At 36.4% G+C, this 72,089-nt stretch overlaps 3 protein-coding genes across 4 annotated transcripts; 2 read left to right on the top strand and 1 right to left on the bottom strand.

Moving 5' to 3' along the window:
- Positions 1–21,128: 21,128 nt before the first annotated feature.
- LOC147510764 (putative 2-oxoglutarate-dependent dioxygenase AOP1) lies at positions 21,129–22,576 on the bottom strand. 2 transcript variants are annotated; one of them, XM_086602617.1, is made up of 3 exons: positions 22,093–22,576; positions 21,602–21,923; positions 21,129–21,460 (listed from the first exon to the last, which is right to left on the bottom strand). In XM_086602617.1, the coding sequence occupies exons 1-3, from the start codon at positions 22,464–22,466 to the stop codon at positions 21,245–21,247; spliced, it is 912 nt and encodes a 303-aa protein (XP_086458743.1). In that variant the 5' UTR covers positions 22,467–22,576; the 3' UTR covers positions 21,129–21,244. The 2 variants fall into 2 exon arrangements, with proteins under 2 accessions (XP_086458743.1, XP_086458742.1); XM_086602616.1 differs by having other exon boundaries at positions 21,129–21,493; positions 22,093–22,573.
- A 1,435-nt stretch (positions 22,577–24,011) lies between these two features.
- On the top strand, positions 24,012–25,456 carry LOC147510763 (putative 2-oxoglutarate-dependent dioxygenase AOP1). Its single transcript, XM_086602618.1, has 3 exons — positions 24,012–24,503; positions 24,594–24,912; positions 25,014–25,456. The coding sequence occupies exons 1-3, from the start codon at positions 24,130–24,132 to the stop codon at positions 25,257–25,259; spliced, it is 939 nt and encodes a 312-aa protein (XP_086458744.1). The 5' UTR covers positions 24,012–24,129; the 3' UTR covers positions 25,260–25,456.
- A 30,451-nt stretch (positions 25,457–55,907) lies between these two features.
- On the top strand, positions 55,908–61,473 carry LOC147510762 (uncharacterized). The gene is made up of 12 exons (XM_086598236.1): positions 55,908–55,993; positions 56,349–56,416; positions 56,537–56,835; positions 56,919–57,300; positions 57,472–57,617; positions 58,132–58,268; positions 58,795–59,031; positions 59,183–59,847; positions 60,293–60,326; positions 61,028–61,131; positions 61,236–61,327; positions 61,419–61,473. Exons 7-12 carry the CDS (start codon positions 58,797–58,799, stop codon positions 61,471–61,473), a joined length of 1,185 nt encoding a protein of 394 aa, XP_086454362.1. The 5' UTR covers positions 55,908–55,993; positions 56,349–56,416; positions 56,537–56,835; positions 56,919–57,300; positions 57,472–57,617; positions 58,132–58,268; positions 58,795–58,796.
- The last annotated feature ends 10,616 nt before the right edge of the window (positions 61,474–72,089 follow it).

Genomic DNA, 72,089 nt, shown 5'->3' with positions numbered 1-72,089 from the left:
TCTAATTTCTAATCTAGGTCTAACTATCTACCATTAACAAAGAGTGAAGCTTTGGTTTTTATACTCTCAGATCTAAAAATCGTGCATGGGCTTGGAGCCATATTTTGGGCCAGAGAATCAGGCCCAAAACCCAATTCTTTCAGTCCAAAAAGGCCTCTTCAGCTGCAGTTCGCTTCAACAGACTTTTCGTCCACTTCTGCTCCTCTGATTGGGTCAAGGCTTAGACCATTGGAAAGCTCTTTCCGAACCGGTCGTTTTGACATAAGGTAGGCCCAATTCCGAGGTCTGAGTCCAAAGATATGGGCTACGGAAGTTCTGTTGACTTTGTGCACTGTTTCTGCCAGCGTGGACTTTGACTTTTCAGCTTTGACCAGCCTTTAGAAAGGCTTTGTCTTCTTGAATCTTGGCCTTTAATCACGGAACTCCTTAGTAACCGACCTTTGCTCCTTTATCTCGCTAAAGTGGCACATTTCTGCACATAATGGACTTTGAAGCCTGAAATGCATAAAAACACGTAATCAGTGTTAACTCTTAATTATTACTCACATAATTGGTCTAAAAGTATGACTGTTATAGGGTTAAAACTACAGTTTTGGGCTCTTATCAAACCACCCCCAAACAGCATTTTGCTTGTCCTCAAGCAAAGATGAGAAATTAGAATAAGTGACCAAAAATGGAGTTCTATCTACTCTCGTTTCGCTGAGTGCGATTGCATTGACCATATGCAATAAGGCCTTAAACCACTAAGAATTCCCTAGTGGACGAGTTATAGCCTCGTGAGAGTTTTCCAGTGAAGGTACTTACAAACTTCATCTATACTACAACGACTAAGAAATAAAACTATTGTTTCCTTATTCATGCTCTAAATTAACTATACCTCTCACTAGCAATGCATATAGAGTAATCAAGTCGAAACCTAAGCTAATATATGCATAATAATCAATCATCTACAATAAACATATATACAATGAGTAATACTATGAAATGCAATAGCGGTCCGCTTTCAAACTTCGAATAAGCGTCCCCAAGTAGGTTCTCACAATAATAGTCAAGATACAACACTGATTTTTCCACTCAAGTTTATTTACTCTAGTGCAGTGGGGCACACTTTACCTTACAATCTCAATGACACACAAGAAAGCCGGAGTCGGTCAAACACATCTGCCACTTACTATCCCACTAACCTATTCCTAATTGAGCTAGAGGTTTTTATTAGGTGTTGCGGGGATTAGGAGATGGTTTAAAAGGGAAGGAAATGGATATTCAAAAGGGACAAGTCTGAGATAATAGAGTCTTCATATTATGTAACTAGAAAAAACCTTGTTATTTACTTTTGCTTCTACACTTTGTTTCCATCCTTAGCCATATTTTTTTTTCTTTTTGTTTGGCTTTTGACTCCTTTTATTCTATTTTTTTGGAGTTTTTATTTTATTTTTATTTTTCTTTTCTTTGGATGGAAACTTTTTTTCTTTATTTTCTGAAGCAATTAACTAACTTTTGTTTACACAGGTTTTTCTCTTCTTCTTTCTTCCTTATTCTATTCTCAGACTTATCTAAATTGGGTAGGTTGAATTTTTTTTTTTTTTTTTTTTGTTTTGTTTTGTAACAGGGTAAAGGATTTGTGGTTTATGAAAGGGCTAATAAAAGGCTCAGTGGGGCGACTAGCGGAAAATATACTTAGGTCGGAATTTCTAGCTATATCGATCCAAAAAGGGCCTAAATTCTCTCTTAGGACATGGTATAGTGGTCAAGCAAGTGGACGTGTGATTTCTCTATTCGAAATATACTTCTCCCTTGTGTCATTTCTCAAATATTTCACTCATATAAGGCTTTAGGCTATATTCTCACAAGATTTGTAGAATAAGTACTCTAGCCTAGATTTCAGAAACTTACTGCCAAAAAATCATAGATACTCATGTAATATATTTATAGATAGATGCAAAGATTATTACCTACACATTAACCTAAGTTTCTAAAAATTATTCTAATGCAAAAGCTACGTGAGACTTCTAGATTATTAAGAGCATAGAGAAAGAAACAATACCAATATTCCTAAGTGTATAGCATAAACATTTTATTTTTATTTTTTTTTAAGACAAATAATACGTAATATACAACCTAATATGTGCTTAACATTTACATCGTGTTTCTATACCACCCCCAAACAATTTGGGAGAAGGGGGTTCATGAAACAATTCAATAGCACAATTAAATTATGTAACTAACTAATTTTTATAATTTTTAACATTTTATAAATAAAAGTGCATAATTTACATCCTAAAAGTGTCTAATTTTTGCAAATGTTTCTATCCCACCCCCAAACGATCGAACGCTTTGTCCTCAAAGTGTAAAGAGATAAGGAAAGAATTTACCATAGAAACGTGGCAAAAATTGGCAGTACCTGTAACAGAAATATTGTAAAGATGATATGATAATATGAAGCACAATTAAACTATTACGTACTAACTAACACAAACTCTACTAGAGTAAACATGACAGGCTTAGGGTGGCAACAAGATTTGAAATGAATACCAAAATATACCACCCCCAAAACAAAATTGGAAAACTCTTTTTAAGTTTGAAATTTTGTTTGGCCTATACTCCGTAAAGTTGGTATTGTACGAAAACTTGGGTCTTTTAAGGTCGATTCGAGACTTTGCTAGATTACTATTTTTATAGCTTTAAACTTTTTACTTTTTATGAATTAGGTTTAATATAAAGGAAAACAATAAGCAGAAAGACATAATTCACACCATAGAAAACATGACTCAAAACCAAGAAAACATGCAAGAGTGGAAAACGTGAATTATGTGAACCGTGGACTTAGGATCCGTACTTACAACCACACACTCCATAGGGAGGGCCCGTTACCTGAATGGTGCATTCACCAATATATGGAAATGAAAGGAAATGCACCAAACACAAAAATTGAGTCGTTTATAGTCAGATACTCGAGACTTTATCTAAATATATGTATGAATATGCAGTTTATCATATATCAACAACCAAAATAGTTGTGGATCGTTCCATAAATAAATATCACAGAAAACATATCCAAACATAATCAAGCACCAAGATTTCCTACGACGCAGCCTATTGGAATGAAAGCGAAGTCGGATAGACCTATAACATAACCGAGCATGCACCTTATGTTTCATCTTTGAACGAGAGGGTGTCCTAGTGAATAAGTGTGGAAAAGTGAATGGTTGTGGAAAATATGGTGGATTGGGATAAGTTTTAGAGGGAAAGCATGGAAAAAATGAGGATGTGGGTTTAGCACAAAACTCATTCATGGTGTAGTTAGGGACTGTCTCAAGTCTGAAAATGAAGGTGTCAAGTGGTTTATCGTTGGGAAGTATTTGTTTACTAGGTGGATTTAAAAATCATGAAGCACAGGAGAAACTAAAGGATCGAAAGTGCAAACTCGTGGTTCCTTTGAAAAAGGTGGAGGGTGGGGAATATTGGTGATGGAAGGTGAATGATTCTCAGCTAGAGCTCTCAAGTCCATATCATCGAAATCTTAATATATGCAAGACATTCCTCAATAGGTGGGTCAAAAGGATCACCGGGATAGAGATTGAAAAATTCATCTTCCGTCATAGCATCAAGGGATGAATGGTTGTTGGCAAGGGGGACTCGCTGAAGTGGTAAAGAAGCGGTGCAAAAGAGTTGCGTGAATTTCTTCTTCGATTTCGCCTACTACCGTGGAGTCATTGTTAAAGTCGAATTTCGAAAGAAAGGAATTTGTTAACTGCTTTCTCCGAAACATGTTTTTGAAGTAATCTTGAGCTAAGCTCTCGATCATGCTAACCTCTCCATTTGTAGATGAATCGATATCGTGGTCCTCGCTTTGAAAACATTTACCTCAACGTAAAGATGGCCAAAGGACAAGGACATCGAACCATCACGGCAGTTTATGAGCGCATTGGCGCGAGCCAAGAAGGGACGCCCTAAAATGATAGGTACAGAGTCGTTAGTGACTTCGTGGTCGAGGATAACGGTCGGCCGGGTAGTAAAAATTTTGACTTTAACCAAAGACGCGTTTTCAACCACACCCTTAGGATATTTAATAGACCGATCGACTAATTGCAATGTCATTTTAGTAGGTTGCATCTCCTCTAGACCTATTTGTTTATACAAATAAAATGGGAGTAAGTTAACACTAGCCCCCGTGTCTAGTAGTAAGCTGTCGTCGTGTGAGAATCTCCTAAGGTGCATTGTGCAAGAGGACTGACCGTGGTCCTTGTACTTAACAATTCCATTATTTTCTCGATAAAGTTGGGAACTATTCAGTTAGAAAAGCGCCTTTAGGTATGTTGGTCTTACGCCTAGTAGTAGTGCACAACTCTTTAAGAAACTTAGCGTGATTAGGTAGCTTTTAATTGCTTCGAGAAAAGGAAGGTTTATCGTTAGATTTTTGAAAACGCGTTCCTAATCTCCTCAAAGTTAGTATCCCCGGTTAGCATGGCTAATTTCGAGGGAACGGTGGTTTCGCTTCTATATTTAGCGTATGGCTCGACTTGATGTGTAACCTTGGCTTTCTGTTTCTTATGTTGTGGTTTAACCGGTACCTCTACACGCTGGTAGGTTCTTCGGTTTCTATTTCGCATCTAGTTCGATATCCGGTATAGAGAGTATTGATGGGGTAACTATAGGCATAGTTACTTTGTTATCAATCACTCTTCCGAGAAGAGTGGTGGTGGCTTTTAGCTCACCTACGGTTGTAGTTTCGTACTAGTATTACCGCTTACTTCAAAGGTCGCGGCTTGCCGCTCTAGGGTTGGGTATCGCTTGGCCGAAACACGCTTTTTGGTTGGGCTTTCTCTTGGGCTAACTGTTGGTTTAAATTATTAACGGATTGTAGAATGTGTTGGTTAGATTGAGCCATGGTTTGGAAAAGTTTTGGCTCACTTGTATGAAGGTGTCAAGACGATCCGGTTGTGTGGGTGTAGTAGTCACGGGTGGTGTATTTGGAACTATCTCGCGTTGATTATTTATGGGCGGATTGTGATAGTTATTATTTACCTAACGATACCTCTATTAGCATTATAATTATTATAACTACATTGACCTTGTGCTTGACCTTGTCGAGGTTGGCGCTTGGTTGTTATAATTATTATAATTACCCGACTCGCCCTTGTTATGGTGGAGCTTGGTTATAACCGTGCGTTGGCTTAACATATTGATTATTGTACCACTGTAGGTGTGACTTGTTGGTTATTTCTCCAACCGAAGTTGGGATTTTGTCTCCAAGGGCGTTAGGTTCACTATTAATGGAACAAGAATATTCATAGGCTATAGGGCCGATGGGAGTCGGGATGCTCGGGACTCCAATGAAACTACATGGATTTGAATTACATTCATGATGGGGATAGGCTTTTGTTGAATAGAAATAGCCTCTACCTTTTAGTTAGAGATTCGATTAAATTTTTAAGTTCGATCGGGTTTCATCTCAAACATACCGCGTGCCTTAACTGTTGAAGAAGAACTAGCGAGCGGGGATATCATCACTCCCCAATTGTTATTGCGTTTAGTTTGTTCTTCTAAAAATTTGTAAGCCTCCGGGCTCCTTTTACTTAGGAAACTACCCCCATTCATTATGTCAAGGACTTCTTTATGGTGATGTTGAAGTCCTTTGAAAAGGCACGCACTAACGTGTCTTTTGCTAGATTATGGTGTGGACACTCTATAAGCGGATCGGTGAAACGATTCCAAGCCTCTGAAAATGATTCATGAGGATTCTCACGAAAGAAGTGAATCTTGGAAAGCATTTCATCCGCCTTTAGGGGTGGGTAAAAATGTTCCATAAACAAATTGAACAAGTTTGGCCCATGAGTCCACGAATTAGGCTTGGGTAGTTAACCAAGATGCCGCCTTATCAGCTAAGGTGAAAGGGAATACCCTCAATTTAATTTGTTCCGCACCAACCGTAGGATGGTGGAATGTTGTAAGGACTTGTTCAATCCTACACATGTAGCCGATAAGGTTTTTCATGGTCTAAACCATGAAAAACGGTAACAAATTAAATATATTTGGGGGATGCGGAAATCCCCAATCGGTCTACTAGAACGATGCAAGATTTAGGGCTATCGCCAAGGCTTTATAAAAGTCGAGAGAGGAGTCTCTCTTTTCTTCACCATAATATCGGGTGGTGTGTGTGAAATAGTAGCTAGAGGTGTAGTGGGTGGGAAACTAGATAGACTTGTTTGTTGGCGTTGCCGTGTAATTACGTTAGTTGTTTTTCTTCGACCGGACCTTAATCTCATGCAAGACTAAGTCGAACTTAACTAAACATGCAACACTCCAAACAATTCGATATACTAGTAGAAACCTCTAACCGGAGATCGCGAGGTGTGGAAGAAACGAATACGATCGAGGTCCTTGCTTCGCTTTATGAATAACGCCTTGTTTACGCGTGTTCAGTGTAAATAACAAGTTAAAACACTGAAAAACTTGAAAAATCGAAATTCGAAACAAACCTGCAGAAATCTTGAAAATTTTGCTTAGTAGCGCTGGTGCGCCGCGATATAGGCTAAATCGAGGCCTCCTTGTTTCCATGACTTAAGCTGGTCGCGCTTCGGTCCGGTCGGTCGCTCGTGGTCCAGTAACTATAGGGCGGGTCGCGACTCAAGGAAGGCGCTGGGCGCGTGTTCCAGTTATAGAGCGCAAGCGCTCCTTTATAAGCGTGTCGCCTTCAATGTATATTTTTTTATGAACTTTTTCAACGGTGAAATGGACAACCACAAGATGAATCAAAGAAGGGTGGGTGGGTTTAATGGGACTTAAAAATGACTAATTCTACTATGAAAACAATGCTAAAGTGCAACTAAGATGGCAGCGGCGCCATTTGATAAACATAAAAATGATAGAGTTTACCTACGAAATGAACGATGAACTCAAAACGTAAGTAAACTAAAACTATCTTATGAGCCTTATATGCTTATCAAAGTTTCTACTCTCAATCCTATTGAAATAGCGTGGAGTAACAAATTCGTTCCACTCCTAGTTCTCTAGCATGGAATGTTTCCTAGTCTAATTAATCGGTCTTAAGTCTAATGAGAGTTTTACGAGGGGGAATTATACTACGATGCAATATGAAAAGCAATATGTTCAATGTCACTACGAAATATATGGAAATACTAATGTTCTTGAATCTAGATAAAGAATTAGAGGGGAATTGAATCCACCTCGAATCCAACTTAATCACCTAGAATAGACTGTTGTAATCCAATTCTTACGTTCTTACGGTAAGAATTGCTCGTTCTAATCCCTAATTAACATGGCATTTCTACCAATTATAACTAGCATGTGAGGTCGCCCACCCATTCTCATGGCTAAACACGACCTTCTAGAATGGAATAGACTCTACAACGCTTCTACACTTATACAACTAAGTTTTCATCAAGGCTTCATCAACCCCTCTAATGGAGGTTTTAGCCTTGATTCATCAAACCATCATTTCCCATTGAAATTGAATACAACATATTACAAAGATTCTAACTTTATGAAATTTAACTAAACAATAATCAAATCTAATTAATAACTAAGAATTGAATGATAACAAGAATTGAAATTAGATCTAATAAATTGTAAATGACAAAAATCGAAATTGACAAGAATAACTATTTTATTTATCTAATCAATAAAGAACAATGATTTAAAGTTTTAATCTAAAACAGGGAATGAAATTCTAAAACTGAGATCTAAAACTAATTAATGGAGGCTACTAATCTAATTTCTAATCTAGGTCTAACTATCTACCATTAACAAAGAGTGGAGCTTTGGTTTTTATACTCTCAGATCTAAAAATCGTGCATGGGCTTGGAGCCATGTTTTGGGCCAGAGAATCAGGCCCAAAACCCAATTCTTTCAGTCCAAAAAGGCCTCTTCAGCTGCAGTTCGCTTCAACAGACTTTTCGTCCACTTCTGCTCCTTTGATTGGGTCAAGGCTTGGACCATTGGAAAGCTCTTTCCGAGCCGGTCGTTTTGACATAAGGTAGGCCCAATTCCAAGGTCTGAGTCCAAAGATATGGTCTTCGAAAGTTCTGTTAACTTTGTGCACTATTTCTGCCTGCGTAGACTTTGACTTTTCAGCTTTGACCGGGCTTTAGAAAGGCTTTGTCTTCTTGAATCTTGGCCTTTAATCACGGAACTCCTTAGTAACCGACCTTTGCTCCTTTATCTCGCTAAAGTGGCACATTTCTGCACATAATGGACTTTGAAGCCTGAAATGCATAAAAACACGTAATCAGTGTTAACTCTTAATTATTACTCACATAATTGGTCTAAAAGTATGACTGTTACAGGGTTAAAACTACAGTTTTGGGCTCTTATCAAAATGATGCTAGCATTGCTCAATACAGATGGCAATCTTGTGTCTAGTTTATATTTTTTCTAGCTTTTGTTTTGATATTATATTTATTTTATTACAGAAAATTGGCAAGCAAAATTCAAGTAATTGGCAAAAGCTCCCAACAAACCATTGTGGTAGTTCAAAGCCATTCCTAGGATACTTGGAGGAATATATAATATTTTTTATTTAAATTCATTGGGTTGCTTTTCCACAATTTGATATTATTTGAAGTAAATTATAAAGGCATACATTTTCAAATCTTTATAGTGTGACTCCGAGACTCATGAACCTATTGGAAAGATTGAATTCTATTGTCTAGCCCACTTTAGTAGTAGTAAGGTATGGACTAGTCCTGTTGCTAAAGAAAACTATGTAAGTAAATTTACTTGTATCTAGTTTTTACCATGGTACTTATATTTCTTTTTATTTATACCCAATTTAAACTTACAGAACCGAATGCGATGTCTTAAAGCTGAATAAGTAGAAGGCGCTGAGGCAAAGAACGATGAGGAACTTTTTATTATAAGTATTGGGTGTAAGGTCTGGATATGCCAAAGGGCTTATTTTTTGAAGAACTAATCTTATTTAGTTGATGGCTTTAAAGATTATGTAATTCAGTATATTGGCAAAGACTAATTGTGTGGATGCTCAAATAATTTTTTTGGATGATCTTAGTTAATGAAATATATTTTGCTATAATTTATTGTGAATACATCTAATTGGTTAGTTTAATCATAAATTGTATTGGGCAGGTTTATAAAAATTCAAATGATTCAACATAATGCATAATACCTATTATATATATGAGGAAAGCCATTTGGTGTGGCTAAAACTGCCAACAGTGGGGCAGCTAAAAGCACATTTTTGACAACGCCCTTGGTGCAGCTAATGGTTTAAACCTTTTGCATCAAAAATGCTGCAGCTAATGCTTTGTTTCTTTTGTGACGCCAGGGGTGAAACTAAAAGTAACCCTTTTGCAACGCTAACAGGTGTTGGTAAAATGAACTTTTTGCATCGCCAATCGCTGCAAATGGTTTAAATATTTTAAAAATCAATTTAGTTTGGGAAAATGCTTTAGCAACACTAATACAGTAATAGCAACGACACAAGGTGTTGCAATAACTTTCAAGCTTTTGCGACACCAATTGTTGCGTCTCATTTTAGTTTTTGTGACCCAATTTTTTGCAGCGCCTTTGCGACGCCCACATTGGCGTTGCCACTGATCATTTGCAACGTTTTTTCGTACTTGTAGCGACACCAGATGGCGTTGCAATTGAGCCTTTCTGTTGTAGTGTAAAAAGGTATAACCCATTTCTATTCAACATAAATCTACTCCTGTCATGAACATAAACACTCTTCCATGTAATTTCTGTTACAGCCTTGAGCATACTAACTCCTATTGTCCTCTCCTCTATGAACAACCACTCGCACAGCCAGATAATGTTTGCTCCATAAATAGTGAACCTAACCCACCTTGGAGACAACACCCTAACTTCGGCTGACGAAATAATCAACAAGTTATACCTCCGGGGTTTAATAATCAAAATGTTTGGCTAAGGCCAATATGAATACAAACCACTAACAGCAGTCAAACAAACCTGATATGCTATAAAAAAATTTTTAAAAAAAAAAAAAAAAAAAATAAACACTTCGCGAGTTCTTCTTCTCTTCTTCTCTTCTTCTCCACGCCTCCATCAACCCATAACAAAGAAAATCTTACCGCGCCTATCTCCACACAAACCCAATCCAGATTTCGATTAAGTGTTTAATTTACTTTTCCCCACCTTCCATTCACCACAAATTCCCTATCCAAACTTAAATGGCTCTTCAAACCCCAAAGATTCTTCTGAAACAAGTTTTTAACCAAACAATATTTTCACCTTTTTTTTATACCGAAATGGCTATTAGGCGGTGGGAAAGGTTGTGGTATATTACAGAGGATTTTTATCACATTGAATTTGTGTATGATTTTTATAAGAAGATAGAGATTGAGGGTCGTAGGATTTTTGTAAAGGTGAATGGTAGTCGGAGGGAATTTACTACAGCAGTTTTGTCTGAGATTATTGTCATTGGGCAAAGGCCACTCGTACTCACAATGCAGGGATATCAGTTTGGTGGAATCGTTCCTTTGATGACAGAGACGGTAAAGGAAGGAAAATACAATCTAAAATCGCATTGTGTTCGTCATACGTCTCTAAGACGAAACCAGCTGGCTATAACTCAGTGGGTTGGTAGGAATATTATTGGCACCAAGAAAGTAAGTGACATCAACGTGAATTGTCTGCACCTTCTCTGGATCCTTCAGAATAAGAGGTATGAGTTTTGCATCCTCGACTTTATGATAAATGAGATTAGATCAGTTAGTGTATATACCGCACCCTTTACTACATTGATTACGAAGATTTTGATGTATTGGGGATGTGTTCCGAAGACAAGTAAAGTGATGTTGAAGTTACATGAAAATGCACGTATTTATCGGGAGTGTAATAAAAGGGAGTGGCATTTGCCTGAGGTTTTGGGTGCTGAGCAGGTATCGGATAAGGAAGATGAGGAAGACACCACATGTTTTGATGTCGATGCTTTGGAAAGGGCTACTACGGATATAGAGTGAGTCTTATTACTTCATCGTGGCATGCGAACTCTCCATAACCAGTATGAGACGATTTGTACAGGCCAAATTACTCTGCGTGACCTCTGTGAGGCTATTCAGACTAGGCAAGGTACTATTGTCTGTAGCCAAGCAAACTCCTAGGCTAACATGGAGACTCTAGTCCAGAGCAATACGGAGCGTTGGGAAGCCATGGATGCTTGTATGGAGCAATAGCACACGTTTCAAGTAGAAGTTCTACGACGATTGCCACCTCATGAGGCTTCTTCTTCCACTAACTCTGGCAGGCATGAGCGTCGTAGACGTAGGACGGATGGCTCTGGCCCATCCTCATCTCGTGGCTAGTTGTTGATTAGATTATTGTTGTTAGGAAATTTCCCTATTTTCAGTAGAATTGGATTCTTAGTTGTTTAGTTAAGTAGTTAATATTGAATTATGTAATTGTTTTTGAGTAATTAATTGTTATTTGAATTTCAAGTTAATTTCATTTTTTTTTCCAAGCATGCTATCTATTTTTCATAAATCCCACCTTCCCAATTTGTTTAGTGGTGGTATTATTTGTTTAAGCATTGTATTTTTCCATATGTACTTGTTTTTGGAAGTTAAAATTGCAAGGTTATGAGAATATGGGTTATGTGAGCATGTTGCTAAGGAGGTGTAGATATAATGAGCTACTCTTGGTTTGTGCAACCTCAAAGATTAGAAATTGGATGATTGCTAATTTAATTCCAGCCAAAATGCTATTGGTCTAATTTTGGAGTATGCATATGATCTGTTTCTATTTTGGATTTAGAAATTTTCTTTTTCCATCATCTTGCCCTACCAATTTGGGCAACTTGTGGAACTTAGATTAAGAAACTAGTCTTCTATAAATACATGGTTCGCTCTCAACTTAACACCACGCCTCCCACTTTGCGCCTCTCACTTTAGAGCACTTCAAACACACAAAGTGCGCACGCCTTCTATTTGGCCTTACAACAAAGCGTGCCCGAGCCCAACTTACTAGAATTCTTGTCAGATTAAGTGCGCCTACACCTTCACCTCAACACAACTTCTGTTCTGATTTTTGGGTTCTTCCGCAATCACTTCTAGGAGTTCCGTAATGAGTTTGTTTGATATGAAGACCCCTCAAATTATACCGAAGCAATCCTTTGACGAATTGCTCGATAGTAACACTTATGGATACTGGTCCCGCGATAGGATTGTGCAGTCAGGATGGCAGAATCTACTAGTAAGTGCCAATGACACTTATTCTCCTGCACTTACTTCTTATTTCTATGACCATTATAAGTTCTTTTATCGATCGAATGGGGAACAAGTATTCTCTGTCACTACCATTGATGATATAACAATGGATTTTCAGCAAGTTTTTGGTAGCCTTTGCTATTGGGATGCATATGCCAACACCCCCCCCCCCCCCCGAAACACATGAGGTTATGTGTCTGATAATATATACCTATATAACTATGAGTATTTCCAAGAGACTTATGGGGCAGGGATTTTTCATGTAGAGGACTAAGGGAATCTTAACATAGCCCTAGCTTGTCCCTTAAAGTGGGTACTGTTATGTTCTTTATTAGGCTGAATATCTTAGGGGAATTGCGATTTTCTTCTACGAATAATGCCGCTGGTGACGTTTTCCTTGCTTTAGATAACGGATGTATGCTATATGACATTTCGCAGACCTTAGTGTCCAGTTTAGCACGAGCCCAAAGTATGAAACATAAGTACCTTCTTATGCTTGTCTTGGTTTGCCGCATCATGGTATGTTTCTTTCCTGATTTTGCATTCTGTTATACGGATTGGGTTGGGGTTGATATTATACGACCCACAAATTGCATTGTACGTTCTTTTCATGTAATAACTTGGTCAGGATGGAGGCTACAACCTAATTGGGTTGCCCTTTGCACCCCATCAGACCGAGTAACGCTTAACAGGTTAGCACGAGTTGATGATACATGGCATAAGGCATGGCAAATGGTCATGGTGTGGCAGGATGCAAAGGAGCCTCACTTCTTCATAGAAGAGGAGGACGACGCTTAAATAAGGGATATGAGATAAGTTTTACTTTTTGTTAGTGTCTGCTTATGTCCCAAGCAATTTAATTTTTGTTATTCCCATAACGGGTGAAACTCATATAGAGTTGCGTCTATTTTCATTTATCTATATTAGTATGTTCTGAATTTGTTTTGCAGGTGTTCTTAAATTTTGACGCGTTTCCATGGTATTTCCTATCTTTTTTATTTCTATACTTTGAGGACAAAGCATGTTTTTGTTTAGGGGTGGCATAGAAACATGCGTAATTTAAGGCACCTATTAGGATATATATATATATATATATATATAATACACACTTGTTTTCTAGTAAAAAAAATAAATAATATATAAATAATAAGTATTTATACTATGTAGTTAGGAATATTGGTATTGTTTCTTTCTCCATGATGATATTAATCTAGAAGTTTCACATTAGCTCTTAAATTAGAATAGTTTTTAGAAATTTAGGTTAATATGTAGGTCATAATCATTGCATCTTTCCATAAATATATTGCATGAGCATCTATGTTTGTATTGGCAGTAAGTTTCTGAAATCTATGCTAGAGTACTTATTCTACAAATCCTGTGAGAATATAGCCTAAAGCCTTATATGAGTGAAATATTTGAGAAATGACACAAGGGAGAAGTAAATTCCGAATAGAGAAATCACACGTCCACTTGCTTGATCATTATACCAAATCCTAAGCGAGAATTTAGGCCCTTTTTGGATCGATATAGCCAGAAATTCAAACATATATGAAATTATTTTCCGCTAGTCGCCCCTCTGAACCTTTCTTTAGCCTTTTCATAAACTGCAAATCCTTTACCCTTCTACAAAAAAAAAAAAAAAAAAAAAAAAAATCAGCTTACCCATTTTTGAATGAGTCTGAGAATAGAGATGAAATGAAGAAAAGAAAAGAGAAATACCTGTGGATCACCAAGAATTTATTAGTTGCTTCAATTAAGAAAAGAAAAGAAAGTTTAAATCCAAAGAAAAGAAAAAAATAAATAAAAAAATAAAAGTTAGAACTCCAAAAACAAAATCAAAGGAGTCAAAAGCCAAAAGAAAAAAAAATGGCTAAGGATAGAAACAAAGTTTAGAAGCAAAGTAAGAACAAGGTTTTCTCTAATTACATAGTTTGAAGACTCTATTATCTCAGATTTATTCTGTTGAATATCCATTTCCTTCATTCTTAAACCATCACCTAATCCCTGCAACACCTAATACAGACCTCTAGCTCAATTAGGAATAGGTTAGTATGATAGTAAGTGGCAGATGTGTTTGATCGACTTTGACTTCCTTGTATGTCATTGAGATTTTAAGGTAAAGTGTGTCCACTGCACACTGGAGTGAGCGAAACTTGAGTGGAAAGATCAGAGTGTTTTTGTCTTGACATATATGTGAGGACCTACTTAAGGACGCTATTCAAAAGTTTCAGAAACAGACCTGTTATTGCATTTCATATCATAGTTCATTATATATATGTTTATCTGTAGATAATTGATTATTATGCACGTATTACCTTAGATTTCGAATTGATTATTCTGTATTCATTGCTAGTGAGATGTATAGATATCTGAGAATAAATTAGGAAATAGTAATTTTTATTTCTTAGTCGTTGTAGTATAGATGAAGTTTGTGAGTACCTTCTCTAGAAAGCTCTCACGAGGCTATAACTCGACCACTAGGGAATTCTTAGTGGTTTAAGGCCTTATTGTATATGGTAAATGCAATCGCAGTCGGCGAAATGAAATTAGTTAGAACTCCATTTTTGGTCACTTATTTTAATTTCTCATATTTGCTTGAGGACAAGCAAAATGCTATTTGGGGGTGGTTTGATAAGAGCCCAAAACTGTAGTTTTAACCCCTTAATAATATTACATTTAGACCAATTATGTGTATAATAAATAAGAGTTAGTACTGTTTACGTGTTTTTGTGTATTCCAAGTCTTGGAGTCAAATATGTGAAGAAATATGTCACTTTTGTAAGAGAAATGAGAAAAGGTGGGTTGCTAAGAAATTCTATGACTAGAGGCCAAGATTCAAGGAGAAAAAGTCTTTTTAAATCCCGGTCAAAGCTCAAAAGTTGAAGTCAACGCGGGCATAAATAGAGCATAAAAGTCAATAGAACTTCTGCAGGCCATATCTTTGGACTTAGAGCTCAGAATTGGGCCTATTATATGTCAAAACGACCGGCTTGGAAAGTGATTTCTAATGATTTAGGTCTTAATCCAATCAAAGGAGCAAAAGTGGATGAAAAATCTATTGCAGTAATTTCTAGCAAAGAAACGACCCTTTTTGGATTTAAGTAATTAGGTATTGAGATTGATTTAAGGGCCCAAAACATGGCTCCAAAGCCCATGCATGAAATTGTAAACCTAACCCTCTCCTATATAAAGAGGACTAAGGCATAATTCTCAAGTACTTAGGTTTTAATTCATATAACCCTTCCATTAGTTTTAAGTTAATTAATTATTCACTATTTAGTTTTTAATATAGTTTTTCATTCTTAGACTCTCTTCCATTAGATTAATAAAGCCAAGTTATTGTTATTATGATGTCTTCTTCTTATTCTCCTATTTATGATAGTCTAATGAATCTTAGTTAAACCTCTATTAGAGGGGTTTGATGAAGCTTTGATGAATTTGATAAAGACTTGATGTGTTAGTATAAAAATAGTTGTAGTAATCTATTCTACTCTAGAAGGTAGTTAATTCACCATGAGAATGGATTTAAATTGCCTCACATGCTAATTATTAGTTGGTAGAGATTACCATGAATAATTAGGGATTAAAAAGACCCAACCTTCATGTGAAAGTATAAAAATTAGGATTATAACAAATCTATACTAGCATATTAAGAATAAATCAAGGTGGAATCAAATCCCCATTATACCTCTCTTCTCATTCACATTTTATACTCAAATTGCCATAGTATAGTTTAGAATATTTTAATTACTTATTTCACCATATTAGTATAGTTTACTTATTGCTCTTGTTGATATTATAGAATTGTTAAATTAGTGAAACTGTTAATTCTAAGGAACTAGGAGTGGAACGAATTCTTTACTCCACCATATCGCAAGATAGTCGAGAGTAGAAAACTTTGATCCAGAATAAATCCTTGATAGTTATACTTATTTTTATCATAATTAGTTAAGAGTAGGTAAAACTTTAGTTTTTAGAATTTTCACTTATCCTGGGTCTCACGGCAGATATGCACTGTCTTATATAGGAATGGGTTAGAGTATATTATTACTATCTAGTGCTAACTGAGTCACAGACATAATTTAGTTGGCCTTTTGAACCTAGATATTGGGATCTTCAGTCAACTAGGTTGGTTTTTCCATTATGAGGACTCTTGGTTGATTATCTCAAAGGCTTTAAGCCAATTCCCCTTGATAATCTTTCCACTTGCTCTCTTGTTAAACCTTTTGTAAGCGGATCCACAATGTTATTTTTTGACCTTACATAGTCAATTGAGATAACTCCATTTGAGAGCAATTGTCTAATGGTGTTATGTCTACGACATATGTGTTGAGACTTCCCGTTATACATGCTACTCTGGGCTCTACCAATAGTAGATTGGCTGTCACAGTGTATACACAATATTGCCACAGGTTTAGCCCAGTTTGGAATATCCTCTAAGAAATTTTGAAGCCACTCTACTTCTTCTCCAGCCTTGTCCAATGCTATGAATTCTGATTCCATAGTGGACCTCGCTATGCACGTTCGTTTTAAGGATTTCTAAGAAACAACTACACTTCCAAGTGTAAAGACATATCCACTTATGGACTTTAAGTCTTTAGTGTCAGATATCCAATTAGCATTGCAGTACCCTTCTAGAACTGTTAGATATCTTATATAGTGCAGACCAAAATTCTGAGTATACTTTAAGTATCCCAAAACTCTCAGTATGGCAGTCCAATGATCTCTGCCAGGATTACTCGTATATCGACTTAGCTTGCTCACAGAGTATGCTATGTCAGGCCTTGTACAGTTCATGACATACATTAAACTACCAAGTATACGAGAGTACTCTAGTTGAGATATGCTATCTCTAGTATTTTTGCCTAAATAAAGATTTACGTCAACTGGTGACCTTTTTGGTGTGATGTTATACTTCTTGAACTTTTTAAGAATCGTCTCAACATAATGAGATTGTGATAAAACAAGTCCACCATCTGTCCTAGAAATCTTAATTCCTAGGATAACATCAGCGACACCTAAATCTTTCATGTCAAACTTACTAGACAATATTTATTTGGTAGATTTTATGACATCCGTATTACTACCCAAAATTAGCATATCATTTACATAGAGACAAACAATGACACATCCCTTTTGAGTGCTTTTGACATAGACACACTTTTCACACTCGTTTATTTTGAAGCTGTTTGACAACATTGCATTGTCAAATTTCTCATGACATTGCTTAGGTGCTTGCTTTAATCCATATAAGGATTTACCAAGCTTGCAAACTTTCCTTTCTTGTCCAGGAGCAATAAACCCTTAGGTTATTCCATGTATATTTCTTCATCTAACTCACCATTCAAGAATGTTGTCTTTACATCCATTTGATGTATCTCAAATCCATGTATTGATGTTATTGTTATTAGCATCCTTATGGAAGTTATTCTTGTAACTAGAGAATAAGTGTCAAAATAATCAAATCCTTCCTTTTGTCTAAAGCCTTTGCCCACAAGTCTAGATTTATACTTGTCGATTGATCCATCAGTCTTAAATTTCTTTGTGAATATCCACTTATATCCCAAAATCTTGGAACCTAGTGGTAAATCCACCAATTCCCATGTATGATTTTGCATTATGGATTCAATCTCGCTATTTATTGCTTCTTTCCAATAAGTTGCTTCTGGAGATGACATTGCCTTCTTGAACGTTTGAGGATTATTTTCCAACAAGTATGTTAGAAAACCAGGTCCAAAAGACGTTGACATGCTTGACCTTTTGCTACGTCTAGGTTCCTCCTCAATTTCGCTTTGTGTAGGATGGTTACTAGTTGTAGCATCTAAAGTTCTCTTTGTTGAACTTAGCTCTATACACATGTTATACGGAAACGTATTTTCAAAGAATGAAGCATTCCTTGACTCAATAATTGTATTAGCATGCATATCTTGAATCTCTGATTTATAAACCAGAAAATGATATGCACTACTATTGTTTGCATATCCAATGAATACACAATCAATAGTCTTGGGTCCTATCTTCACCTTCTTAGGTTTAGGGACTTCCACTTTAGCAAGATATCCCCACACTTTTAAGAATTCGTAGGAAGTCTGATGATCTTTCCACAATTCGTATGGTGTTTTAAGCGTCTTCTTCTTAGGAATCTTGTTGAGAATGTAATTAGCAGAAAGCAAAGCTTCTCCCCACAAATTCTGGAACCAGAACTTAACAACATAGCATTCATCATCTCTTTTAGAGTTCGGTTTTTGTGTTCCGCAATACCGTTTGATTGAGGTGAATAAGGAACCATAGTTTGATGAATGATTCCATGTTCAGAAAAGAAACCTTCAAAAGGTGATTCATATTCACCTCCTCTATCACTCCTTATAGCCTTAATCTTTTTGCTTAGTTGATTTTTAACTTCATTTTTATAGTGTTTGAACACTTTAATTACCTCATCTTTACTTCTCAACAAGTAAACATAACTATATCTAGTGTTATCGTCAATAAAAGTAATGAAATACTTTTTACCACCTCTAGTTTGCACGTACTTAAGATCACATATATCTGTGTGTATTAAGTCTAGAGGTTAAGTATTTCTTTCAATGGAATGAAAGGATGATCTGGTCAACTTGGATTCTACACAAGTTTCATATTTATGGTGTGGGTTTATTTTTATCTATGGTGTATAGTCCAAATTAATTGATCTACGCAAAGTATCATAATTAACATGTCCTAATCTACCATGCCATACATGTGAAGACTCAATCAAGTAAACAGAATATTCAACTTTAATGGCGCTCTTTGGCGCAATAGTAAAATAAGACATCCTAAAGAGCCCATCTTGAAGATAACCCTTACCCACGAATACATCATACTTAGTTAGTACAAATTTATCAGAAGCAAAAACTAACTTAAAGCCATTCTTGCTCAGCAGCGACCCAGAAACCAAGTTCTTGCAAATGTCAGGCACATAGAGCACCTCATTTAGAGTTAGTTCCTTCCCATAAGTCAACCTCATCACCACCTTTCCTTTGCCTTCAACCTTGGACATAGAAGAGTTTTCCATAAAGAGTTGTTCTTCCTTTTCCATAACATGATAAGTGGTGAACATCGACTTGTTAGAGCATATGTGGCGAGTAGCACCAGTATCCACCGACCATTCCCTTTCATTTCCAATCATGAGACATTCAGAAACCACAACATATAGGTTCATGTCATTAACATTGTCAGAAAGCGTATCCATTGTCACATTTGCTTCAGTCTTTTGCTTCTTGTACTTCTTTGGCTTGCGACATTCACTTGCCTTATGTCCATCCTTCCCACAGTTGTAGCACTTGCCCTTGAACTTAGTAGGCATACTACTCTCTTCTCCTTGAGCTTTGTCTTGACGCTTCCTCTTTCCCTTAGCACTTGATCCTTCCATAACATTGGCCTTTGCCATCATGGGATCATTTCCCTTCTTCTCAGATAGATGGTTATCTTCCTCTATCCTTAGACGGACAATCAGTTCTTCAAGATTCATATCTTTGCGTTTATGCTTAAGATAGTTTTCAAAATCCTTCCAAGATGGTGGTAATTTCTTAATCATATTAGCCACTTGGAAAGATTCTCCTAAGGTCATTCTTTCAGCAATGACATCATGGAGGATTACCTGAAGTTCTTGGACTTGGCTTATGAAGGTCTTACTATTCGACATTTTGAAATCAAGAAATCTGCCAACTATGAATTTCTTCCTGCCAGCATCTTCATTCTTGTATTTCTTATCCAACGAATCCCAAAGTTCCTTAGCAGTCTTGAACATACTATACACATTGTATAATGAGTCAGCCAACACGCTAAGGACATAATTTCTACACAAGAAATCAGCATGAAACCAAGCATCCTTGGCCAAAACCTTCTCCTTGTCGGTTTCATCAGGGATTACATTAGGAGCCTTATTCCACATAAACCTTGCCAAGTTAAGGGTGGTTAGATAAGAGCATCTTTTGTTGCCAACGCTTGAAATTAGTTCCATTGAACTTTTCAAGCTTCTCCCCATGAAGAACATAATGGGGAACAGCAGTAGGAACAGTAACAGCAGGAGTAACTGGTGGTGTTGCCATATTCTGAAATACAACTACACTTTGTTATTCTTTTAACCAAAACAGAAAAGAAAACATAAACAAATTTTGTTCAGTAAAGAAGAAGAAGGAAAAGATATATGTCTTAAGTTGTTAGAAATATACAACTTAATTGTACTTACTCTTGACCAATTACCAAACTATACAAACCTTTTGTCTTGTAAGTGTCTTGTACTTCTTAGTTAAATCTGAGCCTAGTGTAGATACACTATGTTCTTAAGACAAATTTTCCCCCTCACGGTGCTTGAAGGTTGATTGGAAACTGTCTCCCAAGATAGAACGGATTTCCTTCTATAGAAAGCTAGCACGTCAATTCTATAGAATTAGCGAACAAAACATAGTATTTGACTAAGAACAGAGGGAGAAGAGAAAGATCATATCAGAACTCTGTGTGATCTGGTGTGTCTTTCTCTCCAAATTCATCCACTATTTATAGGTGAGTGGTGCCTCTTCGAAACAACACAGTGACTCTTTGGAAAAAGTAAGCAACTTTTTGAAAAGTCACGTGTTTCGAAATGACACACTATTTCGGCATAGAGCACTGTTTCGAACTAGTGCCTATTTCGAAAGGTCACACCTTTTCGGCATGAACCAGTGCACATTTCGAAAGATCGCACCTTTTCGGCATAATGCACTGTTTCGAACCAGTGCACCATTTCGAAAATGTTTTTCTTACTTTATGTACTGTTTCAAGATAAACTCATTTCATCTCAAGTGGGATAACTTGGGAGACAAATTACTTATTCATATCTCAATGGATTTGTGCAAATCTATTTTTCTAACAAGAGCATGATAGTAATTGAAACCAATGCCCAAGCAGTTTCTCTTGTAATAGCATAGATTTCGCAATAAAGAAGCTAATACGTATACAAAAAACGAAAAACCTTGAGAAACAGTACACACGATGTCCCCATGCCACCATTATCTGCATTGGACTCAAACACCACAGTAAGTCTTCAAGGCTGATTTGCACATTTGACCCTCTTCTGTGTAATAAAAACTAAGGAATTCAACATGGTCAAATGGTTTAAAGAGCAATGGGTGATCTTCATCTACTAGCTCTTCTGGGGCCTTCACTGTGTAGCCAGCCTTAGGAATCGAAAACAGCCCTGTCGAGTATCTTGCTTCATTTCCAGTCATCATTACTCGATGCTGCGGTGAATGTAGTCTACCATTAGTCCATGCCTATAAAACATCAAAGTTAATACATAACATATTTCACTTGAAGTGCTACTTAATGCAAATTTGATACGAATTAGATATGACTAGAATTTAGGAGAGGAAGTAGCCTACCAAGAAAGAATCTCCAATCATAACAACGAAAGAGTTGGGAGAGACTTTGACATCTATCCATTCGCCATCCTTTGTCTGGACTTCTAGTCCATGAACTTGATTTTGCGACAATATTGTTACAATGTTTTTATCAGTATGAGAATTTAGACCAAGTTTGGTCTCATTAGTCTGAGGTCCTTTGTACTTCATAACACGAAGAAGATAGGTCGTAGACTCGACGTGTTCGTCATAGTACTTTTCGACGCCCAAGCTCTCCAACACCATCCTCCTGACCACTTGATCCAACTCTGTTACTTGCTTTGAATAAGAGTACACGGTTTTGCTGCGAAACAAGAACAAACATGAATTAAAATATTCTTGGACCTACATACCTACAAAGCCCAGAATACTATGCTAATACAGACTGGCATTGAGAAACTCATTGGGCCGTCATGCCAATGAAACGATGAAAGTGCTACATTAGGCACATATGTATGAAGTGTATATCATACCAGAAGTTAGCATTTCCTTCCGGCCACATCATATTCGTGAAGTTTTCAGCTATTTCAAGGGCTGGCGCGTCCTCGATACCCATGCTTTCATAGAGAGGGACCATTGGATACTGTCCGACGTAACCGTGGAAAGGCTTTGAAGACCTGTTTTGGAACTTGGTTTGTAAAGGTAGATCAAATAACTCTTCTAATGAGCTAAATAGTGCCTTGTGAAGCTCGGCAGGGACTTGGTGATACACTGCCTCAAAGCAACCAAACTCTTCTAATGCTTCCTTAACTTGCAGCTTCACTGAGTTCCACACAATAGTTCCAGGTTTCAAATCTACATTAGAGAAATCTATTGTGGGAAGTCTAAGAGGAGATTCAGAGCCCATTTTTCTTAGTACGTATACTTGACTAGAAATTTTTAGGAAGACTTGTCACTATAAAGGTCGAGTACGTAGCAGTTTATTGTGGTTGGAGATATCTTGAATGACCACTTTATATAGTTCACCTGATGCTTCAGAACGGTTTTTACACTTTCATAACTGACCAAGCCTTCGATTACGCCAAATTGGGAGGTTTAAGCAAGTAGTTTAATGTTGGGGCAAGTTAGTAGTGAGCAAAAGACAAGTAAATAAGAGACAATAGCGGACTCATTCATGTAATCATGTCTCACCAAGTGCATGGTTTTGAATATATGCATATCGTACGTATCGGTGATATGATTGATTTTTGGACTTGTGTTTCATAAGACAGCCTTATGGACGTACGAGCAATTTCTGGATGGAACAATTGTAATATCCACTATTAACAACAACAAATGTTTCATGTGGCATGGGTTTTATAAATTTATCTTCACCAAAAAGAAAGAATGTGGCATGGGTTTTATGATGCATAAACATGTAATGTAGGGGATTTTGATAATAAATTCAAAAAAATTTAATTAGAACAGGTTAATACTATATATTTATTTGCATGAGATAAACAAAACTTTGTTTACTCCCAACTCGAAATCAAATTTTGGCGAGTATGAATTGATACATTACTTAGCTATAAGGTTTGACTGGTTTCAACTTTCAAAGGAAGTCTTCGTGGTTTTATAGGACGGCAATTTGTCACTAATGATACTTATTTATCTCTTTATTTATAGTTGTTTTTGTTCAAATAAATCTATAACTTGAATTCTTAATGGTACTCAATTGTCACTATATGTCTATATAGCTGGTGCTTGCATTTCTCTTTTGCTATCTAGTGATTCTTGGGTTTAGCCGGCCTCATGAAGGTTGTTTAATGTCTATTTCTTCGGTGTGGTTTAAACGGGTCGATCATGGGGATTACTGATCTAAAGTAAAAGCCCATAAATACATTTGAAATTAAATTTTGGCCCAAGTTCGACAGCCGAAGTGCCCAACGGCAAATCCATAATGGACTCGGCAAGTTTGGAAAATATTAGTTTAAGGTATTTTACCTCTAAAAATAGTACGCGGAACGGTGGAAGTATGGAACCAAGTGGTGGAGACGTGGAGTTTTGTCATTTTGTGTCTAAGTTCAAGTGCAAATGTTAGTTTTGCGTATGAAGCCAAAGGTCTTGATGAGGGTGAGACAGGTCTTGTTTCTCATACTTAAAAGTACTTTGTAAGGTATTACTGTACTATATACCAAAACAAACATTAATGAAGTAGAATTACACAAAAAAGACTGCGAATGGATTAGTGCCAAACCCTCAGTTAATAAACTCCAAAAAGAGGAATCATATCTTGAGCTTTGTATAACCGAATATACCCTCTCAAACAAATTATGCAAACATAAAATAATATCTAATTGAAGTGCAAAAGGAAGCCTTTTGATTTTAGTGGTTTTGTTTTGTCAAACAGTGCGGATATACATTATAATCGGGCATTCAGCTGAGCATCAACGAAACAACCATTTGACCATGCAATTGTCTGGGTACCATTAAATTCTATAAAAAAAAATGACATACAATACAAGATAAGTCTCTTCAACCTTATATTAGTTGAAACTTGAAACTAATAGAATTTGGAAACTAACGAGCCAATGGGTTCCCTAACACCTCCCAAGATTCCTATTATGGATTTCTCCAATGAGGACCTGAAGCCCGGATCAAGTTCTTGGATCTCGACTAGAGTCCAGGTACGCAAGGCACTCGAAGAACTTGGTTGCTTTGAAGTAATTTACGATAAGGTTCCAATGGAAGCTCACCAAGAAATGTTTGGTGCAATGAAGGACTTATTTAAGCTTCCAGTTGAAACCAAAATAAAAAGTGTTAATGAAGTACTCAATTATGGCTACATAGGACAAGATAAAAATATCCCTCACCATGAAGGCATAGGCATCGGTGATGCAGCTGCTATTGAAAATGTTCAAAGTTTCACAAATCTTATGTGGCCTGAAGGAAATCCTAGCTTTTGGTATGTTGTACGGAGTCTGTTTCATGAATGTATGTATTACCAGTTCTGTTTATTACTCTTGATCACAGTTTGTATATTTTCTTGATGTAGTCAAACTGTGCATTCCTATGTACATCGAGTTTTGAATTTGGAGCAGATGGTGAAGAGGATGGTTTTTGAGAGCTTTGGATTAGAGAAATATGTTGATTCTAGCATTGAATCGACTGATTATCTTTTGCGTCTCATGGTATACACACCACAGGGGAGTGAGACTCGTGGTCTGCCTGCTCATACAGATAAATGTTTTGTTACCGTACTTCACCAGAATCAAATTAATGGATTACAAGTATTAACCAAGGAAGGGGAATGGTTTCCTCTTGCTCCATCATCGCCCAAATCCTTCATAGTCATGATTGGTGAATCATTTGTGGTACATACTCAGATTCAAACTATATGATATTAGGACTTGGTTTAGCTTGTTTTTCCTCGATCTGCCACTCATTTTCTCAAATTTTTTGTCTTTGCTATTAGGCATGGAGTAACGGTAGACTACATTGTCCTCGTCACCACGTAGTTATGAATGGCCTTGACACTAGATACGCGATCGCAATGTTTTCATTCAACAAGGGAATAGTTGAGACTCCGGAAGAGCTAGTGGATGAAGAACACCCCTTATTGTATAAGCCATTTCATCACTTGGATTTATTCCGTTTCTATTTCTCATCTGAGAAGGCTCGAACAGAGAGGTATACTATTCAAGAATATTGTGCTGTGTGATACTTTATTTTCATCTTTGCAGTGAAGCTTGGAATAATCTCTATTGAATAATGTTTTCTACTTGAAAGATGTGTATTATTTCGGAACAGTAAGTTATGTGTCGTGTGTTACATGGTTTTTTCTGTGTGCAGTCTGCTGCAATACTTCTTACTCCATCCATAAATTTGGTAATTTAAAGCTTATTTTGTTTGTTATAATTGGATATTTTCTCATTTGACTTTCGGTTGTTCTTTGTTTTGTACGTTGGCGACAATTTTTCACATCGTAATTTACGAACCTAATGTGTGCAAGATTATAAATCTGCCAACTGATGCTTGACCACTGGTAAAAGCCGGCTTGCGAGTTAGAACTTGGAATCTATCAAGTTTATGATAAACTAAATTAATGGCATCTGATTTGACCTTCTTTTGGAGTAGTGTGCTATTTTTCTCAGAATTCCCAAGTGCCTCACATCGGGTTGGCATCTTAGGAAAACCGAAAACTTGGAGAGAAGCTTTTAAAAAGCCCACTTCTCCAGCACCAAGTTGCAAGGCTCAATTATGCTAAATTTATGTTTGGAGTTAAAAGTGCCCTGAGTGAGTTACCAAATTATATGGGAAGAACCTTAAAACCTTCACAACTTCATTTCATATATCTAATTAAGCAATGATGTAGCATAATTGGGTACCCGGAGATTTCTTGCAAGTGATCATCCCTTTCGGTAAAAAAACAAGTTTGTTTGACGGGAAGTGTGAACATGGAGAAAAGCCCATTGTTTTGTCTCCAAATAGAATCTTAAATAAGGTGAGGCACATTAGAAATGAATTTTGGAAACTTAAAAAGAAAGGCGGCAAAAGAAAGAGAGGGCAATTTGTGGAAATGTGGAAAAAAAAGTCTATATTTTTCACCTTGCCATATTGGGAGGTAAGACATAATTAATCTTAGCACTTTTCAGTGTTTTTAGAAATTTACTTACTACGTGCTAAAACTCAATATTTTCTTACTCACTGTTTTTTTTTTTAGAATGTCAATCTAGTTCGAGTATGGATTTCGTTCCAACTTCTAAGACAAGAATCTAAATGATCACAACTTAAATCTACACCTTGGAGAACTAAGTGAGAAGGATTTGATAGATAGATTTTTTTTTACACCAGTTATCTAAAATTTGTAAGTTTGTTTTATAGTTAAATGAAAGAGAGAGAAAAATAAGGAAGGATTAATCCTACTCATGCAAAGCCTAGCTACAAGTCTTTTAGAAACAGGTCACTATCATCTCAAATCCCTAACATAATATACCTATCTCTAAACATATCATGCTAGCATGTGGAATTGAAATGATATTTAATCTCTGAAATATCATTTCAACTCCTAGTTCTACTTTACAACAGTTGATCAGATATTTGTCAATCTCAGTTATTTTTCGACAGGATGAAAAATAGAACCTAAGTCTTTTAAGTAGTGATTCTGGAATCCTAAATTTGTAGCATGATCCTCATATGAGCATCATTAACCCTCCCCTTGGGAGAGTTTTAGCTCATGATCTTAGGATTTAATTAAAACTACAAGTAAGATAAGTAAAAAGAAATAGAAAGAAGAAATGAATACAAAGCCAACTAATTACCTAAGGAAAACAGAAGTTTTTATTCAAGAACTAGAAGGTGTAGTCCTCCATTAACAAGTTACAAGCTTTTTTTCTTAAAACTAAAAACTAAAAGTAAAGACATGGAAGTAAATGAAAAGTAAAAGTCAAGGAAGTAAAAGCTAGCCAACTCCCAAAATCAGCCCCCTTTTACATAAGAGAGCATTTTTCTCTTCTCCCACGTGAAACACTCTCCTCTCATTTATTTTTCACTTATCCACAACTAACCCCTATTTGACACCTTTCATTTTTTCAGATATTCATCACCTAAATCCAACCAACTCATTAACTTTATGCAATGTGTCAAATTTGCACCAATTATTTGCACCTTTGTCTTGACTTGCATGATGACTCATCAAATCTTATGGGCCCGCCTAGTGGGTCCACGTGCAGTGTCTAGTGGCAGTCCGGTCTTTTGATATTTTTACAACTTCCCGCGCTACGGCGTAGAGTTAAATTACGCGATCGTCGAGCAACTCACTCGTTGCATTCGAGTCCCGTTCAAGAGATATGAGCTTCGAAGTTTGACGCTTACATTACCGTAAATCCCGTTTATTTGGATTAAATCTTGTTTGAGTCTTTAGGCTTTAGTCCGGATTTGTTGAGCTTCACATGGGCTTGATCGGAAGGCATGTGTATACTCCCTATTCCGTGCTTAAATGCTGGCTTTATCATAATTTTTACATTAGTTGCTCCAACTTGCAAAAAGCATGAAGATGCAATTATTTCATGATTATTAAGCACAAAATTGACCGAAATGTTATGTCTCTATGGGTTTTTATAATACAGTTTTGGGTGCTTATCACACCACTCCCAAACAAACATTTTGCTTGTCCTCGAAGCAAAGAAGAGACATTAAAAAAAAAGATAAGTGGCCAAAACTGTGCATTCTAAGTTAAGTCTCGTTTCGCAGAGTGCGGTTGTATTGACCATATGCAATAAGGCCTTAAACCACTAGGAATTCCCTAGTGGACGAGTTATAGCCTCGTGAGAGTTTTCCAGAGAAGATACTCACAAACTTTATTTATACTACAACGACTCAGTAACAAAAGCTTGTTTCCTAAATTAATCTCAGATATCTATACATCTCCTTAGCGGGGAACAAGGATTAATTCTTTCAAAATTCAAGTTAATATGCATACAATAATTAAAACATCTACATATGAGCATGCATATAGTGAATTTACATTGAAATGCACAAGCAAGGCTGTTTCTGGATCCTTTGGAGAGCGTACCTAAATGGATTCTCACATGTATGTGTCGAAACACAAATTCGCTCATAATTTTCCCACTCAGGTTTCGTTAACTCCAGTGTGCAGTGGGCACACTTTTCCTCACATACTCGATGACAGTCAGAGGAGCCGAGATCGATCAATCACATCTACTACTTATTATCACACCATCCTACTCCTAATTTAGCTAGAGGTCTTTATTAGGTATTATGGGGTTTAGGTGATAGTGTAGAAAGAAATGGAAGTGGAAGATCAAAAATGATAAGTATGAGAGAATAAGGTCTTCAAGATATTTACACTCGAGAATTCCTTGTTTTCTTTTCCTACTCCTACCTGAGTTTTCCTACCTTGCTCTTAAGCCTTTGTACTTATTTCGTTTTTTTTTTCAAGGCTTAAGAAACATGATTCTATTCATTTTTATTTATTTATTTATATATTTATATATTTATTATTATTATTATTATTATTATTATTATTATTATATATATATATATATATATATATATATATATATTTTTGAAGCAGGTAACTAACTTTTATTTGGAACAAATCGTCTTTTATTTTTCTACATTTCGTCATATTTCTCATACTCATCACTTAGGTAGGTTCTTTTATTTGGGGTTAATAGATGGGTAAGGAATTTTTGGTGAAAGTGAAAGGTTTGATGAAAGGTTTAGTGGAGTGACTAGCGGTAAAATTTGTAACAGGTAATAATTTATAGCTATGTCGATCCAAAGAATGCCTAAGTTCTCGCCTAGGGTTCGGATGGTGATCAAGTAAGTCGACGCGTGATTTTCTCTATTCGGAAAAACTACTCCTCTGTGTCATTACTCACAAATCACTCATATCGAGGCTTTTGGTTAGATTCTCACAGGATTGATAGTTTAAGTAGACTAACCGTGGGTTCCAGAAACTTATTGTCATGTACAATCAATGATACTCAGTGTATGAATACTCATGAAAATATGTAAAAACTATTGCGTACGTATTATCTTAAGTTTCTTAAAAACGAATCATAATTCGAATGCTAATGTGAGACATCTAGATAATTTTCATCATTGAAAAAGAAACAAGACCTTATCACTAATTACATTTACTAACAAGAAAATTTAAACTATATACAGACTACAAGTTGCCTAATAATTTTTTTTTTCTTTTCTTTTCTGGATTAAATCACTCCCAAACAGAGTGATGATTAGTCTTCGAAATAGAAATAGATAAAGAAAGGAATTACCTGATAACCGTGAACAAAATTAGAGCGGATTGCTGGAACAGAAAGTTGTGGTAACATAATATATTATACAAAAAAAATACAAAAAAAAACAGTAGCACACTATATACAACTATATACAGTTAGATATATGTACAATTCCCTACTCAAGTTTACCATCCAAGATGTGGTGAAGGTCTGGCATCTTCTTCAGTGAAATGCATTTCCTTAGTATCGCGCCAAAAGATAACGTATTCCCAAATGGTGGCCCATTCTTGTTCACCAGATTCGTTCAAATGTTTCATCATCTTATCATCGTTTGGATAACAACGAACATGTCTCAAGTATCGTGCAGGACGTTTCTATTGCCTAAACCTTAATTAACGAATTATCTTGTTTGTTGGGCACATAGAATCTACTTTGACCCAGTCATGAAAAGTAGCTAAAATTGTGGGAAATGTGTCTTCATAATTCGACAAATGGTTACAGGTAAAAGTATATATTGATCCCGAAAAGTACGAGCTCGTTTCAAATTAGAGATAACATAGTTTAAGATATCAAATAATATATGACCTCGAGCAAGCGCATTGAAGACTACACATGCAGCATCATTGGCGGTAGAAAAAGCCAATCTCCCATGATGTTCAGAAAGACAAACAACATCGCATTTCCCATGTTCATGGTCATGCTGAGTAAGGAAATGGTGATGTCTGGCCATCTGCCAAGTTTAGTTCCTTCATCTTTAATTTCAAGACCGTCACCGTATGCTGCGCGAAAAGCAGGCCATGAAAAGGAACGAGTAGAGTTGTGATGTATGGCCATGTTGTTGCCAGCTCCTGATATGGAAGATCCAAAGTCAGGGCAAGTGTTGCCTCTGAAAAGACATGGTTTGTGCCACCAACTTTGATTGTGAATCCGTCTAAGAAAAAGCCATGAGCAGCGTTGAATGCTGGTGTATCTTCCATATTAGCATAAAAGTAGACAGCCAAACTTGGAGAATAAGTTTGGTCAGGGCGAATAACAAGGGAAGACCACCCGATGTCAGTAATGCAATCACGGAAATGAAGTCCATAAGCATTGGAATCCATCATAGCCTGAAATGATTGCTCAGGGATGAGTTTCGGAGGTGTCTTGTTTGATGAAGATGCTACGTTCGATGAAGATGCCATGTTTGATGAAGTGGAGTGATGGGAAAAGATATGAGAAGAAATATGTCCAAGAAAATTTGACTGGATGGAGGAATGAGTATGCAAGAAGATAAAACCTCCTGTAATCAAGTTTAAAAGAACACGTTAAAATTGTTATTATCACAACTTAAAATATGACAATCCTAGTAGGCATTTCTTACAAAAGAAGACACAAAGATAACAACAATTTTAATTAAAGGAGCACACGACGAAACACTTAATAATAATTATTTTATTTTATTTATTTTGGGGAAAGTTGAGTTTTGTAAAAACATAACGCAACCCCCCTCCCCCCCTTTTTTTTCTTTTTTCATATATATATATATATATATATATATATATATATATATATATATATATATCATGGTTCAGAATGATGATAAAGATGGTGATAGGAATGCAGACCGTGGACAACACTGTTCAGTTCATCAATTTGTTGGCTAAGCTGGATTTGAAGGGTCCCCTGGTTGCCAGAGATCATAGTTTGATTATCTATTAGAAGAGTGTGATTTTCTAATGACTGAGAGTGAATTTCCAATATTGCCTCTTGATTAACATCATGCATCGCTTGACGTTCTTGGAAATTCATAAGACTTTTGATGATGATTTCCTGACATGCGTGTAGTTTCCTCATTCTTTGATGAAGAAATTGAATACCTTCCATGGGATTAAAAATGTTATGCATGGTATTTTCATCAAAGAAATGTGCAGAGTTTGAGTTTTGGCCGTCCATTTCATCTGGCGCCCAAGAACCACCGGCACAGTCTTTGTGAAGTATAGTAACAAATGCTCTTTGAAGAGGTATTTCTGGAGAAACTGCTAGATAACCCCAATGCATCATAATTTTCGTGACTAAAGTAGGCAGAGGTGCTAACCTTTTTGTTCTTCTGGTGATTGCGTTCCAGAGGTGTTGGATTATACAAAAATCATCTCTTTGATTCTGCATAATTCAAAGTAGGTGTAGTTAAGGCTTGGTGACTTTAGATTGGTATGACGTACCCACCACATTGTGTCCCAACCAGTGGAGCACAGCTCGTTGATTCTGTTTCAAAGAGCGTTGAAGAACAACGTGATTTTTATTTCCGACTTCGCCATGAGATATAGTGGCCCGTAGTAACTTTTTGACGAAATTAAATGGGGACTCTGAAAGATCGAACCTCGAGTCATTCATTGGAATTTGAAGTATGTCGGAGATAATTTCCTTAGTTAATTCAAATCGTTGTCCATAGGCATGGAAACAGAATTTTCCATTTTCAGGTCTGCTAAATTAGTAGAACATCAAGACCAAATCTCTGGAATAAGCTGCTTCTGCATGATATAGAAGAGGCATCCATCCTCGACGTACAATTTCTATGTCATAAAAAGGAGAAATCGGCCATCACCAAAAAAATTCAGGTAGTTCTTCTCGGGTACTATCTTTCTTGGTTGATCCATTTAGAAGGATAATTGATGGAAGGATAATGTAGAAACGTGAAATGAGAATGGCTGAAAGGAATAGATTTATAGCAAATATAGGATATGGTACGAATCAGGATGCCAAGTGCATCTAGATCTCGACTTAATAGGTGAAAACACAAGTGAAACATGTGATGTTGGTATCCCTAATTATGTATAGCAACTATGGGTATCCATAGTATGTCTTTTCATGTCAGGTGTCCAAAAACAATTAATGAGGTCTTAAAATGATAGAAAATACGGATGAAAGTTTCACAAGGCAGTTAGACCTACACGTAATTTCAAAATTTATGATCATACCTCAATAATAGAAGATGGATAGAATAATCGAGCTGCGTGCGTCACAAGTGTTAGGCGTACCGTGTAGCGTGCGCGATCTTCTCTGAAAATAATAAGTTGAGTTTGATTTATTTTATTGTGTTATTGATTTTTCTTATTTGTTATGGTTTTGATAACTATTTTATGTTTATGATAAGGTAAAAATACAACTAATATACACAATTTATTAAATAGGATGCTCCTCCATTTAATCGTAACTTCATTACAAATGGTTGAGAATTATTTAACACACCATAGTAATATACAAAGCGACAAAGGGAAAGAGCTATTGAGGTTACATAGATCTAGATATTCCGGATGAAGTTATGCATGATCGACAGTAGAACAATGACAAATACTGTTATCACGAATACTGTGATAGCCCATTCGCGTTGCTCATTTTCCAATCGCTCGATCGGATCCATTGTTTTGAATGAAAAGATAATATGTGAAGATTAAGCTTTGGATAGTGAGAGAATGAGGTGACTGAAGGGTGATGAGGAGTGTCGGAATTTATAGGCAAAAATCTGACCGTTTTGGATATCTGACCGTTAGTGGATATCTGACCGTTTGTGCCTTGTAATAATTACGATGGAGATAATATTTGGGTTTTGTGACCAGACACGTGATTTGGGTCGGTTCTAATTTTTGGTCCAATCCCAAATGAATTCCGAAAAATTCTCTTATGTCCCGAAATTTCAAACGCGGAATTTCGATTCGTTTCAATTCCAAATTAAACGAATCGAATGCTAAAATGATCGGCATTAAAAATGTCATCCAATGGAATATGAAGAAGGCACCTTCAACCTCTTTTTTTCTTTTTTTCTTTTTCTTTTTTTTTTTACAAATGTACAAGTGGAAATGAACGTGGCAATGTACAAGGGAAGATGTATGTGTCATTATACAAAAGAACGTGACAACAACACCAGACTACAAGAAGAAAATCATTACAGTAAAATCAGGCAACTGTCATGTCGGCTCTGGGGCGAACCAAATCCAGCCAGACTATGTCTTAACCTTTATGTTTTGGGGGCCTAGGGTGCAGGACAGTACCATCCTTGACCAATGTGCAATGGTCTAATAATAATATTACCCTTAGTACATATGGTATAGCCTCACACCGCCCCGAAATGTCATCAAATAGAAAATTATTCGGGGTTGGCCTGGTGAAATCCATTGCCTGTGCGAACGTGGGACTATCCGATGTTGTTCATCAAAACTTTCTTTGTGCACAATGCAAAGGTTTCCAGCTCATTTAACTGTAATTTTCGCTTCTCGCCTGCCGCATCAGTATTATAATTTAGGCTTTTGGTGGCCCATAGAGCACGATGCTCGAGTTCAACTAGAAGATAACAAGGTTTACCAAAAACGAGGCGGTAAGGGGACATGCCTATAGGTGTCTTAAAAGTTGTTCTATATGCCCACAAGGCATTAGATAATTGAAGAGACCAGTCTTTTCTAGATGGATTAACTGTCTTTTCTAAAATTGATTTAATCTCTCTATTAAAGACTTCTACTTGGCCACTGGTCTGAGGATGATACGGAGTTGCCACTTTGTAAGTAACTCCATATTTCTTTACTAATGATTCAAAAATTTTATTATAGAAATGTTTTCCCCTATCACTAATTATAGCTTTGGGAACGCCAAATCGAGAGAAAATATGTTCCTTTACGAACAAAACGACTGTTTTATGATCAATCACACGACATGCCAACGCCTCAATCCATTTTGACACGACATGTCAACAGCTACTAGTATGTATAGGAAGCCATGACTATTTGGAAAAGGACCTATAAAGTCGATGCCCCATACATCAAAAAAATTTACAATTAAAATTAGATTTAAGGGCATCATATTGCGTTGAGTAATGCGTCCTAGCTGCTGGCAGCGGTTGCATACTTTGCAATGCTCGTGTGCATCTTTAAATAGCGTTGGCCAATAAAATCCACATTGTAGGACCTTAGCTGCAGTTTTCTTACCACTAAAACGACCACCACAAGATTGTTCATGGCAAAAGGATAACACGTCATTATGTTCCCAATCGGTAATGCAATGGCGTATCAGTTGGTCGGAACAATACTTGAAGAGGTAGGGATCATCCCAAAAATAAAATTTCACAGTGGATAAGAACTTCTTCCGGTCCGTTCGAGTCCAAGATGAAGGGACCGCCTCGGTAACTAGGTAGTTTACTATATCAGCATACCAAGGAGATGAAAAAACAGAGTACAAATGTTCATCTGGAAATGAATCGTAGATTGGTTTGGCCTCATTATCGACATCATTAACGAGTCGTGATAAATGGTCTGCTACCACGTTCTCACAATCTTTTTTATCTCTAATTTCTAGAGTAAACTCTTGCAAAAGGAGGATCCATCGGATCAACCTCTGTTTGGCATCTTTCTTTGCTAATAGATAATGCAGCGCCGCATGGTCAGTGTAGACTATTGTAGAAGAACCAACTAGTTGAGGACGAAACTTATCCAGGGCATATACAACTGCTAGAAATTCTTTTTCAATGGTGATATAGTTACGTTGAGCGTCATTAAGAGTTTTACTAGCATAGTAAATGACAATTGGCTTGTTCTCTTGGCGTTGTCCTAAGACAGCTCCAATAGCGTAGTCACTCGCGTCACACATTAATTCAAAAGGTTTAGACCAATCAGGTGGTTGAATTATCGGAGCTGTAGTCAAGGCGGACTTTAAGGTCTCAAAAGCTTGTTTGCAATCGAAAATGAAGTCAAATACGGCATCTTTAAGTAAGAGATTTGTTAAAGGTCGGGCAACCTTTGACAAATCTTGAATAAATCTCCTATAGAACCCTGCGTGTCCTAAAAATGCACGTATTTCGCAAACTGAAGTTGGTATAGGCAAGGAAGCAATTTTTTCAATCTTTGCTTTATCGACTTCGATTCCGTCCTTCGAAACAATATGACCTAGTACTATTCCTTTTGTAACCATAAAATGGCATTTTTCCCAATTAAGAACGAGATTTTTCTCTTCACAACGTACTAAAACATTTTCAAGATTTGATAAACAGTTATCAAAAGAATTACCATATAATGAGAAATCGTCCATGAAGACTTCCATAAAACGTTCAACCATATCACTAAAGATATGAAGCATACAGCGTTGGAATGTACCGGGTGCATTGCAAAGGCCAAATGGCATTCGTTTATATGCAAAAGTACCAAAAGGGCAGGTGAACGTTGTTTTTTCTTGGTCAGCAGGATCTATGACGATTTGAAAATATCCTGAATAGCCATCAAGAAAATAGTAAAATGCATGACCCGCTAACCGTTCAAGCATCTGGTCAATGAAGGGAAGTGGAAAATGATCCTTACGAGTGACTGCATTAATTTTTTGATAGTCAATGCATATTCGCCACTTCACTGGAATGCGAGCGGATATGCATTCATCTTTATCATTTTGCACAACTGTAATTCCAGACTTCTTTGGAACAACATGGACTGGACTTATCCAAACACTATCTGAGATGGGGTAAATAATACCTGCATCAAGTAACCTTAAAATTTCTTCCCATACCACATCCTTCATGGTTGGATTTAGACGACGTTGCGGTTCACGTGATGTCTTGGCATTTTCTTCAAGATGTATTCGATGGGTGCACACATTAGGGTCAATGCCTTTAATGTCATCGAGAGACCATCCAATAGCATAACGGTGTTCTTGAATGACCTTAATTAAATGTGATTCCTGATTTGCAGTAAATTGCGATGATAAAATAATTGGGTGACTACCATCTAGATCTAATTGTACGTATTTTAAGTCCGAAGGAATAGGCTTTAAGTCAGGGGTGGGAGGAGTGGGTATTAAAGATTCTTGAGGAAAGTCATCTTCCACAGAGAAAACAGATTTATGTTCATTCAAGTCGCTTGATAGGATAGTAGTAGAGTCAATTGGTGGTATTGATTATAAAAACTCATGTACCTCCTTTGAATAATCATCAACATCAAATTCAGAACCGCCAAAAGAATGGAATTGGTGTACTTCATCTTCAGGAAAATAGTTTGTGAAATATTCTTGTACGAGGGTCTCAATCATGTTAATCTCACCATTAATATCATTCTCTGGAATTTGTTTTATCAACTTGAACACATTAACCTCGACCGAAAGATTTTCGAAGGACATGGTCATGGACCCATCCCTACAAATTTTATGGCGCATTAGCGATTCTGCGAGGAATGGACGCCCTAATATGATAGGAATGGAGTCACAGGCAACTTCTGTATCCAAAATGACAAAATCTACGGGATAAAAGAAATCTTGGACTTTTACAAGGACATTTTCCACAATGCCTTTCGGATGCTTAATGGATCGATCGGCTAATTGTAAAGTCATCGTGGTAGGTTTAAGCCCATGTAGACCTAGTTGTTTGAATAAGTAATAAGGAAGTAAGTTCACACTAGCTCCTAGGTCTAGTAATGTCGTAGCCGTATACTTATCACCTAATGTGCATGGAACTGTTGGTCTACTGGGGTCCTTGTATTTTACTATACCATTGTATTCAGTGATGGACGGAAACTATTTAGTAAGGAAAGCCTGTTAAGGCACATTTGTTCTTCTTTTTGTGGTGCACATGTCATTCAAAAATTTTGCATGTTTTGGTAATTGCTTGAGGGCATCGAGAAAGGGTAAGTTTATTGTCAAATTCTTAAAGGTTTTCCTAATTTCATCAAAGTTTTCATCTGGTTTATTCTTTGCCAAACGGGCAGAAAATGGTGCCTTAGGGCGGAATTTGGCATAAGGATCCACTTTTTCGTTTCCCAATTTTTTAGATGGTGAACCTCCGGTGTTTCCATCTTTTTCCTTGAACCTCATCGTTTGATCATCCGCATAACGGATTTGATTGTCAACGGTTTTTCCAGATCGAAGAGTAGTAATTGCATTCACCTCACCTTAGGTTGGAGCACTTGTACCAAGTGTATTGGTGAGTTCAAAGGCAGTGTTTGCTGGCTTAGGGTTCGGAACTGCTTGGCCAGGAAACACACCTTTCTGGCTCTTGTCTTGCGCTAATTGTTGAAGTGATTGTTGGATAGACGTTAGGATTTGTGATTGTTGGTTCATGTAAGCGAAGAACGTCTCGCTTGTCCTATCACTAGCAACAGGCATAGGTTGTGCAACAATTACTAGTTCACGATTATTGTTGAGAAGTTGTTGATTATAGCCAGAATTTGGATTGGCTGGAACAAGGCTGCGGTTATTTTGATAGTTAGCATTTGAATTACTTTGAAATTGATTTTGACTTTGTTGGTATTGCTGATTATTTCCCTGGCGGTATGGAATAAAAGTGTTGATTGGTCGAACAGGTGGATTGGCGAAACCTGGAGGAGCCATTTGTTGGTTATTCGGGCGCCAAGCAAAATTTGGATGTTGTCTCCATGGTGCATTAAGAATGTTGAATGCACATTCCTCCTCCGGTGTTTGGGTAGGAGTAGCATGTAACAAGGGACAATAAGCATCGGGATGGTCTGGACTAAGACATAGAACACATGGGGAAGTGTTAGCGTTCATGGCCTGTTGTGGAAGTTGATCGTTTACTTGAACTACAAGAGCATCTACTTTTTTAGTGAGGGTTTCTATCAGTTTTTTCAACTTGGGATCGGGTTTTACCTCAAAAATAGACGTAGCTTTTGTAACATTATCCTTAGATGACCTAGAAGAATCAGTGTTACCCCAATGTGTACATTTTTTCGCTTGTTTTTCAAGAAAAGTATATGCTTCAGTAGCTCCTTTGTCCATGAAGCAATCGCCGTTCATTATATCAAGAGTTTCTTTTTGATGATCAGAAAGTCCATTAAAGAATGAACGAATAAGGACAGCTTTGTCTAGTTGGTGATGAGGACATTCTAAAAAGATCGATGTTTTACTCCATGCTTCCGTAAAGGATTCATGAGGATTTTGACGAAAGAATTGAATTTTCTGAAACATTTCAGTAGTTTTCTTCTGAGTGTAAAATTGAAGCATGAAAGCTTGAACAAGTTTATTCCATGTGTCTATGGATTGTGGTTGTTGTCCTGCTAGCCAAATTGACGCTTTATCCGCTAAAGTGAATGGAAACAGCCGAAGCAAGAGTTGTTCCTTAGAGACGGTTGGATGGTAAAATATTGTGGCCACTTGTTGAAGCCTATGAAGATGATTGTATGGTTTTTCATGATCCAAACCATGATACATAGATAACAAACTAAAAATGTTTGGCGGAATTCGAAAATCACCGACAATGTCCTCAAGTTTGATGCAGGAAGAAGGTCCTTCCTGTAGAGGCTGTATAGAAGTTCGAAAGGGGCTTCTCAGCTGCTGGATTTTCGTCAGCCATAATGAATAACGGAAATGGTGACAAGGAATCTTGTTGATTTGGATTAATAGATGAAGAACTTTGTGGAGGTGAGAACTTACGCAAATGCTTATCGTGTTTTCTCCTACGATAAGTATGTTCAAATTCTTTAGTAGAACCAGACATTAATCTCATGCAAGCATAAAATTAGATCTAATTGACAGAAGGAACTTATTATTACTTGAATTTTATGATTATCTTCAAGCATTATAGTTGAACAACGTAGGCCTAATGTAACGCACGTATTTAAAATACGTATTTATTTATTTATTTAAAATTCGCTGGATTGGATTTGGGATATGTGGGCCTGGTTTCTGGGCCCGAGTCTGTGTTAGGCTTAGGTTTCAAACCCAATTATATATTCATATTGTTCTGGATAATAGGGTTCTTGGATAATAAAATAAAATAAAAATGGAGGCAGAGATAAAAAGCTTGATTGTTAGAGCGTTGGAGCGCGACAATTCGGACTACGAGGGATTCGTGGTGTTTTTTAATACAGGTGAGTAGTTTAGTTTTTTTCTTTTTCCTTTTCTCGTCTATAGCCTAGTCTATACTAAGATAACAGTTTTACGGGAGTAGAATGTTTCTGTTATTTTTTCCTGCTCTTCCTCATTCGTGATTGTTCTGCTTTTTATTGGTAAAACCGGTTATATTATTTGAAAAACCGGGAACGGTGGAACTCAAACCGTCTTTGAAGCTTTATGGGCCTGTTAATGGCGTCGCGAGACCAAAATTTTTGGAATCGTTCTGTTTTTTTTTTTTTTTTTGTTTGAACTCTGTTTATTGTTGTTGTGGTTTTGTATTGGTTGGCTGATGTCTGGGTCAAGTGTTTGATGTCGGGTATTGAAGTTTAGTTGGGTGCTGTCGAAGCTTCCACAGGCGTTAATGGCAACGCAAACTCCAGTATCATTTTTTTGTATTTTGTTGATTGTTTTGTTGAATTGTGGTTGGATTAAGGGTTGGTTATTGGTTGTTGGGGGTTTGAGTGTTGTCGGGGGCGGTTGGGAGCTTGGAGAAGTCATTAATGGCGGCGTGATCTCGTTTGGGGGAAAGGGGATCGAGGTAATGAATCGAGTTTTTGTGGGTATTAAAGTGGTAGGGTTTTTCATGAGGGATATAACCGGTGGGTTGAAAGGGGAGGACAAGTGGAGGTTGTGGTGGCCAGCGTGAGCTGGTGCGGTGGAGGAAGAAGCCTGGTGATGAAAACAACCTGTTTGTTTGGTTGGGCTGGGGCTTGGGCCTAAACCTTTTGTTTGGTTGGGCCAAAACTCTATTGTTATGTTGGGCCGGTTCTATTTCTTGTTGGGCCAGTTTTAATTGTGTTTTGGTTGGGACGGTTCTGATTTCCATTTTTGGGCCTAAACACTAATTAGTGGTTGGGCCGGATTAATCTTGAGTTTTGAACCAATTTAGTTTAAGTTTGGGCCGGAACTAACTAGTGTTTTCTTTGGGCCAGTTTCTATTTTTTTTGGGATATGTCTGTCCATATAATTAAAATGGATCTAATTGGGTCTTTAAATGTTTAGACTTTTGGGGCCGGGTTCTAAGGTTTGGGTTTGGGCTTGGCTAGTTGGGTCTGAACCATTACCTTAGTTATGATCCCATGAGCCATGCACCTTTGCCCTTAGCCATGAACCATGGCTATGACCCTGAACCTGTTGAACATGAAAACGACAGTTTGACTTTGACAATGACTTGTTGACTTTGACTTTGACCGTTGACTGTTGACCGTTGGCTGTGGAATGTTGACTTTTTTTTCCAGATTTTCACATATTTAATAATATGGACCAAGGTAGTAATAAAATATTGTGTATAACTTTGTTTGTCAGTATCTAATTAAGATTTGACGTGAGTAGTATGTAAAGAATATAAATATTGGCACGTAACAAGAGGAAAATTCTTGTAAGACTTAGATATATATTTTTTTATGAGAATTAAATTGTATACGGACTTAGATTCATGGACTTTAGTATTGGGCTTTGATGGTATATTGAGTTCACATAAATATATGGAACGAATGCATTACATGATTGATTACTATTATGAGTTGCTACTTAAATAAATGGTAGTATTTATGAAGGCTTGAGATATTCCATATGGTGTAGTGCAATATATGATTGGCATGTGAAATAATAAGTTTCGAGATTTGATATAAAGATATTTGGAGATCGTGCAATGAATAGTATTGGCACGTGATAATGGGGATTGTATTATAACGAGAAACGTTGAGTTTCAGTACAATTATGTATACTGGCCTGAGATAGAATAAGAATTATTCTGAGATATAAATGTATGACACCTGAATAAATTACGTAACGAAAATCCTAGAACCTAACTACCACAACTCATGTGATTTGGCCCTTGTGATGGGTGTATGTGATATGATTGGCCCTTCTGGCGTTTCAGTGAATTTGAATGGCCCTTCTGGCATAGCCGAATAGTGGCTTGATTATTCCGTTCGCAAAATTAGAACGAGATGCGCGATATTTTATGCCGAATAATGGCAGTACTCACATAATGGCTTTCGTGTGAGGGTTACCTGGTGTGCTGCATCCCCCTCAAGGTAGTTACGCACGGAGTGGTTCATTATGTGAGGGGAGGCATATGGATGCACATGTTCAGCGTTGGGAAGCGATTGTGGTAGCCAGGGAAACTAGGTAAGACATAGATACGACGTAATTTTAGGGACACGCAATGAAAGCTTTAAATAATATAATTATGGTAATATGTTGGTTAATAATATATCTTTAAATATATGATTTGATAGAGTTTTGCAGAAGGGCAAACTAATTACTTGTGCAGAGACGACCCACTCTGTAATTGAGCATGAAATGCGGTAAGTATAGAATATGCTTGGCTGGTTATTAGTTTAGTTAGAACCTAAGGCGCCTCGGTGGAGGAACTAAATGCCTTTTGTATTATTATTGGGAAGCTAAGGCACCTCAGTGGAGGAACTAGCTGCCTTAATTAGGGTACTTAAGGATGTTGTATTAGTTGTTGGAAGTTAAGGCGCCTCGGTGGAGGAACTAACTGCCTTATGGATTGTGTATGTATATGTATATGTATATGTTGTATTTTAGAGCTACTCACACCAGCATTTTTATAATGCTGACCCGATTTGCATGTTTGCTTATCGGGTGTGTTCATTAAATGAACATAGTTGATAAGTCTTGACAGGTTTAGTGTTGAAGAAGGTTGGTTGCTGCTTGTGGTTTGCGTTAGCGTCGTTATTTCAAGATAGGTTTTGTTTTCCCTTGAGGTGAAATAAATTTTCAGTTGAGAGAAGGTCAATTGTATTTTCATTTGTAATTTTAAATAAAGAGTTATTGAAAAGAGATTTGTAACCTAATCTTATTTGTGAATTTTTGTCATGAAGAGGACTTTTGTTTAATTGAAAATTTTTTATTGGTTTTTAATTATCCGCATATTTAAACTGTTTATGGGTTTTTGGTAGTTGAGAGTGCGTCACACCTCGAAAATCGAAGAGTCGGAAACTAATATTGTTTTTTCCGAATTCTATCGAAATTCGGGGTGTGACACCTAAGCTGCTGCTAACGTAGCAGTGAAGCTAGGAATACGTGTGCATAAACCAACAGTCAGGTCACAAGAGAGATATGAGGGAGGCTTTCCGCGCAAGCACGGTTCTAATTAAGTAACTTTAATCTTTCAAGTTTCCTAGACACCGTTAGAATATGATTATGATTAAGATTTATGGAATTAAAATTTATGCAAGGGCTTTTTTATTTTTTATTTTTTTATGCAAGGGAGAAAGTACAATCAGGCAAATACGACCTACTCATATATTACTAGATACAGTTGTAAAGATACTCTACTCATACGAATAGGCAAGGTTGTATCATCAATAAATACTTCAATACGTACAGGCAAATATACATTAATAATACGTATATGTACGCTAATTTGTAAATAGATATTACATTAACGTATATCTATAGTTATAGGAAAATTTGAATTACTCATATGTATTTAGATACGGTAGCATGTGAAAATATTATACGTATGCGTATATATACTAATAAGCAAAAACGTAACTAAACAGGCGACGTATTTTACCTAGACTAAAATACGACTCTTGTATTGCATAATAGGTCGATTTCGTCAATACTCATTGAGATTGCAAGTGTCATATAGAGAGTAGCTTCACCCCGTAGGGTTTAGAAACAACTTACCCAACTCAAATTTTAACCCTCGTTAGAATGTTCTCCTCTTTCATGACAAAATCGACTTATTAAACAACACAATTTTTTAAAATGATGATTTTGGAGGGAAAAACAGTTGATTTTGACCTCGAAAATGACCTCCACCGAGCAAAGCTGGGTGGTGACAGTGTGCGCGCTGTCGAGATCTTTCCGAATTGAGCTCACACGCATGATTCAGAGAACCGTAGCCAATATTATGGCCAGAATACCAAAACACATCCTAATTACTATATATAACTCCTAAGTTATATATGCCAACATGTAAATAACCACTCATACGGTTATATATGCCAACATGTGACTTATATATATATATATATATATAACCATGCAAAACAATACCATTTGTATGTATATATACATTAATATGTAATTCATGACCACTTAACCGCATATATATATTCACAGGCATATTCACATGATTCATGCATATTACTAACCTAATACGCAAAATATAGTCCATTAACTACGACATAATAATTACATACACGTGAAGCATGCAAAAATATTTAAAATTTGGAACCTGCAAGCTTCCCGTAAGTCCACCAAATAAAAGAAACGTGCACAGCGGACCAAATGTTTCACAGTAAGCTTAGTGGTTGTTGTAGCCTAGTTTCCAGGTCCTAGCATTTGGAACCTGTCAGTACAACCAAAATCGGAATGTTTATCAGTAGCAAAAATGCGGGAAATTTCAAAAAAAAAAAAAAAAAACAAAAAAAAAGAAAAAGAAATATATTAAAGGATGAGCGTGGGGGGTTTCCCCTTGGAGCAATTCCAGTTTGCAAGCACAGGTCCTTGGGTCTTTAGAATGGCAGCGACGCCATTTGATCTTAGCACTTTTCAGTGTTTTTAGAAATTTACTTACTACGTGCTAAAACTCAATATTTCCTTACTCACTATGTTTTTTTAGAATGTCAATCTAGTTCGAGTAGGGATTTCATTCCAACTTCTAAGACAAGAATCTAAATGATCACAACTTAAATCTACACCTTGGAGAACTAAGTGAGAAGGATTTGATAGATAGATTTTTTTTTACACTAGTTCTCTAAAATTTGTAAGTTTGTTTTATAGTTAAATGAAAGAGAGAGAAAGATAAGGAAGGATTAATTCTACTCATGCAAAGCCTAGCTACAAGTCTTTTAGAAACAGATCACTACCATATTCTCAAATCCCTAACATAATATACCTATCTCTAAACATATCATGCTAGCATGTGGAATTGAAATGATATTTCATCTCTGAAATATCATTCCAACTCCTAGTTCTACTTTACAACAGTTGATAAGATATTTGTCAATCTCTGTCATTTTGGGACAAGATGAAAAATAGAACCTAAGTCTTTTAAGTAGTGATTCTGGAATCCTAAATTTGTAGCCTGATCCTCACATGAGCATCATTAACCCTCTCCTTGGGAGAGTTTTAGCTCATGATCCTAGGATTTAATTAAAACTACAAGTAAGATAAGTAAAAAGAGATAGAAAGAAGAAATGAATACAAAGCCAACAAATTACCTAAGGAAAACAGAAGTTTTTATTCAAGAACTAGAAGGTGTAGTCCTCCATTAACAAGTTACAAATTTTTTTTCTTAAAACTAAAAGTAAAGACATGGAAGTAAATGAAAAGTAAAAGTCAAGGAAGTAAAAGCTAGCCAACTCCCAAAATCAACCCCCCTTTACATAAGAGAGCCTTTTTCTCTTCTCCCACGTGAAACACTTTTCTCTCATTTATTTTTCACTTATCCACAACTAACCCCCATTTGACACCTTTCATTTTTTTAGATAATCATCACCTAAATCCAACCAACTCATTAACTTCATGCAAGGTGTCAAATTTGCACCAATTATTTGTACCTTTGTCTTGACTTGCATGATGACTCATCAAATCTTATGGGCCCGCCTAGTGGGTCCACGTGCAATGTCCAGTGGCAGTCCGGTCTTTTGGCATTTTTACAACTTCCCGCCTATGCGTAGAGTTCGTCGCACTGATCATCGGAGCAGCTCACTCGTCGCATTCGAAGTCCTGGTTCAAAAGATATGAGCTTCGGAAGTTTGACGCTTCTATGCACGTAATCCCGTTTCTGACTGGATTCTGTACTGTTTGAGTCTTTGGGCTTTAGTCCGGATTTGTTGAGATTCACATGGGCTTGATCGGAAGGCATGTGTATACTCCCTATTCCGTGCTTAAATGCTGGCTTTATCATAATTTTTACATTAGTTGCTCCAACCTGCAAAAACCACGAAGATGCGATTATTTCATGATTATTAAGCACAAAATTGACCAAAATGTTATGTCTTTACGGGTTTTTATAATACAATTTTGGGTGCTTATCAATAATCCCTGGCCTTTCTTATTTTGTGGTTATACTTTTAATAAGACGTAATCATTGGCCTTTTGTATTATTTTTCCAGCATCTACTTTTTCGTCATAATTTGGACGTTATGCATATCGAAAAGATCGTGTGTGGAAACATTATCATGACACTGTTAAATGACAAGAAAAAAAAATGTAAAGATGGTATTTTTTTCTCGTCAAGATTTGAAAGAACTTGGAATTAGAAGTGAACTGCACCCTAGAGAATCAGGCAATAGAACTTATCTTCCTGCAGCACCTCACACACTTTCAAAGAAGGAGAAACACACTTTTTGCAAAAGGCTGAAGAAGCTAAAGTTACCGGATGGTTATGGATCAAATATAGGAGCTTGTGTCAGAATGAAAGAGTGCAGGATGATTGGCCTTAAATCCCATGATTACCATATGTTGATGCAACAATTCCTATCTGTTGCATTGCGTGATCTTCTCTCAAAGGGTCCAAGGAATGCCATTTTTCGGCTGTGTGCATTCTTTAACCAATTATATATGCCAAAGAGTCATCAACAGAGAAACAATGGAATCTCTTGAGAATGAAATTGCAGAAACTGTGTGCATGCTGGAAAGGTATTTTCCTCCGTTCTTTTTCACTATCATGGTGCACTTGACAATTCACTTGGCACGTGAAGCACAACTATGCGGACCAGTTCACTTTTGTTGGATGTTATAATTTGGGAGGTAATTATCTTGTTCTCTTTATGTATAAAAATACTTTTTTTGATAGCTGAAATATTGTTTTGATAGTCAATATTCTATTCTAGATACATGCCGTCACTGATGGGATGTGTTAAGAATCGTGCACGACCTGAAGGTTGTATTGCTGAACACTATCTTGCTGAAGAGTGCTCGAGGTATTGTGGTGATCATATTAAGCAAGTGAGAGATATTGGTGAACGACAGTTAAGAAATCTAGATTATGAAAGCGATACAATCCTTGAAGGACATCCATACAAAGCGGGACAGCCAATTACATTACTTGATGACATCCTAGAAAGTGTCCATCACTATGTGTTGTTTAATGCTGCGGCTGTGGTAGAACCATACACAGGGTAAGTATTATAAGTATAGAATAGCTAATTTTGTTATAGTATGGACTAATACACATCTAACATATTACTATAATTTAGAATGCAATTAGACAAACTCAAGCTTTTAGAGCCGCGCCCCTTGAGAAATAAGAGCTTACTGTTGACAAGACAGGTGGAAAGTTTTGTTGGATGATTGAAGAAAACACATTTGTGATCTTAGTTTTTCTCTCATCTTTGCTCGGGGACAAACAAAATGTTGTTTGAGGGTAGTTGATCAATCCCCAAATGTGTGTTTAACTATATTTACAATGCTTCAAATATGCCCTTTTTATAGTTAATGAACAAACAACTCTGCTATCAACGCTTCTTGGGAATATTCCATCTTAGGAGAAAAAGTGCCGAAAAGTTAAGGTCAAAGTCAACGGTCAACAATTAGGGACTCAAAACCAAAAGCCGAAATATCATGTCCTTAACCTAAAAGACCAAAAATTATGTCCTCAACTCAAAAGTGGGCATCCTTAGCAAGCTTGTTCAAGAAGATACCTGTTTCGACCAAATATGATCAAAACACTAAGTGGTGACGAGATACATGAATATCATAGAAAAGTAGTGCGAAAGTGATGGTGATCGAGTGAATGATGAGACTATAGATTTCGATTGCTTACGTACCCAAATTATCGATGGGATCGAGTCTCAAGAACGTAGTTATTTATGAAAAATAGTTTGGTATTTATATGTGTAGAGTATAGACTTCTTGTAGTTCAAGTAATTGCAATTGAACATGACATCGATGATTATCTCTTTATTAATAAACGAATCTGGACATAAATTAATATATGTAAGTGGCAAGCCATATGGCTAGCCCTAGCCACATGAATTAATGGGCCTGTACATCAAACTATGGTATTGTAAATTGGGCCTTAGCCCTATCGATTGAGCGAATAAGGATGAGACCCCTACCAATGGATGTTTACAGTGTAGGTGGGGGTCGAAACACCACCCATATGGCAAAGAAGAGAAAAGAAAATTAACGAGGAAAAATAATGAGAAAAGAATAAGCAAAATGAAGAACCAGGGGTGGTGTGAATTTAAACGAAATGATCAAGTTGGTATCTTATCGTTGAAGTAATCGGTGGGCCGATTAGACAGGACTTGGGCAGGGCGGGGCTGGACAGATTAGTTGGGCCTGTGTATTGGGCTTTGTTATAAAAGCCGATCAAAATAAAAAGGAACATAAGTTTTAAACGTTCATAGTACAAGCCCAACATAAAAAAAATAAAAAGCCCAAATAGGACAGGCTACCATAAAGGTCCAATTACTGGCCAATAGGACAGGTTAACATCTTCTTCTTCGCTCTTACTGTCAATGACGATAATGGAGGAACGAACTCGATGAAGCCTCAGAATTATTTTTGGGCACGAAACTAACCCCTTTTATCCAGAGACTTAAAGTAAGCAAAACCTCAAGGGGGAAGGCCTCTTAACTAAAGTGTGCATGTGAGGCAAGCCACCAAAGGGAGAAGGTATTTTGGAAATTGGAATTAGATTAGAATTTGGATTTGTGTGGGTGACAAAACAATGACATGAGGATGTATTGAAAGGTGAAAACTAACTTGAACTTGGAAAGACTATTAAGTAGTGCAACCTGAACTTGGACTTGGGTTTATAATGGGACGTAAAATAAATTGATTTGGGAAGTAAAATACGTGTTGGAAACTAACAGACTTGTATATAGATGAATTAAGACATGACAAGTCATGATGTCGCAAGGAACATGAATTCAAGCTTCGAATAAGTTGCATGTTCCCTCTGAACAGCAGCCAGTTGAAACAAATTTTAAAGCATCTTTTGTTAGGATTTCTGTTGAATTTTATTTGAGCGATGAAGATGAGACGGCTGGATATGGATGGCAAAGAAGATAAAATAAAAAGAAACCAAAGTCATGGCTGCCGCATACCAAGTTGGAAGAAAGCATTCTGGTGAATCAAGATTTAAAGAAGAAGGTGAGATTATCGACGGTACGGATATTTCGTAAAAAAAGAAGAGGAAATCTGGTGAGAGAAATCGAAAATCATCGTCCCAATATCATCCAACTCATCAAGGCCTAATTTTTTGAAGAGTGACCAAGGCGTATGAATTAAGATCTTGTGATTGGTGACAGGGAGAAAAGTTGTGGAAGCAGAGATAGGGAAAGAGAACGGAGAGAGGGAAGGCATGGGAGTGGGACCGCAGTGAGAAGGACAGAGAGAGTGAGCGAGGGAATCTTGACTTGGAAGATTGTGTATGGTTGGACAAGATGCTGAAGAAATTCGATAGCATCCTCGTTGCCACTGCTGGTATCATTGCTCAGGAAACGGCTGGTGACGTTAAGATGACAGATACTCGCGCAGATGAAGCATGGTTTTACAATAAGTCTATTGGAATTTCTCTCTACTACCTACTACGAGATGTCGGTAATTTCGAATTAGATATGCAACTAAAGATTAACCGGCATCATCTAGCTCAGGATCGATCAGCTTCAAGTTGGGTCTGCTAGGATATTAACTTCAAATTGTTAGATTTCGATCAAAATTGAATTTGGGCTGCCGATGAAGACGGAGAAAAGTTTTGAGAATATGACAAAGCAGTGTCAAAGATTTTCGACAGTATGAAACAGGTATGTTAGTATTTTTAATCAGTTATCTTAAATTTTTTGTTAAGTGTGAAAGATTGATGAAAAGTTTATTCTTGTCATCGCAGGTAGAGACGGCGGTATGACGGGCGAAAGAAATTCACGAAAAGCCCTCGAAGAAAAGTTTCGCTCTGCATGATCTCAATGCCTTAGAAGAAATAAAGAAGGTGAAGATAATTTTCGCTAAAAAATTTGACGTAATGCGAATTTTTGGCGCACGGAGAAATAACGGTTTACGAACAAAATATATTCACAAAGAGTCGACGGAGAAAAGTTTGGTGCAGATAGGTGTCAATTAATGTTGTAGAAGAATTAAAGAAGCTCACAAAAGTTTCGTTGAGAAAGATCGGCTCAATTCTTTAGAAAAAATAATGAAGCTATAGGAAAGTTTCAATTCGCTCAGAAAAATCGGCTCAATGCCTTAGAAAAAATAATGAAGAAGTCAAAAAAATTCGATCGGAAAATTTCTCGTAGAAAGATTGGCATATTGCCTTGGAAAAAATAATGAAGCTGTCAAAAAATTTCACTCGAAAAATTTATAGTAAAAAGATTGGCATAATGTCTTAGAAAAAATAATGAAACTGTCAAAAAAAATTCGCTCGAAAAATTTCTCGTAGAAAGATCGGCACAATGCCTTAGAAAAAATAATGAAACTGTTGGAAAATATTTAACCGAAAGCGCTAAGTGAAGTGAATGTAGATTTCAAAAAAGAAAACGAAGATTTAATCGAGCGACTGTAAGACAATTGACAGAGACAATTGATTAGGTAACTGTGTGAATGTAATACTATAGAGCTAACAATTCTTTTGATGAAAAATAAAAATAAAGTATGAGTTTGCTATTAAATATTGTTGTTGTGTCAGATAACATACATGTGAAAAACTGACAATGTTGTTGATTTATATAGTTGAAATGAAATAGAACGAGACGTCCCATGTAGAGAAAAACACCATCAATTCTAACTTAACAGAACGAGACGTCCCATGTAGAGAAAAACACCCCCAATTCTAACTTAAGTTGGCAAAATGAGAATAAGCGAGCGTAAAAAACATTCAAACTTAGACTGACGAAGCTAAACATGGTAACTTAGTCAGATTTTGTCGTAGCGATAGCAACGTACTAAGTGAGCGTAAAAACATTCAAACTTAAACTAACTAAGCTAAACGTGGTAACTTAGTCAGATTTTTTTTGTAAAGATAGTAACATACTAAGCGAGCGTAAAAACGTTCAAACTTAGACTGACGAAGCTAAACGTGGTAAATTCGTCCGATTTTTTCGGAGTGATAGTGACGAACTAAGCGAGTGATAATTGTAAAATAACACTTTTACCTAATCTTAACTAATTATGCTAAGAAGAAGTAAAAACATGAATTAATACTAATTGGTTGTTATCAAAGTTTTACTCTCAATTATCATGCAATAACGTGGAGTCAGAATTCGTTCCACTCCTAGTTGCTTAAACGTAACAATTTCTCTAAGATAAACAATTCTACAATATCAATGAGAGCAATGGTTTAATTCTACTAATATGGTGAAGATAACTAATTAAGATATGCTAAATTATACTATAGCAATTTAATGAGAAGATGAGATTAGGGGGATTTGATTCCACCTTGATTAATCATTAATATGCTAGTGTAGATTTTGTTGCAACCTTAATCTTTATGTTTTCACATATAGGTTAGGTCTTTTTATCTTTAATTATTCATGGCATCTCTACCAACTAATAATTAGCATGTGAGGCAATTGAAACCCATTCTCATAGTGAATTAACTACCTTCTAGAATGAAATATATTAATACAACTATTTTATACTAACATATCAAGTCTTCATCAAAGCTTTAATCAAACCCCTCTAATAGAAGTTTAACTATGAATCATGAGACTATCATAAACATAATAATAGAAAGAAGAAGACATAATGAATAACTATTTTATTAAAGATAACTTGAATTGAATTAATGGTGGCTAGGCTAATAAAACAATAACTAGGGTTTAAAACTACAGAAGAAAACAAATTTATTATCTAATGGGAGAGAGAGAGAGAGAGAGATAAAGAACCCTAATTTACAACTAAACTAAAGAGGGGAGTAGCTAAGTTTTTTTTAGCCTTAACCCTCTTCTATACCCTCTTTATATAGAAGAGGGTTAGGTTTACAATTTCGTGCATGGGCTTTAGAGCTATGTTTTAGCCCAAAACCTAATTATTTAAGTCTAAAAAGGGTTTATCTATTGAAAATTATTGCAACAGCCTTTTCATCCACTTTTACTCCTCTAATTGGATCAAGTTCTAAACCATTAGAAAGCTCTTTCCGAGTCTGTCGTTTTGATATATAGTAAGCTCAATTCCGAGGTCTAAATCCAAAGATACGGCCTGCAGAAGTTCTGTTGACTTTTATGCTTTATTTCTGCCCGCTTTGACTTTGACTTTGACTTTTCAGCTTTTACTGGGCTTTAAAAATGCTTTCTCTCCTTGAAATTTGGGCTTTAATTATAGAACTTCTTAGCAACCAACCTTTACTCCTTTATATTTCAAAAGTGTCATATTTCTTCACATATTTGACTCCAATACTTGAAATACATAAAAGCACGTAAACAGTATTAACTTTTATTTATTATAAACATAATTGGTCTAAATGTAATATTATTAAGGGGTTAAAACTACAGTTTTGGGCTCTTATCAGACCACCCCCAAATATCATTTTGCTTGTCCTCAAGCAAATATGAGAAATTAAAATAAGTGACCAAAAATAGAGTTCTAACTAATCTCGTTTCGCCGAGTACAATTGCATTGACCATATGCAATAAGACCTTAAACTACTAGGAATTTCCTGGTGGACGAGTTATAGCCTCGTGAGAGTTTTCCAGAAAAGGTACTCACAAACTTCATCTATACTACAACGAGTAAGAAATAGAATTACTGTTTCCTTATTTATTCTCAAATATCTATGCATCTCACTAGCAATGAATACAGAATAATCAATTCGAAATCTAAGCTAATACGTGCATAATAATCAATCATCTACGGATAAACATACATATAATTAACTATGTTATGAAATGCAATAACAGGTCTGTTTATGAAACTTTGGAATAACATCCTTAAGTAGGTCCTCACAAATATGTCAAGACAAAAACACTATGGTTTTTCCACTCAAGTTTCACTCACTCTAGTGCGTAGTGGACACACTTTACCTTACAAACTCAATGACGTACAAGGAAGCCGAAGTTGATCAAACACATCTGCCACTTATTATCACACTAACCTATTCCTAATTGAGCTAGAGGTCTTTATTAGGTGTTGCGGGAATTAGGTGATGGTTTAAGAATGAAGGAAATTGACATTCAAAAGGATAAGTCTGAGATAATAGAGTCTTTAAAATATGTAACTAGAAAAAACCTTGTTCTTACTTTGCTTCTACACTTTGTTTCCATTCTTAGCTATTTTTTTCCTTTTTCTTTTGGCTTTTGACTCCTTTGATTCTGTTTTTTGGAGTTCTAACTTTTTATTTTATTTTATTTTATTTTCTTTGAATGGAAACTTTCTTTTCTTTTCTTATTTGAAGCAACTAACAAATTCTTGGTTTTCCACAGGTCTTTCTCTTTTCTTTTCTTCATTTCATCTCTATTATCAGACTCATTCAAAAGTGGGTAGACTGATTTTTATTTTGTTTTGTTTTTATAAAAGGGTAAATGATTTGTGGTTTATGAAAAGGCTAAAGAAAGGCTCGAGAGGGATCTACTCAGTGGAAAATAATTTCATATTGGTTTGAATTTCCGGCTATATCGATCCAAAAGGGCCTAAATTCTCGCTTAGGATATGGTATAATGATCAAGTAAGTGGACGGTGATTTCTCTATTCAGAATTTACTTATCCCTTGTGTCATTACTCAAATGTTTTACTCATATAAGGCTTTTATGCTATATTCTCACATGATTTATAGAATAAGTATACTAGCCTAAATTTTAAACTTATCATCAATACAAATATAGATACTCATACAATATATTTATGGAAAGATGCAATGACTATTACATACATATTAACCTAAGTTTCTAAAACTATTCTAATTTAAGAGCTAACATGAAACTTCTAGATTACTATCATCACGAGAAAAAGAAATAATACCAATATTCCTAAGTGCATAAGATAAATACTTTTTATTATTTTTTAATTTTTACTAGAAAACAAGTGCATATATATATATCCTAATATGTCCTAATATGTGCCTTAAATTACGCTGCGTTTTCTATGCCACCCCCAAATAAAACATGCTTTGTCCTCAAATTATAGAAATAAGAAGGATAGAAAATACCATAGAAATGTGTGAAAATTTTTAGAACACCAAAGAAAACAAATTTAGAACATACTAATATAGATAAATAAAAAATGCATTAATAACTCTTTATGAGTTCCACTTTTATGGGAACAACAAAAAATTAAATTGCTTGGGACATAAGCAAACACTTAACAAAAAGTAAAACTTACCTCATATCCAACATTTAAGCGTTGTCCTTCTCTTCTATAAAGAAGTGAGGTTCCTTTGCATCCAGCAGAGTCTGCCATCCTGACTGCATAATCCTGTCGTGGAACCAGTATCCATAAGTGTCACTCTCGAGCAATTCTTCAAATGACTGCTCCGATATAATTTGAGGAGATTTCATAGCAACAAATACACTCACCAACTCCTTGAAGTGAGTATGGAAAAACCCCAGAAAATTTTTAAACCGGAGGTCTTATTTAGGTAAGGGCACGGGCGCGCTTAGAATAACCTATGGAAGAGCGCGTGCGCGCTTAACTATGACTCTGTGTTCCAGGTCCTTAGGCGTGGGCACGCTCTGTTATAAGGCAACAGAGAGGGTGTGCATGCTCAAGGTTTTCTCGGGTTCAGCTTGTTCTTGAGAATGGAGGCTGGTGAAAGAGAAGAAGAAAAAAATGTGTTTGATTTTTAAAAGGGGTCATATCGCGGGCATGTGTCCGCTAGGGTTTAATTCGCTTTGGGCTCAAGCCCAACACAAATCTTGAAATGCCCATCCTGTCCTATGTCTCGTAAAATTTAAAACTAAAATTCCCGATTCGTTAACGGTCTGATTTTGGCGAATGAACTATATGAAAACGATCAGCAGAGAAAGTACAATTCAATGATCTATAAAAAAAAACTCAAATCTAACCGTAGTTTGAGTTTTTACAAGAAACAGAGTTTTCTAGCTTTACCCTTTTACTCTTAATCCAACTTAGGCCAATTAGCTTTACCCCCGATCACACATCAGAGGTTTTATTGGTCAATGCATATAAAAAGATTTTATTGCCCTTTGCCCTTTTAATAGTTTTCTAGCTTTATTCCCCAGAACTTAGGCCAATTAGCTTTATCCCCCAGTTCTTTCATCTATCTATTACCCCTAACTTAGGCCAATTAGCTTTATCCCCCCAGTTATTTCATTTAGAGGTTTACCCCCTAAGTTTGACCGTAATATTTTTGGTCAAGACAAATAAAAAGACTCTAATGCCCTTTTCTAGGTATAATTACATAAATACCCTGTGACTTTGACAAATACAAAATTGGAATTCAAATCATCTATGACACATGTCATGATATTGAGAACTTTATCCGATATCTATACACCACTCTAAGGGTGTGGATGTCATTTGATAAGGATTGGTATATAACAAAATATATAAAATATATTATTTTTTTTATTGTATAAAATATTATATAAAATCATAAACTAATAATATAAAATTGTAATAACAAAATAATAATAATAAATGATAAATATATATATATATATATATATATATATATATATATATATATATATATATACTAGTTTTATAGTGGTAAAATGAATTATTCAAAGCAAATAAATTTTTAATTAATTTTAATTTTTGGATCGGATATTTATCCGATATCCAATCGGATATCCGAAATCGGATTCGGATAAATTTTTTAATATTCGTCGGATTCGGATACGGGTTCGGATATCGGTATAAATTTTCGGATTCGGATTTGGATACAGCCATATCCAAATCCAAACCTATCCGTTTGCACCCCTAGATGGTAGTGATGGTGTAAAGCCGTCGGATATAGTTCACAAGACTGTGACATGTGTGTCCTAGATGATTTGAATTCCAATTTTGTATTTGCCAAAGTCACAAGATATTTATGTAATTATATATAAAAAAGGGCATTAGAGTCTTTTCATTTGTCTTGACCAATTACATTACAGTCAAACTCAATTGACTTGGATGTGTTGGGTCTTGGAGGTAAACCTCTAAAATGAAGGGAACTAGGGTTAAAGCTAATTGGCCTAAGTTATGGGGGTAAACCTCTAGATGAAAGAACTGAGAGGATAAAACTAATTGGCCTAAGTTCTGGAGTAAAACTAAAAAACTATTAAAAGGGCAAAGGGCAATGAAGTCTTTTTACATGCATTGACGAAAAAGATAACAGTTGACTTGGATGTAGTGTAATCTTGGAGGGTAAACCTCTAGATGAAAGAACTGGGGGGTAAAACTAATTGGCCTAAGTTATGAGGGAGGGTAAAGCTAGAAAATTGCAGAGTTTTTACTGACGTTTTCATTTCGTTCCAAAAACGTGCCTTTTAAAACATACCTTTTGGTACGTTTAAATCATCGCTATTAATCTGTTGGTTTTAAATGTTAAAATGGGTATTGACGATTTTTTTTCGTCAGAAATAGTGCTATAAATTATTTATCATGCCAAATTATTCTTTTTTATTTTGAAACATTGCATTGCCGAAGATACAAACGGTTGGAAATAAGTATGTACATAAGGCGACGTTTGATTTCGCCACTAATTGTTTTAAACTGGCGAAGTTTGTATGAATCGTGGAACTAGTGATATATATACCGACGTTTTAAAATGTCGGGATTTATGTTTTCGATTTTGCGGGATTTTTATTATAACCACCGCCAAAGTTTGATTTTTCACGAAAAATAGGGAGGGAAGAAACACTGGTTTTTTTTTTTTGCGAAAATGATTATGAGAGAAAAAACACCCAAAACACAAATACAGTAGAACGGCTCTAACTCTCGTTCTCCATTCTCTCTCCAGGTACTTTTCTCTTGTAATTATTCTTCTGTCATTTTTTTATTATTCTTCTTCTTCCCCTTTTTAATATTCTCCAATTTTTTCAAGTTCAATTGTTAAAGCTAAAGTTTTGGTGTAGGTGCTTCATTTCCTTCTTCCTTCATTGAGGGAAGGGAAATCTCTGGTAAGTTATCGAGTAAAAGTCGTTCATTGAACTTGGTTATGAAAAAAAGAAATAGAAAATAGTAAAGTTATGATTTTTCTTTTATGTTTCTTGTTTGTAGAGACACAAGAATTATCAATCAAACTTTAGAGATAAAAGATTCAATTTTTTTCTGGAACAAAAGATCTAATTTATTTTTTATTGTTAATTTATTAGTGAAAGGTAAGATGCGGGAGGAGTTGTGATGCTAATGGGTATAACCACTCATGATGATTTTATTCTATGTAATAACTATCGACTTCTTATTCCTTCAGATATCCCAATTAAACAAAAAAATTAAGGTTGTTGCTCTTCTGGTTCGATCACTTTGTTTTTCTTCTTCTTTCTCACTGTCCAATTTTCAGTGTTAATCCTCAGGCATCTGCTCCCATGACACCTTTCACCGAGATGGATATTGACGATGGCCAAACAACAGTTGATGAGGATAGGATAGGGGAAGTAATATGTACTGGCTCTAAAAAGTGCAAAGATTGTGTCAAATGCTCAAGATGAAAATATAGCTGATGATCCTTCTGCTCTTAGTGGTAGCGAAATTCAAACTATAAATATAAATGAGCATAATTTTACTATTGAGCCAGTCGGAGTTGCATTGACAAGTCCAACAACAGAGTCAATGCTTCTGGAGTTTCAGCTTTGGTGCAAGGTTTGCTAACAAGCTCTAAATGAATGCTTCATATTTGGTGGTTGGTGCAATGCTAGTGTGTTTTTTAATGGTTTTGTTTCCAGGTGAAGAGGGACCAACCAGTATTAAGGGAGACAAATATTGAGCCAAACAAAATATTGGAATCTGTTCCATCAAATGGTGTTGCCTCGAACGTTGAGAAGTTAGGACAGCAGTCCGATACAGTAGCAAGTTTTAGTTTACCAGTGCCAGAGCCTGAAATGTTACTTTCAGTAAATGATTTACTAGCACAGTTTACTCCAGAAAAAGAAGTGTCTGAAGAGGGTGGAAATGGGTTGAAAAATCCTTCTGGGCAAAAACGCCAATTGATGGAAAGTGCACTAGTTCAACGGTATGGTAGTTCAACAATACTTTCTGGGATTCCCCATTCTAAAAGAATAGTTGATTCTATTCCTGATGACGATGACTTGTTGTCATCCATCTTAGGTAATATTTTGATTACAGAAAGCTTGCATGTTCTTTCAACATTATTGCACAGTGGTCTTTTGTTTCCTTTTGTATTTTACATTGGGTTGCTACTGGTATATGCTGAAGGTGTGGACAAATATGAATTACTTTTTTGTTCCTAGTTTAAACAAATTATAATGGTTGTTGCAGTTGGAATAAAATTGATCTTCGGCTCTAAAATTAAGGCCTACTCCAATCGCCAACTGAAATAGCATCTAGAAAACAACCGAGGATAACACCACGAGCTAGTGTGGTTAAAAGGAAGGTTCTTCTAGATGATACCATGGTCCTGCATGGTGAGTATGTCTTTGTTTTTCTAAGTACTTCCATATGCAAATCTTTTGTTTTTAAACTCTCCTAGCTGCTATAATTTAATATTCAGTTTTATTTTTGTGATTCTAAACCTGTTTTTGTTTATATTAACATACTTGGTAATTGATATTCGTTTGTAATGATTAGCGCTCTTCTTGATCTATCATGCTTAAATAGTGTCAATTAGTTGTTGGGCCACCCCTTCAATTTGAAATAATGCAGAGCTTACACATCGGAAGAACAGATAATCCCAAAACTTGTGCTTTTTGTATGGGGATTTAAAATAAAATAAAGGTGAATATATAATGATTTTTTTTGTTATAGCCTGTAAATTGCAGGCAGACAACGATATTCTTATTTATTTATTTAAGTATGTTACTGAGTACTAGTTCCCACCATATGCTCAAATTTGTAAAAGTGTGATGATTCTATTTCTTTGTTTACTTCAATATTGATTACCGTTGCATTTTGTTTCCTTGTTTTCTCTTGTATCCTCAGTACAATACGGCAGCAGTTGACAAGTACAGAAGACATACGGCGCTTGCGGAAGAAAGCTCCTTGTACTCGTCCTGAAATTTGGTTGATTCAGAAACATTTATTGGAAGACGAACTTTTCAATGAACCATTATTTACTAGTAACTTAGTAAGTTTACGGTTCCAGATAACTTTTAATGGTCCCTTTAAAGTTAACTGTTTTACTTTTTCATCCTTTATTAGATCCAGATATGTGTAGGGTTTTGTGAATTTGCAACCTCATGTCATTGGTCGTTATACAACTCTTCAGAATTTTTTTAGAAGTTTAGAACCAATATTCTGTGTATGTATGGTGAACTAGCATTTGGTTGGGCAGACTGAGAATTTCCTGTAGTCCTACTATTGTATATATTTATCGTTATTCCTCAGTTCTCAATCTTTGCAATACTATGTTGCCAACTCAAATTGGAAAAAACATTCTCTTCAAATGTTTAAAGTCATTGCCATTTGACTCTGTACTTGCATATACACATTTATGTATATGCTTGGGGAAGTTTTTTGCAATCATACAAGTAGAGTATTATGTGATATTCACAATTAATCGAAATTACTTGCTAACCGTTATAGATCAATCTTGGTATGTTATTTTTGCATGGAAGGTGAATTGGTCTTCTTTTATTTTCTCAGGTATGTCTGTGGATCTGATTGGTTTGCAGAATCGAATATTTGATGTCACCGAGTCCAGAGAAGTTCCAGGCGAAGTTATGTGGTCAAGTGCCACTAGTCTTATTGGAGAAGCTAATACAGAAGGACCGGATGAGCCTGTAGCCGCTGGTGGTGGTGAAGCCAATGAGTCCACGGCAACAATCGTCCTGGTTGACAGCCAGTTGTGCGAAGAACATCTTAGCGACCACATTGATTCTGGTACTCAACAACTTACAAGACCTTTAACTGATATTCTCCCAATGATTTACAAAAGGCCAAGCAGATATATCTTCCCCCTATGGAAATAGACAAATGGCAGTGTGGTTGCTAACACAATGGACCATACTAACAACACTGTTTCTGATGATAGGTGTAATGGAGAAAAGTAATGGAGTACAAACGGTTCTGCCAAATGATGGCAATCTAGACACTCAGTTTGTCGAGAAGGATGCCTTCATCATGCAAAGATGCAATTACAGAGATGATGCCGTCAATGGTTCAGAAGTTAATAAGGAAGGACTCCATTTAGACAAGGGTGTTCCTATGGAAAATGATCGATCTGCTCAGGAAATATCTGAGAGCTGTTCAGTTAAAGTGATGCTGCAAGACGTGCCACAAGAGGTTGATGCATGTGAGGTGTGTTTGTCCCCTAAAAATACTATGCTGGAAAAGTGTTCCGGGGACGATAGAGCTGATGTACCAGAGGATGTGTCTGCTACCCTGACTTTTGTAACCGATTACCATTTCAAAGAGGGCATCAGAAGCGAGTCGGAATATGTCACCAAGGGCGAAAATGTTGTGGATGTTGCAGGCAATTCCTCTGCCTTCATGTGTATTGAAGATCCTCAAAGGGACTTTTCATGCCAATCAGAATTTAAAATAACCACCGAAACTGTTCCTTTCGATGAATTCGAAAACCAAGGAAGCCAGGAAGCTGATTTAGCAGGAAACTCGAGCTGGCTTTCAGCTGATCTGGGTGGAATTATGGCTGCCGAAACTACGTCATTGTACAATGCTTCTCTGGAAACACCATGTGTAAGTTTTAACTTCACTTCTGGACATTTTCAGAACACCAAGTTCCGTCTTAGTTAAATCCACCTTAAGTGGGATTAATTTACCTCAAAAGCTCTCGGTTCTAACTAGTGATCCATTAACTGTGAAGATAAGCATACCTGAAACTTGACTTCATAAGAATAGTATAAAGGCTATTTAAGTGGGGATGTGTTTTTTTGCGCCAAAGTGGTATCCTGTTTGTTCAGTGCACATGTTGACTTTGTGTGTATGCCTTGACATTTTTTTCATTTGTAGTCATCCTCGGGAATAATCTTGTTCAGGTCTGCCTAAATCTTGCTTGCATTTTGCACGTAAAGATAAATGAATAAATAAAATAAACAGTAAGGGTGTGAACGGGAATTTATAAAATCCCTTGTTAAATACAATGCCACCTGTTAAATTTATAAAATCTCTTTTCATTGTGCAGGACTTGGGAAATACACTAGATGGAAATGATACAGGTACATTGCTTCTATTTCCATATTCAGCGTGAATGATCTTGTGATTTTGCCTCAAACAAGGATACTGAAATTGTGAACTATTATTTTTCATTAAATGTTAGTGTGAGTGCTATATTCTGTTGACGTGTCACTTTTTCTGTTTTACCATTTATGTTGTTATGAATCATCATGTAATAATTTCAATTCTCATCCCATAGGTATTAGTGAAATTATTGCTCATGCTTAAGGAAATTTTGATATTATTTCCGCATTGCATGTGTAATTGCACATGTAAATACAAATGGTTCTTCTTAATGATGTTGATGGGTCGGGTTCCCATTTAGGTAGGTGCATGGTTCGAATCTGGAGTAGATTGGTGGATGTATTGCCAATATATGTGAGGTCGTTAGAAACCCATACAAAGTCTAATGCATTATAAATTGACTAATATCTCCATTATTATCCCGAAAAGCAAATTCTTCTCTAGCCATATATACTTATATAGTGTGTGACACATTAAATGTGATATGTCACCCATTTGATATGCTGATTTCAGTGTTTTGGTCAGGGAGAGGTTAAAGTATACATCCAATATATGAAGTTTATTATCAGATTTCGTCCAGTGGACGTTTTTAAGTACTTTTGTTTGTCACTGCACAGTTCTTTACTCTCAGATGCTTTCTTGTTCGAAAATTGTTTTCTTATGTCATTTGATATGCCAGGGTTTCTGAATTTCAATGATGAGGATACAGTAGAAGAAGATAACGGTATTCCTAATGCTGAAGAAGTTGGCATCCTTGATAACAGTGGGTGGTCTTCTATCCAGGTATTCTGCTCTCGAGTTTAATTTACATTGTGGAAGTTGGTGATACAAGTTGGAGACGTTATGGGCAACAAACCCACATTTTTCTGATACTTTAACATTTTAAGGAAAGTAAACACTTTGTTAGTGAACGAGATTTTCTTGCTGGACATAAAGTACATGTGTCTGTGTCTGACACGATGAAATACCAAAGATTGAGGTAATATCACATGCAATATGTGAGTGTGTCGTGGTCCAATTTGGTTCCTATGACTACAGCTGTTATTCCATTGTGTTTTATGCACTTTCAGATCTGTTCTTGCTTGTTTAGATGTATTGGGTTGTTGTGCTATCAAGATTTTATAGTTTAGGATCTGTTTGAAGTTGTAGGATCTGATTTTATAGTTTAGGATCTGCTCTTACTTAGAACATGATAAAGCTTGTTTGAGGTGGCAAGCATTTTGGTTAGTTGAAGTTTTTGTGTGTTTATAGGAATGATTTCATTCTAGGTGGAAGTGAGTGTTGAGAAATGAGGAGAAACACGTGACTCCTATATCTAGAGTTGGTGAACTTGCTTTCAAGTACAAAGTATTGCAACGGTTTTGTCAAGCTAGTAGTTTAGTTAAGCTTGTTGTGTGTCCATTGTCCAGTGTCAACTCTATTTATCTTCTTTTTAATTTTTTACTTTTAGTGTACTTATCATCAAAAACAAAATAATAAGAAGATAAACTTTCTTCTTCCTTCATGCCTAGCTTGTGCCTATACAAGGTCAGAACAAACCCCATATCTTTTTCACTTAACCTTTTTTATGAAACAAACCTATTTTAAAGTATTTGGGACAGAGTGATAGAATTGGAGATACACACTAGGTGTGGCAGATCGAACGTTGTCATTTTGACTCGAGCAAAATTTGATTTCGGTTTCTTAAGCCTAACTTTCATTAATTAGTTAGTTAATTAAATAGATTTCGTGATTTAAAATTTGTTGGAATTGTGAGATGTTGTGTAGAACTTAAATTGGGTATTATGTGGCAGTGGGTATAAGAGAAGTAATGGCTTGAAGAATTAAGAGAGGGTGCAATAATGGAGCATTAGTTTGTGTATGGAATCGATCTTAGGTCAGTGGTTGCACTTGTCTTAGAGAAAGGGAAGTAGGAATAGTAGTGTGAGGTGGAGGAAGTGAAAGTAGCTCTCAAGGAAGGGAAGGCAAGGGCTCTCGAAGGAAGGATAGGGCAGAGGTAAGGCCACGACGGCGAGAGCTTTCATGTAGTGCAGGCAGGCGGTATAGTTCTGTTGAAACAAACAATCAGTCTCCGGGGGACTGGTAGCCCACTTAAGGAGTGAAGGCACCAACGAGGTGAAGATAGCAGACTTGCCTTGAGACAGGAACATAGCATAGGGACATTGCTCTAGACAAGTTAAGTAGTAGGTTGCAAAAAGCTCCTCTTTGTTGCTCCTAGTAAACTACTAGACATATTGTCTACTCTGCTTTTATGGAAGAGCTAAGTCCAAGAAGGGCTCTCCAAAGTCAACTGTCAAGCTTTCGAATTCGCCTTGAAGTTGATGAATGATTGCAAGGCTAGCAAGAAGCATGTTTGCTTATCATCTGCTGAAATAGTACATCGGGTTTTTTTTTTATTAATCCCTCACATTCATGAAGCAGATTGTCGAAAAGGGCTTTTGATTTACAACTATAAGTAAATTGTTCTGCATGGAGAGATTTACATAAGGTTTTTTATTACTGTTCTTAGCTTCTGATAGTAATTCCAGTCCATCGGAACCATCAATCATAAGATTAGCCAGTCAGAAAGTGTGCGCTCTTCCTAAGCCTCATTAGCACGCCAAAAAAGATAGAAAACTCTTTCCCATTATCCACTGTTTATGTTTATTTTTTCCCCATCATTATTATGTAATTATAAAAATGTTTATGATGATTATCCTCAATGAGTTGTACTTTTAAATATATTTTGTCATATCTTGTTTGGTTTGACATTTAGAGTTGGATATGAACTAAATATTGTCATATTTTGTTTGCAGGTTCTCTTGCGGGTTTGGAAGAAGCAAGCAATTTATATGGGTTTGTTTGGGCATATTTCTTTTGGGATATAAAATACTATGTGATAAATGTTGGATGTTCGACAATATTTTTTTTGATGTTTTGTTGTTTATAAGACTTATATATATATATATATATATATATATATATATATATAATGAATTATGTTACTCTTAAACATGGAGAAAGTGATCTTTATAATTTACTTTTGGAAATGTTGTTAGTTAAATTTAACATGGTTGGATTGAAATTATTTATATGATTATTTTAGGTTTTGTGGATCGAAAGAAATGAATTCATGTACGAGGTAATTGAATAAAAACAGTGTAAAAAAAAAAATCCATTTTGTCAAAGCATCACTAAAAATAAATGTATAGTGACACAAAAGCATTCCTACAAGTATATTATTTGCGATAAATTTAAAGAACATTGCCACAATTCATTTCGGCAAAGTAAATAATGTTGCTATATTGATTTAGTAACCAAAAATATGGTATTGTTGCCATTTAAACAAAACGTCGGTTAGTAGAAGATTACAACGAAAAAGTACAACGCCATTAAAAGTTAATATTTAGAAACGATAAATAACGCCGTAATGAATTTAAGTAGCGAAAAATTGGTGTTCTTGCCATGAAATAAAACATTGGTAATTTTACTATTACCGACGATTTTAAAAAACGTTGTTACTAAACCGCCTTTTAGCAACGATAAATAACGTCACAATACTAATTTAAGTCAAGAAAAAACTGGTGTTCTTGCCATGATATAAAACGTCGGTAGTATTCATCATTACCGACGTTTTCTTGAATCGTCGCCAAAACATAGTTTTTGCCACGTTTTAAATAATCAAATACAAAATATATATATCGACGTTTTTACGGGCACCACCGACATTATAAAATGTCGTTGATGTTAACCTTGCGGACGTTGTTTTTGTAGGTTCGGATCTTTGCAACTATTCTTCTTGTGACGATCATAGAAATGTTGCCACTAACAATTAAAGCCGTTTTCTTACCTTTTCCGCAGTTTTTTCTTCGCTAAAACTCATATGTAGAAATGGAAAACGCCGAAACGTGAATGACATAAGTTATATGATCAAAAAGAAATCTAAATTCATAGATAGTGTCAACCCAATCAAAAATACATTAAAACGGGCATAAACAAAAGAATAGAAGTTGAGTGATAAAAAATGGAAAGACCAAACACCACCCCACCCCCAAACAAATTTTGAAAATGGTTTAGAAAAATTTGTTTAAAAACGGGTCTTTAAAGTCGATTCCCGAGACTTGCAAGATTACCGCTTATAGGGTTTTAATATTTTTACTTTTTATGAATAGGGTTTTATATAAAAAGAAAACAAAGAAAAGCAATAGGGGCGAAATCACCTCTACGTAAAACACGACTCAAAAACGAAAACATGCAAGAGGGAAAATCGGAATTACGTTAAACGTGACTTAGGATCCGTACTTTACAACCACACACCCAAAGAGAGGGTCCGTTACCTTAATGGTACACCCCATAATATAAGATTGGAATGGAGTACACCAAAGAATAAAATGAGTCTTTTATAGTCGATATTTCGAGACTTTATCTAAAACATGTATTAACATGTAGTTTACCATATATCAACAATCTAAAGAGTTCGGGTTTGTCCATAAAATAATTAACACGGACCGCATCCACCAAAAACGTAATCAAGCACCAATATTTCCTATGACGCATGTGAGCGAATCGAGAGTGAATATTGATGGATCTAGAACCTAACCTAGCATGCAATTTTTTTTTTACTCAACGGGGGTGGCCAAGGAATGATGCGGGAAAAATGGATGATTGTGGGAAAATATGTGGGATATGGATAAGTTTTAGAAGAAAGGAATGGAAAAAATGAGAATGTGGGTTTAGCACAAACTTCATTGGTGGTGTGGGTTGGTATAATCACACATCTGAAATATTGAAAGGGTCAGTGGCTTGTCCTTGGGTAGTATTTCCTCACCAAATAGGTTTAAAAAATCATGAAGCACGTGGAGAAACAAGAGGGTCAAGCGCAAACGCAAGGTTCCTTTGTAAAGGTGGAAGGTGAGGAATATTCGTGATGGAAGGTGAATGATTGACATGAGGATGGGAGGTGGGGCGAATGGTGCATAGCTAGTGTTCTTATTTCTATATCATTAGAGGCCTTGGAGATATTCAAGACATTTCAATAGGTGGGTCAAAGAATCGCTGGATAGAGGGTGAAAATTCATCTTCCATCATAGCCGGGCAAAGGATGAATGGATGTTGACGGGGAGAGGGGGGGACTCATGAGGTGGCAAAGAAGAGTTGCAAAAGAGTCGAAGAAAATCTTTCTCGATTTCATCTTACGCCTAGGGAGTCATCGTCGGTTGGAACTTCCGGCTGAAAGAAATTGTGCATCCGATTCTCGTGAAATGTGTTGTTGAAATAATCTTGAGCTAAGCTCGATCATGCTAACTTTTCCATCGATAGTTGTATCTCGGTAACCGGTTTCATCATTTTGAAAACATTCACTTTCATCGTAAAAGGTGTCCAAAAGGATATGGACAATCAACCACCACGCAGCTTTATGAGCGCATTGATAGTTGCCAAGAAAAGACTTAAGATGATAGGAACAGAGTCCTTTAGCTTAATTGTGTCGAGGATAACCGATAAGCACCCAAAATTGTAATATTAAAAACACCGGCAGATTATAGCATTTTGGTCAGATTATGTGTTTAATGTAATAATTATAATTATATTTTCGTGACTTTTTGCGTTTCCGCAGCTTTAATATGAAATATAATGATAAAACATGCATCGGGCACGGAATAATCGAATATCCGGGTCTTCCCACTTAACCCAAAGGGAGCCCAACAAAGCCCTCGACGAACCGGCTCCAAAAAGAACAAAACCAAGGCAGAACCGGTCCATATATAAAGAAGCAAGAAACTTCCGGCTCACATCTTATAAATTTGGATGCCGACGCCGCTAGTGAATTGCCAGCGAATACCAGAGCGTAATAAACTCTACGCAAGGATAGATTAAGATCAAATTGCCCTCAATGCGAGTATTTATAAGGAATGCATTCAAAGACTTGGCGTTTGCAGAGACGAAGTTGAGTCGGATGATGAAAAGGAAGATATGACATGGTTGGTTGAGGATAATTTTGATAGTCATATTTCTAATTTAGACCGAATGATAATGCCGCAAAACCTGGTTCGCGATCGCGGTTATCGTATCTGTGAAGATATTAGACATAGACAGTGTACTTCCGATAAAAAACGGACCTTCGAACGGCCGGTTGAAATGCTCAAGGAAAGGGTCAGGATGATATCTTGTCTAACATGGAGGTTATCCACAATAACCACCAAGCCCGAAGATGCGTTTTCAAGATGGAGATGGAAGCCTGGCCGTTTGTTCAGGATAGAGATGCTACGGACGCGATGCCACTTTCGTGGATGAGTCCGTCTCACCGAAGTCTCCGAGAGGCATGAGCCGCCGCCCGAGGCCGATGGCTCAAGCCATTCGACACCACAGAGCCAGTCTCCATCTCGGGGACCATCTTCTTCACACGCCCTAGGTGTGCCATCGGTTGTGTCCTTTAATTACATTGTTTTATTGTTTTGTTAGTGGAATTTTATTTCAAGAGTTAGATTTGAGTATTAAGTTGTTTGTTTTAGATTGCTTGGATTTCATATTATTTTTAATATAATTTATTTTGATTATCTTCGTATAGTTGTCTTGGAGTAAAAGTTGAAAATTAGGCCGAACCGCATATCTATGATTTTTTGTAGCGGTAGCATGATATGTAGGAGAGTTTAGAAGTTACTATTCTAAACCAAGTTTAAAAAGATACCAGGGTTGTTAGGAAATCAAAGACATGGTTAGTTCCGTTTTGGGTTTGGCGGTTTCCTATTTCGAAATGGCCTTAAAACAATTTGGCAACTTGCGTCATCGTTTGGAAACCCGAACCTATTTAAACTTCCATCATACTACACTCACAACCCACACTACACCCCACAATCATCTTTTCACTTTTCACTCCAGCCCTTTTCTTGTTTTTCTTGTTTTTCTTAGAAACTCAATTTCTGCACTCCGCGCGCCAGCCGGCATCCAAGCCCAGCGACTTCGCCCCACTTTTAATCATAAACTGAAAAATCACTAGAGCTGCGCCAGCCAAGTAGAGCGCCAAAAACCAAAAATCGAAAAATTTAACGAAAGGCGCGCATACCAAGTAAGCGCGACCAGCTCAAACACTATAATTCAAAACCCAAAGCCCAGCCGATACAAGATAGAGCTACCGCCTTCTCCAAAAACCACGAAAATTTTAGATTTTTCTGAGGTTCTTCCAGTTTTTCGCGGCTATTCTACAAAGTAGTGTTGAGATGACACCACCTATAGTCATTCCCCGAACAGTCTTTTGAAGACTTGATGGGAACTTATACCTATGGAGCATCGTTCCCGGCGGATCTTGCAATTAGGATGGCGACATCTTCCTCGGTGAGTGATGACGATTCTTTTCACCTAAGCTAACGGAATTCTTCTATAATAATATTACTTTCTTTTGTACCCAAGAAGGAGAACAAAAATTTTCCCTTACTATTGATGGTAATTAACTATGGAATTCAATAAACACTTGATAGCTTTGGTTTCGGGATTGCCATTACGACCCTCTATGCACACGGGGATATATGACGGATAACTCATACCTATATGAATATGCCTATTTCCATGAGTATTATGGGGAGGGGTATTTCAGATCATGGACCAAGACCAATATAACATCGCCTAAAGTAGCCTATCACCAATGTAGGCACAACCATGTTGTTCATCATGATGAACATTCTAGGGAACGGCGTTTATACGGGCCAATAATACCGCTGGTGGCGTTTTTCCTTGCTTTTAGCCGAGGGGCGTCGTAGGTATGACATTCCCCGAAGTTTTAGTTGCTACTCGGCGAGCCCATACCTTGAGGCATAAGTACCTTCTTATGCCTGTCTTGGTTTGCCACCTTATCTTGGCGTGCCTACCCAGATTACGCACCGCGATTACAGATTGGGAAAGGGTCGAAATCATGAGACCCACCAATCGTGGTAAGATCATTCCGAAACCATGACTTGGCGGGATGGCAGGTGCAACCACATTTGGTTGCCCCTTACACCCCATCAGACCAAATAACACTAGAAAGGTTAGCACTAGTTGATGATACACGGCCCGGAAGGCGGGCAAGTTGTTATGGCATGGCGGGATCGCGAAAAGAACCTCTTATAGAAGAGGAAGATGACGAAGTAAATGCCGTGCAGGTAAGTTTTTAGTTAAGTTAGTATCCGCTTATGTCCCAAGCAATTTAATTCTGTTAACCCCATAATGGGTGGAACTCTTATAGTGTTAAAAGGGGTTTTATTTCCTATATTAGTGCGTCCTAACATTGTTTTGCGATGTTTTACGAATTTCCAGCGTTTGAATGGTATTTTTCCTACCCTCTTTTATTTAAACGCTTTGAGGACAAAGCATGCTTTTTTGTTTGGGGGGGGGCATAGAAACACGTGTAATTAAGGCATCTGTTAGGATATAGATATGTATAATGTGCACTTGTTTTCTAGTTAAAATTTCAAAAATTCAAAAATATAAATAAATAAGTATGCTAAACACTTAGGAATATTGGTATTGTTTTCTTTCTCCATGCTCTTAACAATCTAGAAGTCTCATAGCTTTTTCATCAGAATAATAGTTAGAAACTTAGGTTAATATGTAGGTAATAATCTTTGCATCTATCTATAAATATATTACATGAGTATCTATGATTGTTTGGCGATAAAGTTTAAAATCTAGGCTAGAGTACTTATTCTACAAATCCTGTGAGAATATAGCCTAAAGCCTTATATAAGGAAATGAAACATGTGAGAAATGACACAAGGGAGAAGTAAAATCCGGATAAAAAATCACCGCCCACTTTGCTTGATCACTATGCCATATCCTAAGCGAGAATTTAGGCATTTCTTTGGATCGATATAGCCAGAAATTCAAACTATGAATTATTTTCCGCTAGTCGCCACTCGAGCCCTTTCTTTAGCCTTCCATAAACCACAATTCCTTTACCCACAATTACAAAAACAAAACAAAATAAAAAATCAACCTACCCGATTTAGAATAAGTCTAAGAGTAGAATGAGGAAGAAAGAAGAAGAGAAAAACACAGTAAAAACAAAAATTAGTTAGTTGCTTGAGGAAAATAAAAAAAGAAGTTTCCATCCAAAGAGAAAGAAAAAAAAAAGAAAAGAAAAAAAAAGAGAAAAAAAAAAGTATATAGAAATAAATAAATAAACTCCAAAAAAAAGAATAAAAGGGAGTCAAAGGCCAAAGAAAAAAAAAAAATATGGCTAAGGGATGGAAACAAAGTATAGAAGCAAAAAGAAAATAACAAGGTTTTCTCTAAGTTACATAATATGAAGACTCTATTATCTCAGACTTGTCCCTTTGAATATCCATTTCCTTCCTTCTTAAACCATCTCCTAATCCCATGACACCTAATAAAGACCTCTAGCTCGATTAGGAATAGGTTAGTGTGATAGTAAGTGGCAGATGTGTTTGATCGACCCCGCTTCCTTGTTGTCATTGAGATTGTAAGGTAAAGTGTGCCCACTGCACACCGGAGTAGCTTAAACTTGAGTGGAAAAAATTAGAGTGGTTTTGTCTTGACATTTATGTGAGGACCTACTTAGGGCCATTTATTCCGAAGTTTTCTAAACGGACTGCTATTACATTTCATGGTATTACTCATTGTTATATGTTTATTTTAGATGATTGATTATTATGCATATATTAGCTTAGGGTTCTGACTGGGTTATTCTTATGTATTTGCTAGTGAGATGTATAGATAGTTGAGACATGAAGGAGAAAACAATAGTTTATTTCTTTAGTCGTTGTAGTATAGATGAAGTTTGTGAGTACCTTCATTGGAAAACTCTCACGAGGCTATAACTTCGTCCACTAGGGAATTCCTAGTGGTTTAAGGCCTTGTTGCATATGGTCAATGCAATCGCGACTTCAGCTAAACGAGATTAGGTAGAACTCCATTTTTGGTCACTTATTCTAATTTCTCATATTTGCTTGAGGACAAGCAAAATCTTTGTTTAGGGTGGTTTGATAAGAGCCCAAAACTGTAGTTTTAACCCCTTAATAATCATAATGTTAGACCAATTATGTGAATAATAAGTAAGAGTTAATACTGATTACGTGTTTTATGCATTTCAGGGCTTCAAAGTCCATTATGCTGTGAGAAATGTGCCACTTTAGCGAGATAAAGGAGCAAAAGTCGCTGAACTTCGAATGCCATATCTTTGGACTCAGGACCTCTCGGTTGAGGCCTACCTTATGTCAAAACGACCGGCTCGGAAAGAGCTTTGCAATGGTCAAAGAGTTGACCCAATCAGAGGGAGCAGAAGTGGACGAAAAGTCTGTGGAAGCTAACTGCAGCTGAAGAGGCCTTTTGAATTTGAAAGACTTGGGTTTTGGGCGATTCTCGGCCCAACCCATGGCTCCAAGCCCATGCACGAATTTTGGATCTGGATGTATAAAACAAAAGCTTAGCTCTTTTGTTAATGGTAGCTAGTTAGACCTAAATTAAGATATAGAATTATAGATCTAGTTTTATTAATTAAATTAAGTTTTAGTTCCATTTAAATTCTTGTTTTAGATTAAATCCTTGAATCATTGTTCTTGATAGATTAGATAAATAAAGTAGTATTTTTTTTATCAAGTTCAATTTGTCATTTCCATTTTAGATCTAAATTCAATTCTTGTCATTGTTTTATTCCGGCCATTAAATTAGATTCATTATTGCTAAATTAAGTAAGTCTCAATTTCTCACATTATGTTTAGTTTAGATTCAATGGTAAATGTTAGATTGATGACTCAAGGCTAAACCTCCATTAGAGGGGTTGGTGAAGCCTTGATGAAACCTTAGTTGTTTAGTATAGAAACGTTGTAGCATCTATTCCACTCTAGAAGGTCGTTTAGCCATGAGAATGGGTGGGCTGACCTCACATGCTAGTTAGTACTTGGTAGAAATGCCATGAACACTAGGGATTAGACTCGAATTCTTGCCGTGAAACGTAAGAATCGAGATACCACAATCTGTACTAGGTCATTAAGTTGGATTCGAGGTGGATTCGATTCCCTCTAATTCCTTTATCTAGAGTCAAACAATAGTATTTCCATAGCATTTGTAGTTAATTTCTAGTAATCATCTTAAGTAAGTATCGTGAGTATAATATTTAAGTAAAAGCTCTCATTGACTTAAGAGTGACTAGTTAGACTTAGAAAACAATCCATGCTAGGGAACTAGGAGTGGAGCGAACTTCAGTACTCATTTAGTGCAATTCGCATTGAGAGTAGAAGCTTTGATAATTGACACGTAAAAGTTTTTAAGTTTAGTTTACTTACGTTTTGGATTAAGTAGTTCATTTTAAGTAGGTAAACTATTCATTTTACATTTATCACATTCTTAAGCTGAACAATATCCCTCTTTATCTGAACATAACGGATTGTTAAGTACAAGGACCACAATTAGATCCTATCAGTATAATGCACCTTAGGTGATACCTTCATAACAACTGCTTTATTAGACACGGGGCGGCAGTGTTAACTTACTCCCTTTTTATTTATATAAACAACTGGGTCTAACAATACTTCAACCAACCAAAAATGACTTTGCAGTTAGCCGATCGTTCTATTAAGTATCCCAAGGGGTGTAGTTGAAAATATTCTTGTTAAAAGTTCAGGATTTTTACTATCCTGCCCGACTTTGTTATTCTCGACACGAGAAGTTGCTCATGATTCCATTCCCATCATCTTAGGGCATCCTTTCTTAGCAACCGCCAATGCCCAAATCAATTGTCGGGATGGCTCAATGACTCTTTCTTTTGGAAATCT

Source organism: Coptis chinensis, chromosome 3 (assembly GCF_015680905.1).
Source record: "Coptis chinensis isolate HL-2020 chromosome 3, ASM1568090v1, whole genome shotgun sequence".
Lineage (NCBI taxonomy): Eukaryota > Viridiplantae > Streptophyta > Magnoliopsida > Ranunculales > Ranunculaceae > Coptis > Coptis chinensis.
The sequence above is the reverse complement of the archived record's forward strand: the minus strand, read 5'-3'. Positions and strand labels throughout refer to the sequence as shown.

Excerpts from the sequence above, each read along its gene's own strand:
- LOC147510764 (XM_086602616.1), bottom strand. The coding sequence starts at position 22,466 with ATGGGCTCTGAATCTCCTCTTAGACTTCCCACAATAGATTTCTCTAAT. Across the intron at positions 21,924-22,092 it reads GAAGGAAATGCTAACTTCTG|CAAAACCGTGTACTCTTATT; the intron begins GTATGATATACA and ends CTTGTTTCGCAG. Across the intron at positions 21,494-21,601 it reads TGATTGGAGATTCTTTCTTG|GCATGGACTAATGGTAGACT; the intron begins GTAGGCTACTTC and ends GATGTTTTATAG.
- LOC147510763 (XM_086602618.1), top strand. The coding sequence starts at position 24,130 with ATGGGTTCCCTAACACCTCCCAAGATTCCTATTATGGATTTCTCCAAT. Across the intron at positions 24,504-24,593 it reads GAAGGAAATCCTAGCTTTTG|TCAAACTGTGCATTCCTATG; the intron begins GTATGTTGTACG and ends TTCTTGATGTAG. Across the intron at positions 24,913-25,013 it reads TGATTGGTGAATCATTTGTG|GCATGGAGTAACGGTAGACT; the intron begins GTACATACTCAG and ends CTTTGCTATTAG.
- LOC147510762 (XM_086598236.1), top strand. The coding sequence starts at position 58,797 with ATGTCTGTGGATCTGATTGGTTTGCAGAATCGAATATTTGATGTCACC. Across the intron at positions 60,327-61,027 it reads ACTAGATGGAAATGATACAG|GGTTTCTGAATTTCAATGAT; the intron begins GTACATTGCTTC and ends TTGATATGCCAG. Across the intron at positions 61,132-61,235 it reads GTGGGTGGTCTTCTATCCAG|GAAAGTAAACACTTTGTTAG; the intron begins GTATTCTGCTCT and ends TAACATTTTAAG.